Genomic DNA, 60,948 nt, shown 5'->3' with positions numbered 1-60,948 from the left:
CCAGGGACGCTCTGGGTGGTGCCACTGGATCCACAGCCATCTGAGACGGAGCGCACGCGCAAAGCGGTCAAGGTCTAGGATGCCCAGGCCACCGAAAGCTGTTGGAGAGCAAACAGTTGGCCAATTTACTTTACATTTGCCACCGGCAGTTCCAGTATCGTCGATGTCCCAAGTGAACCGCCTGCGGACTTGATCGAAGGCCAGGGTGAACTTTTTGGGCAGAGTCAAGGCAGTTAGCGCGTAGGTGGTAAGGGCGTCGAGGACGGAGTGGGTGAGGGCACGGCGTCCACCGGCATTAAGGAGCTTTCCCTTCCATGCAGCAAGCTTGGCACGGCTCCTATCCAGTAACGGTTGTAAATTTGCAAGGCGCAATCTTCCCATGGTGAGCGGCAGTCCCAGGTAAGATATGGAAAAATGGGTAACTTGGCCATCGAAGCCAGAGAGGACGGAGTCCAGATCGATGTCGCTACACCGGATCGGAGACACTGTGCACTTGGCCACATTTATCCTGAGGCCAGAGGCATTGCCGAAGCCGGTGACGATATCGAGCAGCACATCGAGTTCGTCACGGCGCGGGTTGGCGAAGATGATCGCGTCATCAGCATAAAGACTCAGACGAAGAGAGGCTTCCTTGATCGGCAGAGGGTTGAGAATGCCGCTCGTGGTTGCTTGTTGGATCAGATGCTGTAGCGGGTCAATGGCGAGGTCGAAGAGGAGGGGAGAGAGGGGGTTGATACGTCTCCGACGTATCGATAATTTCTTATGTTCCATGCCACATTATTGATGTTATCTACATGTTTTATGCACACTTTATGTCATATTCGTGCATTTTCTGGAACTAACCTATTAACAAGATGCCGAAGTGCCAGTTCCTGTTTTCTGCTGTTTTTGGTTTCAGAAATCCTAGTAAAGAAATATTCTCGGAATCGGACGAAATCAATGCCGAAGATCTTAGAATCCCCAGAAGCATCCAGAACACACGAGAGAGGCCAGAGGGGGGCCACAGGGCCCCCAGATGATAGGGTGGCGCGGCCCACCCCCTGGCCGCGCGGCCCTATGGTGTCGTCGCCCCTTCGACCTTCTGACGCCGCCTCTTCGCCTATATAAAGGTCCCAGACCTAAAATCTCGAGACGAAAAATCCACGGTACGAGAAACCTTCCAGAGCCGCCGCCATCGCGAAGCCAAGATCTGGGGGACAGGAGTCTCTGTTCCGGCACGCCGCCGGGACGGGGAAGTGCCCCCGGAAGGCTCCTCCATCGACACCACCGCCATCTTCATCAACGCTGCTGTCTCCCATGAGGAGGAAGTAGTTCTCCATCGAGGCTCGGGGCTGTACCGGTAGCTATGTGGTTAATCTCTCTCCTATGTACTTCAATACAATGATCTCATGAGCTGCTTAACATGATTGAGATTCATATGAGCTTTGTATCGCTACTAGTTGTGTGCTACTCATGTGATGTTATTAAAGTAATCTATTCCTCCTGCATGGTGTAAAGGTGACTAGTGTGTGCACCATGTGGTTCTTGTCGTAGGCTATGATCATGGTCTCTTGTAGATTGTGGAGTTAATTATCATTATGATAGTATTGATGTGATCTATTCCTCCTTCATAGTGTAATGTGGGCAGTGTGTGCACTATGTTAGTTCTTGTTTTATTTTGCAATTATCTATTATGCTCTAAGGTTATTTAAATATGAACATTATTGTGGAGCTTGTTAACTCCGGCATTGAGGGTTCGTGTAATCCTACGCAATGTGTTCATCATCCAACAAAAGAGTGTATGTAGCACATATGAGAAAGAGTTATTTATTATGCGATCAATGTTGAGAGTGTCCACTAGTGAAAGTATGATCCCTAGGCCTTGTTCCTAAATATCGCTATCGCTGCTTGTTTCTTGTTTCTTGTGATACTACTGCTGCAATACTACCACCATCAACTACACGCCAGCAAGCTATTTTCTGGCACCGTTGCTACTGCTCATATATATTCATACCACCTGTATTTCACTATTTCTTCGCCGAACTAGTGCACCTATTAGGTGTGTTGGGGACACAAGAGACTTCTTGCTTTGTGGTTGCAGGGTTGCATGAGAGGGATATCTTTGACCTCTTCCTCCCTGAGTTCGATAAACCTTGGGTGATCCACTTAAGGGAAAACTTGCTGCTGTTCTACAAACCTCTGCTCTTGGAGGCCCAACACTGTCTACAGGAAAAGGAGGGGGAAGTAGACATCAAGCAATTTTCTGGCGCCGTTGCCGGGGAGGAAAGGTAAAAGGTACTCACACTCCGGATCTCGGCTACTAAGCTATTTTCCGGCGCATTGTAAGTACTCGAAGCTATTTCCTTTAGATCCTGCAATTGCAACTTTTTGTTTCTTGTTTACACTAGTTTGGCATAATGGACAAGAATGAGCTTCTTATGCTATTTCCTGATTTAAAACATGGATTGTTTGATGCGAAAATTAAAAAACCTATGGAATCTTATTTGCATGCTGGTAGTAATATTAGTATGAACGCTTTGAACACCATTGTTGATAATGATATAGAAAGTTCTAAGCTTGGGGAAGCTGGTTTTCATGATCTTTTTAGTCCCCCAAGCATTGAGGAGAAAATTTACTTTGATGATTCTTTACCTCCTATTTATGATGATTATGATGATGGTAGTCTTATGGTGCCACCTGTTATGGAGGATGAATTTGATTATGATTTCAATATGCCTCCTATATTTGATAGCTACTTCGTTGAATTTGCTCCCACTACAACTACTAAAATCGACTATGCTTATGTTGGGAGTAGTAATAATTTTATGCATGAGACTCATGATAAAAATGCTTTATGTGATAGTTATATTGTTGAGTTTGCTCATGTTGTTACTGAAAGTTATTATGAGAGAGGAAAATATGGTTGTAGAAATTTTCATGTTACTAAAACACCTCTCTATGTGCTGAAATTTTGGAAGCTACACTTGTTTTATCTTTCTATGCTTGTTGCATTATGCTTCTTGAACTTGTTTATTTACAAGATTCCTATGCATAGGAAGCATGTTAGACTTAAATGTGTTTTGAATTTGCCTCTTGATGCTCTCTTTTGCTTCAAATACTATTTCTTGCGAGTGCATCATTAAAACTGCTGAGCCCATCTTAATGGCTATAAAGAAAGAACTTCTTGGGAGATAACCCATGTGTTATTTTGCTACAGTAATTTGTTTTATATTTGTGTCTTGGAAGTTGTTTACTACTGTAGCAACCTCTCCTTATCTTAGTTTTGTGTTTGGTTGTGCCAAGTGAAGCCTCTAATCGAAGGTTGATACTAGATTTGGATTTCTGCGCAGAAACAGATTTCTATCTGTCACGAATCTGGGCTGTTCTCTCTGTAGAAAAATCAGAAAAATATGCCAATTTATGTGCGTGTTCCTCAGATATGTACGCAACTTTCATTAGTTTTGAGTTTTCTGATCTGAGCAACGAAAGTATTTATTAAAAATTCTTCTTTACGGACTGTTCTGTTTTGACAGATTCTGCCTTTTATTTCGCATTGCTTCTTTCGCTGTGTTGGGTGGATTTCTTTGTTCCATTACCTTCCAGTAGCTTTGAGCAATGTCCAGAAGTGTTAAGAATGATTGTGTCACCTCTGAACATGTAAGTTTTTGATTATGTACTAACCCCTCTAATGAAGTTTATGAGAAGTTTGGTGTGAAGGAAGTTTTCAAGGGTCAAGAGAGGAGGATGATATACTATGATCAAGAAGAGTGAAAGCTCTAAGCTTGGGGATGCCCCGGTGGTTCACCCCTGCATATATCAAGAAGACTCAAGCGTCTAAGCTTGGGGATGCCCAAGGCATCCCCTTCTTCATCGACAAATTATCAGGTTCCTTCTCTTGAAACTATATTTTTATTCGGTCACATCTTATGTGCTTTACTTGGAGTGTCTGTATGCTTTTATTTTCATTTATGTTTGAATAAATTGGATTACATCATGCTTGTGTGGGAGAGAGACACGCTCCGCTGGTTCGTATGAACACATGTGTTCTTAGCTCATAATATTCATGGCGAAGTTTCTTCTTCGTTAAATTGTTATATGGTTGGAATTGGAAAATGATACATGTAGTAATTGCTATAAATGTCTTGGGTAATGTGATACTTGGCAATTGTTGTGCTCATGTTTAAGCTCTTGCATCATATACTTTGCACCCATTAATGAAGAAATACATAGAGCTTGCTAAAATTTGGTTTGCATAATTGGTCTCTCTAAGGTCTAGATAATTTCTAGTATTGAGTTTGAACAACAAGGAAGACGGTGTAGAGTCTTATAATGTTTTCAATATGTCTTTTATGTGAGTTTTGCTGCACCGGTTCATCCTTGTGTTTGTTTCAAATAAGCCTTGCTAGCCTAAACCTTGTATCGAGAGGGAATACTTCTCATGCATCCAAAATACTTGAGCCAACCACTATGCCATTTGTGTCCACCATACCTACCTACTACATGGTATTTCTCCGCCATTCCAAAGTAAATTGCTTGAGTGCTACCTTTAAATAATTCAAAATTTATTACCTCTGATTTGTGTCAATGTTTTATAGCTCATGAGGAAGTATGTGGTGTTTATCTTTCAATCTTGTTGGGCAACTTTCACCAATGGACTAGTGGCTTCATCCGCTTATCCAATAATTTTGCAAAAAGAGCTGGCAATGGGATTCCCAGTCCCAAATTAATTAACAAAAATAGACACTCCTCCATGGTATGTGATTGTTGGACGGCACCCGAAGGATTCGGTTAGCCATGGCTTGTGTAAGCAAAGGTTGGGAGGAGTGTCATCATAATAAAACTAAAATAAAAAGGCACTCTTTCATGGTATGAGATTGTTGGCAGGCACCCGAGGATTCGGTTAGCCATGGTTTGTGAAAGAAAGGTTGGAAGGAGTGCCATCCAAAAATAAAATAAAATGGGAGCCGCTCTTTGAAGGTTTGTCTGGCAAGGGGGTTAGAGTACCCGCTACCATTCGTTGACAACAACATACACCTCTCAAAACTTTATTTTTATGCTCTCTTTATGTTTTCAAAATAAAAGCTCTAGCACAAATATAGCAATCGATGCTTTCCTCTTTGAAGGACCATTCTTTTACTTTTATGTTGAGTCAGTTCACCTATTTCTCTCTACCTCAAGAAGCAAACACTTGTGTGAACTGTGCATTGATTCTTATATACTTGCATATTGCACTTGTTATATTGCTTTGCATTGACGACTATCCATGAGATATAAATGTTACAAGTTGAAAGCAACCGCTGAAACTTAATCTTCCTTTGTGTTGCTTCAATGCTTCTACTTTGAATTATTGCTTTATGAGTTAACTCTTATGCAAGACTTATTGATGCTTATCTTGAAGTACTATTCATGAAAAATCTTTGCTTTATGATTCACTTGTTTACTCATGTCATATACATTGTTTTGATCGCTGCATTCACTACATATGCTTTACAAATAGTATGATCAAGGTTATGATGGCATGTCACTCCAGAAATTATCTTTGTTATCGTTTTACCTGCTCGGGACGAGCAGAACTAAGCTTGGGGATGCTGATACGTCTCCGACGTATCGATAATTTCTTATGTTCCATGCCACATTATTGATGTTATCTACATGTTTTATGCACACTTTATGTCATATTCGTGCATTTTCTGGAACTAACCTATTAACAAGATGCCGAAGTGCCAGTTCCTGTTTTCTGCTGTTTTTGGTTTCAGAAATCCTAGTAAAGAAATATTCTCGGAATCGGACGAAATCAACGCCGAAGATCTTAGAATCCCCGGAAGCATCCAGAACACACGAGAGAGGCCAGAGGGGGGCCACAGGGCCCCCAGATGATAGGGTGGCGCGGCCCACCCCCTGGCCGCGCGGCCCTATGGTGTCGTCGCCCCTTCGACCTTCTGACGCCGCCTCTTCGCCTATATAAAGGTCCCATACCTAAAATCTCAAGACGAAAAAGCCACGGTACGAGAAACCTTCCAGAGCCGCCGCCATCGCGAAGCCAAGATCTGGGGGACAGGAGTCTCTGTTCCGGCACGCCGCCGGGACAGGGAAGTGCCCCCGGAAGGCTCCTCCATTGACACCACCGCCATCTTCATCAACGCTGCTGTCTCCCATGAGGAGGGAGTAGTTCTCCATCGAGGCTCGGGGCTGTACCGGTAGCTATGTGGTTAATCTCTCTCCTATGTACTTCAATACAATGATCTCATGAGCTGCTTAACATGATTGAGATTCATATGAGCTTTGTATCGCTACTAGTTGTGTGCTACTCATGTGATGTTATTAAAGTAATCTATTCCTCCTGCATGGTGTAAAGGTGACTAGTGTGTGCACCATGTGGTTCTTGTCGTAGGCTATGATCATGGTCTCTTGTAGATTGTGGAGTTAATTATCATTATGATAGTATTGATGTGATCTATTCCTCCTTCATAGTGTAATGTGGGCAGTGTGTGCACTATGTTAGTTCTTGGTTTATTTTGCAATGATCTATTATGCTCTAAGGTTATTTAAATATGAACATTATTGTGGAGCTTGTTAACTCCGGCATTGAGGGTTCGTGTAATCCTACGCAATGTGTTCATCATCCAACAAAAGAGTGTATGTAGCACATATGAGAAAGAGTTATTTATTATGCGATCAATGTTGAGAGTGTCCACTAGTGAAAGTATGATCCCTAGGCCTTGTTCCTAAATACTGCTATCGCTGCTTGTTTACTGTTTTACTGTGATACTACTGCTGCAATACTACCACCATCAACTACACGCCAGCAAGCTATTTTCTGGCACCGTTGCTACTGCTCATATATATTCATACCACCTGTATTTCACTATCTCTTCGCCGAACTAGTGCACCTATTAGGTGTGTTGGGGACACAAGAGACTTCTTGCTTTGTGGTTGCAGGGTTGCATGAGAGGGATATCTTTGACCTCTTCCTCCCTGAGTTCGATAAACCTTGGGTGATCCACTTAAGGGAAAACTTGCTGCTGTTCTACAAACCTCTGCTCTTGGAGGCCCAACACTGTCTACAGGAAAAGGAGGGGGAAGTAGACATCAGGGGTCGCCTTGACGGAGTCCTCGGCGGTGCTTGAAAGGGCGGCCCGCCACGCCGTTGAGGAGCACCGAGGTGTTGGCCGTGGCGAACAGGAGGTGATCCAGTCTCTCCATCGCGGCGGGAAACCGAGCCGCTGCATCAGCTCAAGAAGGTATTCCCAGGAGACCGTGTCGAAAGCTTGGGCGAAATCTAGCTTGACGAGGAGGCACGGCTTCTTACGACGGTGCAGGAGACGTGCAAGGTTTCTAACGTAGACGAAGTTCTCGTGGATGCAGCGAGTTTTGAGGAAAGCACTTTGGGCAGGTGAGACGATGCCAACCATGCGAGGAGCTAGCCGGCGAGCGAGCACCTTGGAGAAGACCTTGGCGAAGGAGTGGATGATGCTTATAGGACGATAGTCTTTGGCAGTGGACGCCGGGCAGCGCTTGGGGATGAGACAGAGGAGCGCAGAGTTGAGGCTTGTGAAGCCGTTGGCGGCGAGACGATAGAGTTGGCCAAAGGCAGCGACGATATCTTCACGGATGATGTGCCAACACTTGCGGTAGAAAATGCCGTTAAAGCCGTCGGGGCCAGGAGCTTTTTCCGCGGGAAGGTCTCTGACAGCAGCCCAAATTTCCGCCGGCGTGAAAGGCGTATCAATGCCCGACAGGTCGACCGTTGGCAACGGCAAGTTCTCCCAGATAATGGAGGAGGAGCAGGGCGAGGTCGTGCCCAGCGACGCCGTGAAGTGCTGGAGCAGGGCGGCGGCTTTGTCGTCGTGGGAGGTGACCACCGCGTCGTTGGTTTGAAGTAGGTGGATATGGTTTTTCTGGCGGCGCGCGTTCATCTTGAGGTGGAAGAAACGTGTATTTGCGTCGCCATCACGAAGCCAGGTGATGCGAGAGGCCTGACGACGCCAGGCGCGCTCGATGGCGGCAAGGCCTAGGATTCTCACTTTAAGGAGCTTGCGCAGAGCAAACTCTTCGGCAGAGAGGATCCGACGTTCTTGGGCGACGTCGAGCCTGAGGACGATTTCAGAGGCCAGGTGCAGCTGGAAGCGAGCGTCTCTGAAATGTGACTTGCTCCAAAGACGCAGCTGGCGAGCAGTGCGCCGCAACTTGTCGCTAAGCCTGGAGAGGGGGTTCTGCAGGGCGGTATGGTGGTTCCAAGCAGTGGTCACCGTGTCATAGAAGCCGGGGAAGCGGTGCCAGAAGGATTCAAAGCGGAAATTGGCACGGCGCGGAGGGCAGTGAAGGTCGGTGAGGAGGAGGGGGCAGTGGTCCGAGTAGGCGGAGGTCAAGGCCTGCACCGTGCAAGCGTGGAAGAGGGCTTCCCAGGCAGAATTGCAGAAGAAGCGATCGAGTCTGACAAGGGTTGGCTGTTGGCGTTCGTTGCTCCAGGAGAAGGCCCGATTAAGGCAGCGGATCTCCTTAAGCTCAGCAAGGTTGATGGACGCGCGGAATTGGCCCATCAGGCGCCTGTTAAGGGCGGTGTTATTCTTATCCCTGGCCTCGTAGATTAGGTTAAAGTCTCCAGCTATGAGCCAAGGCTGATTGTTGACGGGACGGAGGGCTGTCATTTCCTGGAGGAAGTCTGGCTTTCGCTCGTCGTCTGCAGGTCCGTAGACAGAGGAGAGGAGGAAGGAGGTCCCGGTGCGGAGGATGGTGACCGTGGCGGAGACAGAGAAGCGGCGGATGTCTTGGTTCGAAAGCGTCACGATGGAGTCGTCCCAGAAGATCGCCACGCCGCCTCTGGTGCCGTCCGACGGGAGGAAGAGGACGTTGCCGCGATTGGGGCCTGCAATCTCTCGTGCAATGTTTGTAGGGATGTCCTGAAGCTTCGTTTCCTGGACACAGAGGACGGCAGGATTCGCGGTGTAGGCTAGCTCCGCAACCACGTCGCGGCGCGCAGGGGCGTTGAGCCCTCTAGGGTTCCATCCGAGGATGGAGCAAATTGGTTCACTCATGGGGGAAACTGAGGCGACAGCAAAGAATTTCGGTGACTGACGATTCTAAGTAACACCACCAAACCAGCATACATAGTGGGGGAGGGGCGATCCTTGACATAGTAGCCCCAAGATGATCGCCCCACAGCTAACACGAACGGGCCTCCGACAAGAACAAAGCCTAACTTAATCCAGCTTAAGGCTGACCGCCACCGAAAACTAAGGTAGATGTGCAACATCAGGAACTAGTGGGCTGCAGCCGCAGCGCCCTCCGATCCGGCTCTCGAAGCCGCGCGAACAATGGCCTACCTGTCGACGCGTGCGAGGATCGCGAGGCCGTCAATGTCAGTGGAGGAGAAGGGCTCGGAGAATCTTCCCAGAAGCGCAGACGCCGCCTTGTCCGCGCTTTGCTCGGCGGGGTCGATGGCAGCAAGCTCCTTGGCAAGGCGGAGCGTCGCACGCTGGGACACCGGAGTCCCAGCCATCTTGACGGAGCTGCGGGTGGTACGCCTGGAAGCCGGTGGAGGGTCGTTCCGCGCGATGCGGGGCGACGGCGGCGTGGTGCCAAGCACAGAGGCGGGCGGGGCAGAGAACAGCCCCTGGAGCAGATCATGCGCCTGAGCTCCCTCAGCGGAAGGAGGTAGCTCATCAGGCACAGGAGTCGGTGGAGCGTCCAGCAGCAGCGGGCAGCTCTCGGGGACGAGGTTGATCGGTCCGGGGGAGAAGAGCATGGGCTGCTGCGTGGAGGCGATGCACAGCGCTTCAATCTCCATGCACATGGGGTCCAAGCGGTGCGGGGCCCAGCCGCCGATGTCGAGCTGGTCAACACACATGAAATCAGCGAGGGGGTCAGACGAGTCCGAGGACACGGGGCTGTGATCACGGCGAGGTGGCGAGGCAGGCGCGGCGTTGATGGTGGTGCTGCTGATGACGATCGGAGCGGCGGCACCCGGCGGGAACGCCAGCTGTGGGACGGAGCCGTCGGTAGGCAGAGGTGGTGGAGGTGGGAGCTCCTCGTGGGCGAGCGGCGGGTTGACGGAGGCCCTGCGCCTGTAACCGCCACCTCTGGGGGAGCGGCTGCGCTGACGATCGCCACGGAGGCCGGAGGTGGGGGTGGTGCCGCGGGAGGCCGGGTGTCGCTGGGCGACGGGGAGTTTTCGGAAGAGGCGCTGGCGATCGAAGGAGTCACCCTCGTCGTTGTGGTCGCGCCGGCGAGAGGGCCCCGGACCGCCCGAGCAGCCGCCCAGAATGGGACCGCGCCGCGCCCCACCGTCGTCGGGCACGGTCATGACCCACGTGTACGGCTGAATGGCGGGGTATGGTGGCTCGTCTTCAGAGCTGGAGGAGGGGAGGCCGCTTTGGCCAGAGGATGGGGTGCGGCGGTCGGGCACACGCCAATCCTCGACGAGGTCGATGTGGATGAGGCAGTCGAAAAGCAGCCCATTGGGAGGTGGCGCCACCTGCCTGGTCGGCGGCGAGTACCCAAGCATCTCCTCAACACGGCCAGAGCCCTCCGGGAAGGCGATGAACGGGTGGCTGCTGGGAATGTGGGCGAGGTCCCAGCACCAAACCCAGCAGCTGAAGATGGCAGTGTTCTCCTGCCCATAGGTGCGGCTGTCAAGGTGATCAACGAGCACATGCCTCCCAAGCACTTCCTGCGCGCCCTTGATGTTCCACATGTGGAGCGGCATGCGCTCGACGCACACGCGGATGTGGAGCGTCCAGGTTTGGTGCACAGCGTGGTCAGCCTCCCTCTAAGGCTGGAGGAGGAAGGGCTGCCCGTCGACGGAGATGCGGCCGAGGCGGAGAGCGTCGTCGCGGTGCTTGGGGTAGTCGAACTTGACGAAGAAAGCCTCAGGATGATGCTTGGTGACGTGCAGGATGTGTGGCGGAAGCCGCAGTGCAGACTCGAGCTCCTTTCCCACAAACCCTGTTGTTATGTAATTTTTAGCATGCTTAGGTATTCGTTAGAGTTGCCCTAAAGGAGCATGAATATTATTATATACATGTTGGTATGTTACTTTGCACTTTGCACTTTCGAAGCATCTCCGTCATTAAATTTACATTTAAACGCACACATACTCCCTTGTTCGAGCGGGATACCTTGGCGACATTGAATTCTTCAACCGCGAGCTCGTCGTGGACGAGGACGACGACGACGGGGGCGAGTACGAGTACGAGTACGACAACAACGACAATAAGGATGCCGACGCCGCCAACACCGTGGAGGATGCCGAGGACGAGTCCGACGACCATGTCCAAGGCGGAGACAACGGCCACGACAACGACGACCCAAAGTGGGATCCCGAGACCCAACCACTGGACATCAACCACTAGCTATGTGGGACGACATCGCCATCCAGCTTCGCGAGTTGTCGCTGGACAAGGGAGACGACGATTCCTCCGGCCACACCGACACGTACCCACACCGTCTCCTACTCCTTCGATGGCCTGGTATCCGTGGCCACCTTCACCGGAGCCTCCAGCTCCACCGACGGCCTCGAAGCGGCTACCGCATGCTCCCCTTTCTCCTCCACCGCGGGCATACCAATCCCATAGAGGATTTCGACCATTCGATCCAACGCAAAGAGGTAGGCAATCGGTTTTGTCGTTGGATTGGTGTGGAGATGTGTTAAAGGCGCACGAATTGTCGTGTAGGATCTCTTCCAGGTCCCACCCACGTATCAGCCTCCGCACACCGATTGGCCGCTGTTGCTTCCTTCCTATGACACGGTGGTCCCACTGTCAGGCAAGTTCACGGCGTACAAAGCCGCCCCCACCACTCCGCTCCATCCATTTGTTCCAGAACCCTCGAGAAGCCACCCCCTTCTCTCTCCGCCTCCAGAACCCTCGAGAAGCGTGTGGGCGATGGCGCAGGAGAAGGAGGCGCTGTTCCTGCTGACGTTCGCGGACGGGACGGAGGGCGCCGCCGACGCCCGGGACGCGGCGGCCGTGCTGCGCGGGTACGCCGTCCCGGCCCCCGCCATCCGCTCCGGGCGCGTCTTCGACATGGTCGTCGAGTACGTCGAGAAGCACAGGGCCCACCGCAGCGGCGAAGCCGTGGATCGCGACATCGACGACTGGGACCGCCGCTTCATCGCCCGGGCAGCAGGCGACACCGACGCACTCCACGACCTCTTCCTGGTTCGATCCCATTTCCCCGATCGAATCCCCATGCATATATATCCGCTCCCTTCCTTCCTTGCGCTATCACTTCGTTGGTTCTCGAGAGTCCCTACGGTTCGGTTCCACCGATGCTTCAGGTTCATCGATCTGTTGGTTGGTTTGGCGCCGCACACAAGGGAGATCGAGATGATTGAGATTTCGTTGCTGTCCACGGCTCCATCCACGCTACTAATCGCTTAGCTGCTGCTCTGTTCGTCGATTTTGCTTCTGGTTTTGACAAACCGTGTTAGTTTGTTGGTTTGGTTCAGTCAGTGGGATCGACCTTCTGTTGTGAAATGGAAGGCATCATCGTTGTAGACTGTGGTGTTGGTATCTTGGTCTCGATCAGCCCCACACGCCTGTCCATATACATCTCACATCACTCTCTACGTAGATCGATACTAGTAATTTCTTAATCTCTGCCGCTCGCTCATTCGCCTAGCTAGTGCTGGAGCTGTGGTGCTAGCTTCTGCGTCCAACGCAAGGACTTGCGGACTTTGCGTGCTGATTTATCGATCGATTATGTTCGGCATGCAGAAAAATCGTTAGTGGAGTACAAATGTTTTGTCCATCGTCCGATGACCTGGCTTGATTACTAAAGTAGTCTATGTAGATAATTTGTTAATCTGCCATTCATATTGCGAACTAAAGGTTTAATTGCTCGAGAAGTAGTAGTAGTAGTAGCACATGTGTCTGTATCCGATTTCAGTTCAGTCTATCGATGTAAACTACGGCAACACTGGGTAGTACTAACCTCACCTCTACTACTAAATGAACAACACCACAACAGCCTAATTAGGTTCCGGGGAACTGTAAATCGATTGTATTCAACACTGGGTACTAACCTGACCTCTAGTGAACTCATTTTGGGTGCTGATTTATCTGTATTCAGTAGGTAAATCGTTATTGCTAATGTTTTGTTGATCATCTGATGAGCTTACTGCCTGGCTAACTGAGAACTGATCTGTCTGCTGCTCGTGCATGTACGGTACGCGCGCGCAGGCGGCGGACGAGCTGTTGGAGTACGAGCTGATGGACCTGTGTGCCCAGACGACGGCGGACATGATCAGGGGCGGCACCGTGGAGGAGATCAAGGCCCTGCTCGGCATCCTGGGGATCACGCCGGAGCAGGACCGCCTGGCGCAGGAAGACCACGACCGCCTCCTCCGCATCGTCCGCTAGCTCAGCTCCACCAACCTGTCCTATCAGTAGTTTCCTGCGGTCTATTAATCCTCGTTCGTCGTCAGTACAGGTTCTCACTCACTCGATCGTTTGAGAGACGATCTTCTAGTTGCTAGCTTGGCATAGACTTCTTGGTTGTTTCGAGTACGCAGATTGTCCAGAGGGTGAGATTATGCTGTAGAATTTGGGTTACATGCATGCTGTGACACATACAGGTCCAGGAGCCAAGCCGGCCACAAACCTGAACCCACTTGCTGCACCAGTGTAGAATTTTGGGTTGACATGGGTTGTTCACTCAGTAGCATGAAAACAGAAATACTTTGACAGAATCATGAAAATATGAAATGTGTACACCCATTGCTTCATATCCCACAAAAGTTCATCAGGATTGCAAGGCTTTAGAGTCGAATTCAAAAAAAGGGGGAAAAGGTACAGATATGCTGCATATCAGGCAAAAATAATGTGTGTACCACTTATGCAGCAATAATCCCAATGCTAAACGCCTGCAAAATCTGTTGAACAAAGTCTACATGCTACCAACTCCAAATAATTTCTCCACATTTTAGAAACTCCCATGCTTCCGTATGTTGAAGTGAGACAAGGTACGGATCTAAGTATGCTGTCTTGTAGATAACCTGCAAAATGTTACAAGATCTAGCATTTTTAACCATATAATACTATCACGGTAGTATCAAATATACCAATACAAGACACTTACTTCCCCTTAGGTGTGAGCTTTAAGTTGTTCGCTAACCTCACTCAATGAATCCCTAATAATATTTCATATAGTAGTTTGTTGGAGTAGGTTTATATGCTACATGGATTGTTTCCAAGGCGAAAGGCCAAATAGACATGACTAAAGTAAGCGTTGAAATCTTTTCATCACAATAATGGAAACCACATTTCTTGCTATCATTCTAATTGCGTCTAGCAAAATTGTCTTTAATTAAAAAAACTCCTTTAGTCAGGTAACATCTGAACATTTGAATTTTACATGAAACTTCAAGCTTCTTGCTGAAACTTTTTCGGTAGGAGATGTTTTCATTAACCCTGTCCGCGTACATGGAAACATAAAGCACTCCTAAAGTTTGAAGATTCCAAAGGAAAATTAATGTTTCATGTGAAAGATTAATATTACCCCCATCCCAAAGCTTAAGGCTTATGTTATTTTTAGAAAGTCAAACTATATCAAATTTGACTAACCTTTTACCAAAAATCATTAACATGCAAAATACAAAATAAATATTATTAAAATATTTTTAGAAAATATAGGCCTTGAGCTTTGGGAAGGAGGTAGTATTCATCAACCTATGAACTAGATGACCCATCTATTTGTCAATATATAAGGCGTGCTACTCTGCCGTGTTCAAATGGCACACACCAACTGTTTTTATTTCACATGCTGTATAGCATAGTGTATTTTTGGCTTAGTGGCATATCTCCGAGACAAGAATTTTCCCGAACTTTGGTACTACCTATGTTCCAGCTCATAAGGCTTACGCGTATCCATAGATTCTTAATTTGGCTAACATAATATAATTTTTTAATACAACAAATATATCATTAGAAAGTAAAACATCTAACCTTTCTAATGATATATATTTTATATTATTATTATTAAATTTACAATCTAGGATACGCGCAAGCCCTATGAACTGGGACGGAGGGAGTAGTATTACCGCCATCACCCACCATTAAGGTAGCATGGCTAATTAATTCTTCTTCAACACTTAGAAGACCCTTTAAGATGTGGGTTCATTAGGTTTCATTGTCACAATGGTTGGAGATAGTTACGGAGTAATATGTATTTGGAAGCAACTTCTGCCACAACCCAACCTCATTTAACAACATGAACAACAATTTGTTGAGCAAGAATTTGTTTTTAAATTTTAATATTCTCGACCGTAAAGGCTAGCTTATCGTTCATTCTTCAAATAGAACTCCACTTCGTGGAACGATAACTTCGCTTATGTTCATCACTTTGTCAGAAAAGATCTGGTTTTGTAACAGTCAAATTTTTACATACCCACCTAGGCACTCTGAAGAACAACAATACAAATGCGGTTAACCAGTGAGCACTTGATTGGTAAACAGAATTCTACCCTCTAGAAAAAACAAGTTGCCCTTCCAAACGACGAGTTTTTTTCGCGAACCTATGCCGAACCCCCTTTCACTCCCAATTTCAAAGCTTCAGATAATGCATAGGGATTTGGAGGTACCAGAATGGAAATGACATTAGTCCACAACCAAAAAGTACCGGTCCTCGACAACTTTTACTTGGTAGAGCAAATTGTTTTGCACTTAGCAAAATTTATTTCCAGGCTGAAAATACAAGGATGAGCTTCCCTATTCTTTCCATGCCATGTTATTTGTATGTATGCTAGAGTATGATATCCCACCATCATTCATCAACATGTGATCTCTTTTCAATGATAGGAGAAATGGACGTATTCAACATTTTAAGTTCCTACGGTCCATGCCGTCCACGCAAAGCTTAGAAATATCCTATTACCAACTTCTTCGAAACAATAAAAGTGTCAAAGCAGAAATGCAAAGCCCACCCACCCCACCCATTGCGCCGGACACTGTATAACAACGTTGGGCTCACCTGTCACTCTGTCAGCCATCTGCGTCCCATTTCCCGTTCCGAAAGCAGAAACGCAAAACCTACCCACCGCGGCTGCGGCTGCGCAACTCCACCACCTCCTCAACCCACGCCCCCTCGGCCACTCTCTCTCCCTTCCTCTCCGCAGTCTCCGGCGAGAGCGCGCGCGCGCACGAGCGATGGAGCAGGCCCCGCCCACCTTGCGGCTGCGCGGCGGCGACGGGGAGGTGTTCGAGGTGGACGCGCGGAGGCTGGCGGCGCTCTTCCCGGCCTTCGTCCTCAGGGTCCCCGCCATCCACAACTTCGGTGTCTTCAAGCTCATCAGCGCGTACCGCGAGTTCGAGGCCAGCGGTAGGCACACCGCCCCAGACGTGGAGACCGCCTTCCTGAAGACCATCGGCGACCTCGACAGCCTCACCCGCGTCGTCTCGGTAAGCCACACCCTACCCCGTGTAGAGTGTAGTAGTACATGCTGAGATTGCTGCCGCGAGCAATGAACAATTTCTGTCAGTTTTACCACTGCTGAGATTGCTGCCGCGAGCATGCATATCCTATTTGACACAGTAGGATTTGCATGTTCAGATGTTCTGTTCTGGTCTTTTACTTGCATGAATTGGTGTATGCATCTAGTAATAGTGGAGGCACGCACTCACTACTGGATGTCTGGATGGGCATTACTGCTTGATTAGTACTACGTTCAAACTATTGGGTGGGTGGGCATCATCCGCCATTCTTGGTTTCACGGTTACCGTCTGAGCATAGTTGGTATCGTGAAATCAGGCTTCAGATAGCAGTAAATTAGTCAAAATTATCGGTTTATGCTTACCTGCACTGGTTTATTGTGCATGCTTGGGTTGGGCTACTGCGTCTCCGGAGTGGAAAGAACGCGCTATCAATTTTACCGGTGCTGAGATTGCTGCCACGAGCATGCGTATCCTATATGAGATCGTAGGGTTGGCATGTTCTGCTCTCTTCTTTTACTTGGTCCGATGATGCGATGAACTGGTGTTGGTAGTAACTACTGGGTGGGCATTACCGGGGTATGGGGTGTTCAGAATGTGATCACCTAACTATGAAGATACGTACTTGAGTACTGACTATATTGGATGGGCATCAACCGCCATTAAAATCACGTTTACGGTCTGAGCATATATAGTTGGTTTATGCTAAAGTGGAGTCCCAATACTGATCATCGGACATTCAGGTTTACAGTCTGATGCAGGCCTGAGGCTTGAGATAGCACTAAATTACTAGTTAACATATGTTTATGCTTGCCTGTATTGGTGGTTTACAATTTGAGAAAATTCTTGTTGGGGCTGAGAGTGGGGAATCAAGTTTTCCCCTCATGGAGATGCTTAATTTGTCCACTTGCAGATTAAGTGATGGGCTGGTCAATCTGATTTGTAATATAACATCGGATAGGCACATGATTTTCCATCCCCGGTTCTATTTAGTCATGCTGCTGAATACCCAATTTGTTTTGTGCCTATGATCGATGATACTCTACTGACATAAAACACTGCCGAATACACATGGGTTTGCAATTTTCAGTGTTTATCCATATATTATGGGGCTGCACAGGTGTGCTCATATGCAAGTAGATACTGTACTGACATAAACCACTGGAGCTATAAATTACAGGGTTTCCTGTTTCTTATGGAAATTTCAGTGATGTCCTTTAAGATAATAATTTCAGTAATGTCCTTTCAGATAGTTTTTGGGGGATTCAATGTTAATGATTTTTTAGAATATACTCAGAAGTATATAGACATTGGCTTATTTGCGTGCCAGTGATCATTATGTACCGTCAAATTATTTCACTATTAATTGGACTTGTGTCATTAAAAGCTGATCAGCTCACCCATGTTGGTTAGTCACATATAGTTCAGCTAAATTTCAAGCGCTAAAAATGTGCATGCTCACTCCTTATTTCTGATCTGAAAGCAGAAAAAACGAAGGTTATTATGTTTGATTACTCCACAGCTATTTTTTGCATTTGATTATATATTAAACAGTGTAGTCACAGGTCCTATTATCACAGTGGATAATAATTTGGTAGGACCAGCTTGGTAGAGGTTGAATGGTAAATCATCTATGGAGCCGTTGATGCTTATATGTGGAAAATGAGCTGTGGATTTTCGGCCTGTGGCTGCTCAGCTGATTCTTTGGAAGTGCTTATAGCAGTAACTTAATTAGTTAACATGTGTTTATGCCTGTCTGTATTGGTGGTTTACAAGTCTTATTTGGGCGCTTGTGAATGCCCAAGTTGTTTGTGCCTGTTATATGAAATGTACAATATACATGAATTTATTTTTCAGTGATCAAAATGTGCAGGCTCAATCCTTATTTCCAATTTGAAACCAGAATATGGATTAGAACTTTGTATAACCAGCTTGGTAGAGGTCGATAAGCTATGGTGGCTTTATGTGGCTGCTCAACTGATACTCTACAAATAGGATTGTCCATATCTAGTTACTTAGTTTTCTGTGAGTTGTACTATGGTGTGATTGGCCTTTGGGCACGACTTTTGCACACTGTATTTCCTATCGTCGTTGACGGATTCAGCTTAAATTAAAATTTGTGATCTAGCTGTAACATTTAGAGTTCTTTTGATTGTGCTATAGTCGTAATTACTTCTGTTCCTTCTGTATATGACATGTTTTTCACTCTGGATCTCTTGTACTGCCCTTCTCTATTATGATTGTGGGCTGCAAGAAGGTGATATGGTGTTTAGACCACAGAAAACTAGAATGCAAATGTAATTGAAGAACGTGGTTAGTTAACATTCAGATGTGCTAAACCAGTGGCGTCTTAAGAAAAAAATATGACATGATCTGAACTAAACTCAAAGCTAAGCTGAATTGTTTGTGTAGCCCGTGATCTTATTCCATTTTTTATTGCGGAATTAGACAATGCTGTTCTTCATGATTGCCTCTTCTGAACTAAACTCAAAGCTAAGCTGAATTGTTTGTCTAGCCCGTGATCTTATTCCCTTTTTGTTGCTAAATTGTTTGTCTAGCCTGTCTACTGTCGCATCTGATTCTCCCCCTTTGGTTGCTGTATACTTCCTATTTCAACTATAGATATGGACATCATTTTTGAGCATATGCGTCCATGGTTCCATTCGTTGCTATCTTTCTTGAGATTGTGGCAATTATGGCTCTCTGATGTACATTTACCTGTTTTGGAAAATATGTCTTTCAGTCCTGATTTATGTCCATCACATGCAACTCTTGTTTTTTGATTGATATCTCAACCAAAAATCGTTTAATCAACAATCTTCTATCATTCCTTGTTCAATATAATTTATCTACTATGACTGTGATTTAACAACATTTTTGCTGTTCAATTTGTTGGAGGATTTAGCTTACATTACAATTTGTGATTTAGTTGCAAGTTTTAGAGTACTTTGGAACGTGCTATAGTGGTAATTACCTGCATTACTTGTTGCCTATGATATGTTTTTTTCTTTTTTGAAGATGAATGATATGTTTTTCACTCTTGATCTTTTGTACTTCCCATCTCTGTTATGATTGTAGGTTGCAGGAAGGTGATAGGAAGTTTAGACCTCAGACTTATCACTGATTTAGAAGAATGGAAATGTAATATAAGAACGTGATTACTTAATATTCGGATGTGCTAAACCAATGGTTTCTTCAGAAAAAAAAAAACATATGACATGATCTCAATTCAACTAAAAGCTAAGCTGAACAGTTTATCTTGCTAATGTCTTCTTCATGGCTGCCGCTTCTGTGATGGCGTGTTTACTTTCCTGAATCTCCCCCCTTTGATTTCTATTTATTTCCATATAATTTATCTTCTATAACCATGCGCCTAACAACATTTTTGCTGTTCATTTGTTGCAGGCTGCAATGCAGCTGGAAGATCATGCCCTGCTGAACCTGTGCCTGCGAGCGACAATTGTGATTATCAGGCGGGCAAGGGCTGCGGGAAATCTCCAGAATTTGCAGGGACAGGAGGAGAACTAGTGATGTTGTGGGTTCATGCAATGAAAAATTCTTGAATAGCATCCTACTGTACATCCGTACTTTTAGCCCTTAGTAGAGATCTGAAACTTGTTTGTCTCAGCTAGCCTTAGTTTCCAGATCAAGTTCATAGCTCTTAGAGGAAAAATATCTAGTATCTGCGACGCCAAACAGAGATTCCGTCGCTGCTTCTGGTTGGCCCCATGGAACTAAGTCCTAATCTGTACTATATCTCATGTTGCTGTCATGCGTTTTGAGAACTGTTGAAGTTCATTGTAAATCCTTTTGTTTCGAGGAGCACGTAGCAAATTATAAGATTTCAGCTGGGCACGAGAAGTTACGTTTTACATGAAACGTGGTTGAATCTGCTGGTTCTTGTTTGAATCCTCACTTTTTTTACACGGTGTTCCTTTTGGTTGGGGGATCAAGTTGGCAGAGTTTTGTCGTTTGGTTTGTTCCACTGTGGATTCTACATCTGTTCGTTCTGATTTGGATTCTACATCTGTTCGTTCTGATTTCTGATACATTTCGATGCTGTGCAAAATGTAAGTGTGATGATCATGCTAATTAAGATGGCCATGCTTATGTGCGTATCAAATATGACCGACCACGAGCTAAACATTCGAGCCATGCCTGCATTTTGGCCACTTAGAGCATCTCCAATGGATTCGAGCAGACAAAAAAAAAACATTTCCAGCCGTATGCCCCAAAACCTCCTTTTGTCCGGTGCAGTCCAATATGGTATCCGGCGGTCCGAGCCCGCTCCCGCTACACAGGGGACGCTCCGGACACGCCGGATACAACAAAAAGCGAGGCGAGGAGTGGCGGGACTGATGTGTCAGCGGCATATTGAAGTTTAACCTAACCGTCGCCTACCTCGCGATGGAAGTTATTGCCGCGCAGCAACGGTGCAGTTCCCGTAGATGCGCAGTGAAGCGTCTCGTCGCGCCTAGCTCTGCATGCCGGCATTAATGAGCGCCACCGTTCTCTCGCCTCCCTCCGGCATATAAAAAGGGGCGCTCTCTCATCATCTCTTACACACAAACCCTAGCGCCTCTCTTCCCAACCCTAGCTGCCACCATCTCAAGAGTTGACGCCATGGCTGGTAGAGTCAGAAGCAGAGGCCGAGGTCACGGCCGTGGTCGTGGTTGTGGCCGCGACAGAGTTGCACGCTCGTCGTCGCCTGCGACGCCGTCTTCTTCTTCGTCGGACCTGTAGGAGGAGGAGCAGGAAGTGTTGTTCGAGTTCGTTGTCGTCCTCAAGGGCGACCCACTCGTCATCCAGAGGCTGCCGGACAAGTTCGCCGACTTTGTCGTCGGCAACGAGTTGGCCGCACTGCATCTGCGAGAGACTGGCTGCGACTGCTGCTGGTGGCCGGTGGACGTGCTCTTAGACGGGCGCAGCAAGATGTACCTCCACACCGGCTGGGAGAAGTTCGCGCGCTACCACGACCTCGAAGCCGGCTGCGTGCTCACATTCTCCTACCTTGGCGAGGCTGATATGAGCGTCAAGGTGTTCAACGAGACGCGCTGCCGTCGGCACTACCACGGCGACACCGATGAGGAGGACGCAACGAATATAGGCACGGAGGTTTCTGGATGTTCTTCATCGAAATGACCAACATGGCTATCATCACCAGCTTGATTTTCCAATTTGGGTGAGTGGAAGTGCGTGAGAGTATTTATTCTTGGCAGCGAACACACGAAATCTGTGATGCCAACACTTGTTAGGTTTTCTTATTTTGCAATGTTTTAATTTGTGTCCATGGTTCAAACTATGTATTAGTGTGTGAAACCATGTTTCAAACTATGTCTTAGTTTATATCAACTATGTTCCGAATTATGTATTAGTTTGTTGAATGTTTCTACTGAAAAAAAAAAAACAAAAAAGAGAATATTTTAATGTTTGGGGGCGGCGTTTGGGAGGACGTGGTTGGGGAGCGACGTCCCTCAAACGTGGCACAAACGAAACACGTCCTCCAAATGCTCGATCTGGCGCCGTTTAGGGACGCTTTGGGGATGCGGGCTCTTATTCTCTCCCGAAATTTTAGGTTTTTGCCCGTCAATTTTTTTTTGTGAGGTTTTGAAAGGGAGTCCTACTGTATCTTATGTCACTGAATACGACTTAAGAAATTTTGAATTTCATCGATTTGAATAAGAAAAACAGACCAGTGATGCGACTCCGTTTTGAACTAGATGCTGTCACCCTCCTCTCCTCTCATCCGACGGGAGGTGCTATACACCACCCTGGTCGGTGCGGACCAGGCACCGCACCCCCCAGGGTGCCTGTTGGGCCGGCCCAGTGACGTTTTTTTCGTTTATTTTCGTTTTTTCTGTTTTTCTCCGTTTCTGCTGTTTCAAATTTTTTTAAAAAAAAATTTTTAAATGGCAATGTGAAATTTTTTCGGAAATTTTTTTTTCCAAAATTTGTATATTTTCGAAAAATTGAAAGCATTATTTTCTAGATTTTATTTTTTTATATGAACAATTTTTGGATTTGAACAATTTTCGATGTGAACAAATTTTATATTTGAACATTTTTAAATTTGAACAAATTTTAAATTTGAACATTTTAAAATTTTAAACAATTTTTGAATTTAAACAAATTTCATATTTGAACGGTTTTTAAATTTGAACGGTTTTTAAATTTGAACGGTTTTTAGATTTGAACGGTTTTCAAATTTGAACGATTTTTAGATTTGAACGGTTTTCAAATTTAAACATTTTTTAAAAAAAATTCAATTTGAACAATATTTTTAGAATTAAAATTTTCGAATCTAAAAAATATAAACAAGACCGAAAACAGAAAAAAGAAAAGAAAACAGAAAACTGAAAACTGAAAAAGAAACCAGAAAAAAAAAGCAAAAACGAATTGCACAGGCTAAACAGACCCAAATGGGCCGGCCCATACCCAACCAGGGGGTGTGCGGTGGCCGGTAGCCACCGACCTGGTCGGTGTATAGGTTTTGCCTCATCCGACGGCCAGCATGAACTGCTCATTCTGACAGCTGGCTACAAAAGCCCACAAAGCGCCAGCTCACCATCCCATCTCGCCGTGAAGCAAACGCAAACGGCTCTGTTTCGTTTCCATTCCCCAAACCGCACTCGCCGCCGCACCAGCGACCGCTCCGAGCCGGCGAAGATGGCGCCGACGCCGGAGGAGATCCTCTCCGACGTCGTGCGGAACATCCTCAGGCCGCACCCCCCGGCCACGCTCTCGCTCGACCGCCCGGTCATCCGCCTCCCCCGCCCCGCCGCCAGCCACGCCGACTGGCGCGGCCTCTCCGCGTTCGCCCTCGGCGCGCTCTTCCAGCAACTCCCCGTGCCCGACCTCCTCCGCCTCGGCTACCTCTTCACCCCGCGCTGGCGCGAGGTATGGCGCATGTACCGGCTCTACCTCCACGACAAGCAGTTCGCGAGCCTCCCCATCCCCCGCTCCGAGGTCGCCGACGCCATCGCCAACGTGCTCGAGGAGTTCCTCGACGGCTTCCAAGGCCAAGGCGTGGAAGAAGAAGACATCGGCGGCGTCCACGTTTATCGCAGTGGCGTCTATTCCTTCCGCGTCGAGTCCACGGAGTGGCGCCCCGACCACGCCGCGCGCTGGTGCGCGGCGCTCCAGAGGGGCGGGGCGTCCGAGGTCGTCCTCTTCAACCGCGGCGTCGCCGGCCAGGATCCGGTGCTCATCGGCGTCCCGCCTATCCTCCTGCAGTGTGCCACCGTCAGCAAAATCCACCTCGCCTTCTTCACCGTCGAGGCGGGGGAGCTCGACGCGCTCACCGGAATCTCCCAGCTCGGGCTCCACGGCTGCGCGTGCCGCCCCGGCGTCGTCGAGGGCGTCGTCGCCGCGTGCAGCCACCTGCGGATGCTCTTGGTCCAGGATTGCGCGCTGGACTCCGTCGTCGTCAGGTCGGCGCATCGCCTCTATCGCCTCTCGATGCTCCGCACCGTCTCGAGTAGCCTCACCGTGGACGACGTCCCGAACCTCCGCGAGCTGCTCCCCGGCTACACGGCCGCGCTCAGCATCACCGGCGCGACCGAACTGACAAGCCTCATGCGCTTCAAGCTCCCCGCCACCCTCGAGATCGATGGCGTCGAGATGAGGTCTGTCAGCATACTATGGCTAGCCCTGGACTACACGGCGCTCCGCGGCATGGAGGTGCACATGGTGCCGCAGCTGGTGCACCAGATCCTCAGGCGTTTCCCTTGCCTGAACCGTCTCATCATCGAGGTACGCGCGCGCGCTTACCTGCAATGTTATGTAACCGCCATGAGATGAACAAATCGGTTCAATTGGTTTCGACCATGTACGCCTCTGACTGACACTGACCATCGAGCGCGCGCACGCAGCGCACGGACGCCGTGCCACGGGAAGAAGGGATGGCCGGCCGGCATGACCAAGACGCTTACTCCATGCCCCTCCACGGCGGCCTCGACCAGTCCTTGTGCTACCTGACGCTCTTAGACTTCCGGGGCGGCAAGGCCGAGCTCGAGCTCCTCAAGGCGATCATGCTCAGCACCCATGCACTGCGGACCGTCGAACTAGCGTACAGCCCCAGTCGCATGTGGCATGACCTCTGGCACGCCACCCAGGAGGCACTCGCCGGGCTGGAGCTCTTCAGGATCGTGAGCGGCAACCCCTCCCTCCGGACACCCCTGCTCGGCATCAGATCCCAGTACGCCGGAGAAATCCAAGGATACGAATGGTGCGGATCAGATATGTTCTGATTCGGCCTCTGGAGCTAAGGTTTGGTTCATTCATTCATTGGCTTCTATATCCCTGACTTACTCGGTACCCTCTGAATCACGCTGCTGTGATTTGCAAGTACAGTACATCGATGTGCTACTGTGCAGTAATGCTGGAGAACAGTGATCCGTTTAATGCTCAAGTATGCTTGCTTGTTGATCTTCTAGATGCCTTCACTGGTTAAGGCATTGTCTTTTTTGTTGCATCTTTGAAACTGGCATGGATGTTCTGCTTGCATGCTTATTGCTTCTTAATATGCCTCTCGCCAGTTTGTCGTCCATCTGTCCTCCCTAGAATTTTAGAAGAAAAGAATATTGTAAACATGTCTGGTGGGACTCCTAGATGGTGTTGAAGAATCGTAGGGTTCATGGCAACATATTATGTTCCAAAGATCCCGAGATGAACTGTTGGTCTGTTTACGTGTGGAGTAGTGGTCTTGATTGAGTTGAATGTTCATAATTAAGCTATGATTGTCACTGTGAATTCAGTGATATGCTCTGTATCTAGCATACTGAAGAAGCGTGTTCCGTTTAACTGGGAGGTGTAGTATCTTATTTAGGGTTGGTTGTTGATCAGATAACTGACTTCACTGGTTATGTCATTGTGATTTCATTTTTTCTTTGAAACTGGTTCTGGTTAAGCAGTTGTCGATAAGCAGCACCTGAAAGTTAATTTTATTCTCCAGAGTAAAGGTTTGATTGATTGATTGGTTTCTATCCTTCCGAGTTCCTTGGTTTTCTCTGAATCACACTCACTCCTGTTATTTGGGAACACAATGAGTGATGAGCTTGGTACCATGTAGTACTAGTTATTAAAAACAGTGATCAGGTTAACCAGGAGGTTTAGTATGTGACTTGTGCTTGTACATATTTTATCTGCCTTCACTGGTTAAGACACTCTTTCTTTATTGCATCATTGAATCTGGCTGCGGTTAAGATGCTGAGATAGTCGATAAGTGGCAGCTTGAAGTAATGATGTGACCATACCAATAATGGTCAGTAGAGTTTGTTCTAAGTTTTCTTTGCATGCTAATTACTTCTTAATCTGCCTGTTATGCGGTACCTTCAAAGCAGAAAATGGACTCTGGCCTGTATGTCCATCTGTCCTCGATAGAATTCTATGAAACTTCTGAACATGTCTTTTGACCGAAGATTATTGTGGTCATACTAACCTCTTCTGTTCAAAGATCCTGAGTTGAACTGTTGGCCTTTTTACATTTAGGAGTACTGGTCTTTCCTGAGGCTAATACAGTGATGTGCTTGGTATGTGGCATACTGAAGAACAGAGATCCATTTAATTTGGAGGTTTAGTGTCTCATTTTCCAGTTGCTTGCTGGTCAGTTAATTGTCTTCACTGGTTATGTCGCTGTGATTTTACACTTGTCTCTTCATTGCATTTCTGAAACTGGTTGCGGTTAAGCAGTTGTCGATAAATAACACCTGAATGTGACGATGATGGTATGCGACTATATCAAGAATGGATAGTGGAGTATGTTTTATATTTCGCTAGCATGCTTATTCTTAATATGTATCCATCTGTCCTCTTTAGAATGTATTCAACATGTATTTTAGCTGAATGTGTGGTCAGTAAATCTGTAGATAATGTTGAAGATTACTGATCGACTCATGGTAACTATTCCCTGTTAAAAAACCCGAATTGAAATGCTGGGCAGTTCACCTCTAGGAGTAGTGATCTCGGTTGAGTTAAATGTTATGATCGAGTATGGATATATAATCTGCTACAGCAGGTTAAGTTAGTCTCCTCTTACTAAGTTAGTTGTGCCAATTGATTATTTGGGTTCTATCCTTCCTCGGTTTCCTTTGAATCACGCTGCTGTTTGTGAATACAGTGATGTTCATGGTACTGTGTAGTAGTAGTAGTATCCTGAAGAACAGTGATCTTGTCCTTGCTTATTGATCGTTTAGCTGGTTAAGGCACTTTCTCTTTGCTGCGTCATTGAATCCGGTTTTGCCTAAGTTCCTGCAATTGTCGATCAGCGGTAGCTTCAAGTGATGATGAGACTATATCAAGAATGGTCAGTAGAGTTTTCCCTATGTTTTCTTTGCATGCTACTCCCTAATTGCTTCTCGATCTGCCTAGTATGCAACATCCTGAAGGGAGAAATGGGAGTCCTGTCCGGTTCCTCCATATAGTTTCTCAGTACAATTTTACAAAAAAATTAAATATGTCTTTTGACTGAAGATTATTGGTGTCATACTAACATGTCCTGTTCAAAGATCTTGAGGTGACTTGTTGGTCTGTTTACATGTAGGAGTAGTGGTATTGATTCAGTAATATTCAACATTGTCTCCAGATCGACCGACCACTCTATATTCAACTAAATGACATTTCCAGTACATTGTACCAAGGACAGATGGATGAATTTTGTACAATGGATGAACTGGTCAGAGTTTCATTTCTGCTCTGATGATGTAGATGAACCAATGAGCATGCAAGCGAAACACAGAACAAACTCTGCACATCAATGTATTTACCTGAAGTCATGGTAACTATTCTCCGTAAAAAAAATAACCGCAAACTGAACAGCTGGGCAGGGTGCATCTAGGAGTAATGATCTGATTGGGTTGAATGTTATGATCAAGTATATATGGATACCCTGCTACTGTAACTTAAGTTAGCTACAAGTTAGTGGTGACCGGCTTGTCTCACGAGGAAGCTACACATTGGTGGGTGACTTTTTTTTTACAAATATAAACAATGGATGACTTCGAATGAAGCAAAAAGAAAAATGAAGATTACAGCGGAGTCGCTAACTCTGTGGTGCCGGCATTTGTAGAACTAAGTACCAGCACAGAGGCCTATTTAGGGCAGGCGGTGGAGATGCTCCGAGGCACGCTCAAAGCCGAGCTCCCTTTGCACCAATTTTTATGCATGCTTGTTACGAGTTCCTCTAGCTTCCGAGCTAAGCTTGCCAGGAGTAGGCTGCAAGCAGCATGTGGTGCGTCCAGCGTGCTGATGGAATACCTCGCTATCTTTGGCCTCCCAATTGCCAGCTCGACCCATGGAAGAAAAGGCAGGGTGCATTAAAACGACGAGGTAAGCTCAGAAAATAAAACTGGCGAGGCTAACTTAGTAAGACGAAACTAACTTTACTTACTGTGGCAGAACACATATGCATGCTCAATCATAGCAGGATATGCATAATGTGTGCTTAACCACATCCAGTTTCAAATATGCAATAAGAGACAATAGTAAAATCACAAGGACATAACCAGTCGAGACAATTAACTTATCAACAAGCGAGCACAAATAAGACACTAAACATCCAATCAAGACAAGTACTCCTACACGTAGTTAAACAGAGCAACAGACCATCTCAGGATCTTTGAACATAAGATGTTACTGTGACCCCAGTCTTTCGAGCCTTCTGTTTAAAACTGTGACCCCAGTAATATTACACATCATCTCTTTGGGGTACACCATGTATTCAGCCAAAAGACATGTTTAATTTTTGTAAACTCTACATATGACGGATGAACGAACCGACCAGAATCCCATTTCAGCTACACTTCTCTTCCTTTTGTGGCTTCCAGTACCATCTTTTGTTGGAGTGGGCTGGGCCTGTATGAAATATTGTTCAGACTTCAGTACGTGCTGTTCATTCTGATACTCCCTCCGTTCCAAAAATAAGTGTTGCATATTTGTCTAGATTCACCGTATCTAGACACATTTTAGTGTGTAGATACATGCAAATCTAGACAAACTTGCAACACTTATTTTGGAACGGAGGGCTACATAACAACACTTGAATAAAAGGGCGCCAGGTAACACTTTTCCTCTTAGACTAGTGTATCAAACTTTACCAATGTAGGGAGATCACCATCGAGGTTTACAACAAGTTGTTCGAGAAAGGCCTAGCCTCGGGGCAAGTGGGATACTACATAATGTTTTGTGATTTCTATTTTTCTTGCTGAAGTGGTGGAATGCATGTTAATACAGCTCATGAATGCTAGACAATGCTAAAACAATGTGGTATGGTCCGTTCTGTTTTCATGCTTGTGGGTTTCAGTTCAGATAGTGCAAATTTAAAATGATTTACTCATGATTCTGTGCATATTATATGTTTCTCTCAAATTACTTCATATGACATTAAGGTTATGTGCTATGTTGTTTCATAACATCCAACAACTTGAATTTTCGTGTGTGTAATACATTTTGCTACAATATATTAGTGGATGTGTGCACGTTTACATTTACTTTACTTACCTGCCACATTTTGGCTAGATTGGCCTGAAGCAGACATCCCTTCTATAGCAGTGATGGGGTAAGTCCCTACACAAATAAAAACATCTTTATTAAGACGAATGCTATCACTTTACTGACATGCACATTTGAAAAGAACATAGTGAAACACCAGCCCCATCTAATAAAATGAAGTACGACACCAGTCACAAAAAACAGTAAAGAACTAGGGGTGGCTGCCGGCTGAGCACAATAAGTGGAGACACCAGCCCAGCAGATGAGCAAGCCGACATAGTGAGATATTTCTTAATATGATTTGTGTAGTTACATTTTCCTCTATGTGAGGCCTAGTTTAAGATTTTACATTGGCCCCTCAATTTCTAAGGTACAACCTGCATGAATATAATCGACAAGTCTACTGCATAACAGATATAACCTTCAAATTTGATTTAAAACATACTAAATCTACAGAAACAGCAAATGTGATAACTTCAGATCGCAATCAGAATTGACTAAGCTATTTTAAAAGAGGAGATGTTTACTTCTTTTAACGACCTCTCCGCCATCTGATACATCTACAATCAAACTTATATTTCTTCGGAGACGTTCCTCTGCGTGAAATACTTGAATCTGTAAAGTCAACAGTATTATTCGTTAGTGCTAGGATCGCCATTAATCAAGCAAATCATAGCTAAAAGTTCAAACTTAAAAGTAACTTACTGAAACATCTATTTTCTCATTCAATTGACCTCCTTGATCTAAATGGTCCCTGCATCTGTCCAGCAACATGTTTTCCAACTAAAAAAATAAATACAAAAAGTCAAGAGCATGAAGTGCAATATAAATATATAATCTCATTCCATTTTATTTGAAACTTTTTTATATATGCACCTACCTCAACTGTAGTAGATACGCGTTCTCCATTAAAACGTTCAATAATATCACCAATGCAGATTCCAAGTTTCTCAGCATGTGATTCTTTTGACACCTAATGTCCAATTACCATGATTACTCCACAATATGCATATCAGGAACAGTTCTAGCAATACTAAATAACAGGAAACAACTATATACCTCTTTAACAATAAGGCCGTCCTCGATTTTATACATGCGCCACATGTTCTCAATTTGTATTGGGTCTAGAAACTTGATGGAACTAAATTTCATTCCTAAATGGAGCCGAGGGATGCAGCACCTTCACCAAACATAATCATTGACACATCAACAACACATATAAAGATGGTATACGGAAGAATCCTTAATCAAGGTGGAAATGTAAAAGCCATGCATTGAAACAATCATTAATCAAGTAAATTGTGTTTATCAACTCAAATAACCAAGTAGAAAAAACAAAAACACCATGGGGAAAGTCGTACCGAAACTTGCGCCACAAATCCACGCATTTATCCAAGATACAAGAAGGTACAAAAGAATTTTCAAGGTTCTTGTTAACCAGTCCAGAGACCTTCCCATCCAAATCAATGACAGACCCTCCATCGTCATCACACTGCAATAGTGGACAAATATATTACAACAATTACAACTCACAACAACAAAATAGCAGCATTGAACTGTAAACCATAAGAGTTGGAATTAAGTACCTCGTCATTTTTTTCATGGAAAATGTAATTATCCTTCTTTTGATGGGAAAGACAATCATTTTTTTGATGGAGAAAGTACATGTAGTGATGCCTCTCATAAATTACTGGATTCCGATCTTCCACCCTACCATGGGTTATCCTTAAATTCATATGATCATCTCTTCCAAGCCTGAAAACGTCTTGGCCACAATGCACGCTGTCACTGAAAAGGGGCAACTCAACTTGTTCATCCACTCTAACCTTAAAAAAGGCAAGATCATAATGCTCCTGGTGGTAGAGGTAATGGCCATCTGCAGTGGTGCCATCCAGCAAGTGAACAATAACCTGAAACAGCAGCTACAAATATTATGACACTAAACTACCATTTGAGTTTAGCAAACAAGACATGATAAATACTTAGTAGCTAACACAAAGGTCCTGCTCGCAAGACTGACATAATGTGTGTGTTGTTTCCTTGTTTTACTTCTCTCTCTGGTACTAATTGTACAGGGCATATACACGTATTTATATATATGCAGCTAAGACCTCACATCTGAGTAGGATTATGAGATAAAAGCTATTCTACTTAGACAAGAACTGCACACATAACCTGACTTGGGCCAATACAATCCGGATTTGAATTTACTACTGTCTCCAACAGCAAAGACGGGCTTCTCATTTGGTACCACGGGACCGAATGGCCAGAAGAAAAAATGATTTAAACCTGCATCACTTGACCAAGAAATCAACAGAATCAAGGTCCTCCTGCATCACTCCTTCGAAGGTGAAAAGTGAATTCAGAACCAAGGTCTACATCTCTCTCAAACCGAAAATCAAACATGGCGTGTGCTTTCCCAGACCAAGATGCAACAAGCAGCAACAAGTAGTTACTTCAGCAGAATGGACATACATCTTTTCTTACAATTCCCGTTCACATGCAAGATGCAACAAGCATCCAAAATCGAGTAAATAACTATACTGGACAAAATAGTTTCAGTTGTCATAAGCATAACAACAAGCAGTTGGAGGGCATCAACTCACAGAAAATACGCAACAATATTGGGGCTTTGACTTGTATACATTGACTACAACTAATGAGGTGTACGTCGGTGTAATGCACTGGGCAACATGAGATTCAGCACTATAGCGCTTATCATTAAGCACCTTCATAGGATACAAATAGGCATCCCATTTGTACTTGTTAAGTACCTCGGTGTCATGCAAGACGAAAGAAGAAATCAGCCACATGTTGGGGGCAAGGTGAAATTTCTTATGGTTCAAAGACTACAGTACAGCTTATTATTTTATCTATCTCCTCTTAGCCATCCTCCCAAGTACCATGTAAAAAATTACCAAGCACCTTCACAAGTTATAATGCAAACATAATTTGGGTTAGAAGAAATAAGCTTCGGCATATCAAGGTGTTAATTCTACGCTACTTAAACATGAATAAATTTCAACAATCCAAAACAAGAATTTACGCTGATTAGGTCACCTAAAATTGAGTGCCACGGTTGATTAATTAATCAGTTTAGTAGTGCTATTAGTTCATACTATAAGACAGAACAAACAATACAAGTGAATAAATGAAGGATGTTAAGAAAGGAACTCACGTTAGATTTAGTATCGTACTCGTCTGTGCCTTCCCAGTGGTTTTCCGTGGGATGCTTTAAGCGGATCAGATGCGCGGTCGTCAAAACGATGCCTGTCTTGCTCTCCTCCTCCCAATCAACCCACAAACCACAGCAGCTGGCCAGCGGCTTCCCGTCTGCAAATATCAATCATCAGAAAATCACAACCGTTCGTCAACCCCCCCCCCCCCCCCCCCCCATCTGTAAATATTAATCAGCACAAGCAAGCAAGATGCTACAACATCCGCACGCACCGACAGAAGACGAGAGCCTGACGATAGATTTGGCAGCACGAAGCACCGCCTTTTTCGCAGGTTCACGGATCGGGAGAAGATGCCGTTGATGAACCAGGCATGAAGGTTCGACCACGGGCTCACGCGGCAAACTGAATAGGCGGTACCGGCGACCTGCAGAGAATGTACGGCAAACTAACTAATAATGCACAATGTGGGGTTGCAAATTAACCTGAGAAGAGTAGGTAGAGGGATTGATTGGGGTAGTAGGGGTTTACGTAATTTTGCATTGTATTTGACTTCCGCCTCCTCGAAGGCGGCCAGTGTCGCTGGATAGGCAGTCGGGTCTTTTAGCTCGTCGGGGATGTAGGGCATGCTGATTGGAGATTTGGGCGTGAACTCATCCTCCTCCTCAACTGCCTGTGTTTGTGTCACGGACTGGTCCTGATGATCATCTGAAGAAAATCGGACACCGGGAACAAGTGAACACCCAGTATGCAACAATTAATCTATCGGGGAAACAGATTGGGGGGAAATTACCTCCAGCTCCTCTCATCTCTGGACGGGCAAGCTGGGCGAGCTCCATCTCCTCCCCCGGCGAAATTCTCTTCTTCTTTGCCTCCCTCTCCGTCTCGGACCCAGGTGACGCCTCCGAATCTGGTGAGGAGTCTCTCTTCTTCGCCGCCTCCGGCGCTCGGGAGTGCGGCGGCCCCGACTCCCCCTCTTCTGAAGAGGAGCCTCGCTTCTTTGCCGCCTTCCCGCGATGGCTCTCGTCCATCTTCTCGGCTAGCTCGGGAGTGAGGCCCCTCGTCTGCACCGTACGTAGTGGGCGGACTAGGGTTTTGGGGCTGAGGGAGGGCGACGAGTACTGCCTTGCGAATTGCGATCCTGAACCGCTGTATCTGCGATAGCAAGGCCTGTATGTACTGCGGGGCCGGGGATACGGACTGGACCTGGGCCGAACCACTTTCGAAGCCCATCCATTTATGTCTAGCAAAAAGAGAGCAGCAACTTCTCAACAAAAAGAAAAGCAGCAGATGTGTAGAATTGTTTGGTTTGCCAAGCATCTGATTCATGATGACATTCCTTACTCGATTGTACAATGGCGCGGCGCGTATGGGCATTGGTTAATGATGATATCACCCAGCATATGTGCATGTCCGAGGAGCCATCGGCTATGCATTGGTTATTTTTAATGCTAGAGACACACTCAGACTTTGTCGAGATGGCGGCTACACTATGGGCCATCTGGTATGCACGACGACGTATTTTTCACGACGGTGAACACCGGAGCCCGTTGCCTACCTTTCTGTTTGTCACAAGATTTCTAGAGGACCTGGCAAACGCTCTTGCTTCATCTTGTCGACAACAGATAAAGGGAAAACGGAATAATTAGCCAAAGTGGATCGCACCGCCCAGGGTGATATGGGGTGGCCTTCGGACACCTCCGCCTCAAGCCCGCCAAGTCCCCCAAGTGAACCGATGATTCGATCTTGTGCCAATTCCTTACGCCAAGAGGTGAATTCGATCCTCTCCATGTGTGATCTTAACACCCCTTTTGGGTGGGATGCTACCTTATACTAATACCTTGTGTGTCATCAGGTACCTTGAACAAAAGACGGGACAGAATGCCCGGTACTCTACACCGGAATAGGGCCCTCCGAACTCGCCCCGGGTGCGCACAGCCTAGATATCAGGCCGAAACCTAGCCTTAAAGTCGCCTAGAATTTCGGACCCGGCTCGTGGTTGGCCTATATAAGGACCCCCACTCCCTACTTCAAACCTTAGAATTGGATGATGACACTAGTAGAAAATATGGCTTTCGTCCAAAGCCCATGGGAGCTTTAGTCCTGGTTTAAAAAGAAACCTGCCGCATTAGTTCCGATTCGAATGACGCGGGCCACGGCAACCTCTAGTCCCGGTTCGTTTGGAACCTTTAGTCCCGGTTGGTATTACCAATCCGGAGTAAAGGTTGTCTAGATTTTTTTTTGCTCCCCACGCACCCTACCCCCTCCCCCTGGATCGCCTTTTTTAGCTTTGTAAAATACAAAAGAAAATGAAAGAAAATTCAAATATAAAATCTTTTGATATTCATGTATGTTACGCAACCTACTATTAGGGGAAATTAACAAATTTGAATTTCGATTTTTTTTTGCAAAAAAAGTTTAGAAACAGGTAAAATGGCATTAACTTTTGCATATGATGTCGGGAAAATATATAATATATCAAAATGATCGTGAGAAAAAGTTACATCCGAATTAAAATACATATTTACAAACAAGGACAACCTTCAACACTCCCCCTCAAGATGAGGCAAAGATATCAATGAGCCTCATCTTGCTACAAATATTTACAAATGATGCCACACTCACACCTTTTGTCAAGATACCTGCGAGTTGATCTGAGGACCTAACATAAGTAATTTTGAGTACACCCTCATTCAACTTCTCCTTAATAGTCTATCTATCTCGATATGTTTAGTCCGATCATGATGTACTGGATTGTGCAGTATGTTAACATCAGCTTGGTTATCACAATACAAGCAAATAGGAGCACCATCAAATAGTCGAAGCTCTGGCAAAAGTATCTTTAACCACATCAGTTCACATAACCCAGATACCATGGACCTAAACTCGGCCTTAGCGGTAGATCGTGCCACCACACTTTGTTTTTTCTCCTCCAACTAACAAGATTAACTCCAACAAATACACAATAACCTGATGTGGATCGTCTATCATCTAGACATCCAGCTCAATCTGCATCAGTGTATCCCTCTACTTTCAAGTGCCCATGATTAGAAATAAAATTCCCTTTCCTGGACAACTCTTTAGATACCTTAGAATTCGTTTACTGCATCTAGATGACTTGAACGAGGGTTATGCATATATCAACTTCAATACTAACTGCATATGCAATGTCTGGCATTGTGTGTGATAGATAGATGAGGCGACCAACTAACATTTCATATTGGTACTTATCCACTGGGTCACCTGAAAGATGGCGATCAAGTGAAGAATAGCATGGACGCGACTGGAAACAACAGCTCAAATGAAGCATCTACGTCAACCAGGACGCGTTGAAACCTAAAGCCCAACTCGGGCGTCAGGCGAGGATGGCAACCTACTTTTTTCGAAATGGGGAGACCCCCCGCCTCTGCATCAAAAGATGCACACAACCGTTTCATTTATTGCATAGTTCGAAATATTCAATTCAAATACAATCAATGACCAGCTAAGTTTGAGACAAGTATCAACCAAAGAAAAATAAAAAGTGACAAGAAGCTATCCATTCATAATTCTACTAGTATGCCACCATCCAGTAGTCTGGAAAAAGCATTCTTGTGCGACCATCAGCAGCCGGTTGCACCTAGTATCCATAGTCTCCAGCTGACACTCCGGGAGTAGGAAGGCCCATAACTGTATCCAATGCACAGCTCGAGAAATAACCTGCAAAAAATTAGTACCCTTTTATCTATTAAAAACAATATCATTCCTGCAGTTCCATATGGACCAACACAAAGCTGAAACACCAATGCGAATTCTAGCTTTATCATTCTTATCCACTCCATTCAACCAATTGTCAAACATATTTGTCACGTTCGTTGGAGGAGATATATTAAAAGTAAAGTAAACCATACGCCAAATAATGCGAGCAAAAGGACATGAGATAAATAAGTGTTCCACAGTCTCTAAAGAATCGCAGAAGCAACACTTAGTACATCCATTCCAGTTTCGTTTAGCTAAATTATCTTTCCTGATGAGAACTTTGTTATTTAAGAACCACAAAAATATCTTTATCTTAAGCGGGATTTTCTTTTTCCATAGGTATTTGAGTAAGAACCTAGTATGACCATTCATCAAGTCCAAGTACATAGATTTTACGGTAAATATTCATGTATCTGTAAGATTCCATTTGAAAATGTCACGAGTATTAGTAAGTTGAACCGCTATAAGCTTACGGCATAATTGCAACCATTGATCCATCTATATATAGTCATTCAGCACTCTTCTAAAACCAATATTAAGAGGTGTTTGGGCCAGCACATCTGCTACCATTACATTTTTATTTTGAACAATGTTATATAAGGATGAATATTGCTGTGATAGGGGTGTATCACCTAACCAAACGTCTTCCCAAAATCGGACAGTTGATCCATCTCCCGTAACAAAGCGACCTTTACTAAAGAAATCATCCTTAACCCGCATAAGACCCTTCCAAAAAGGTGAATCCGTAGGTTTTGCCTCGACTTGAGAAAGAGTTTTGTTAATAAGATATTTGTTGCGCAGCAATTGTTGCCACACTCCTTCGGTGAGCAATTTGAATAGCCACTTACTTAACAAACATTTGTTTTTTAACTCAAGTATCTCAATACCTAGGCCGCCCTGGTCTTTTGGCCTACATAAAATATTCCATTTAGTTAACCTATACTTTTTCTTAATATCATCTGACTACCAAAAAAACCTCGACCTATAATAGTCTAGACGCTTGCGCACGCCAATCGGTATTTCAAGAAACGATAGCATGAACATCGGCAGACTAGTAAGAACTGAGTTAATAAGAACTAAACGGTCTCCATAAGAAAGTCTTGTTTTGCCAACATCCAAGCTTGGCAACAAAACGACTCTCTACCGGATTTCATTCTGCATTGCGCAATTTCCTATGATGTATCGGTACACCTAGATACCTAAAAGGTAAAGACCCAACTTCACATCGAAAATCTGTTTATATTGATGTTCCATGTCTTTCACTTTTCCGAAACAGAAAAGTTCGCTTTTGTGGAAATTTATTTTCAGCCCTGAAAGTTTCTCAAAAATACAAAGGATCAATTTCATATTCACCGCTTTCTGCATGTCATGCTCCATAAATAAATGGTATCATCTGCGTATTGTAAGATGGAAACCCCTCCCTCGACCAAATTAGGTATAATACTCCCAACTTGACCCTCTTCCTTTGCTCTCGCGATAAGAATAGCCAGCAAATCAGCTACTATGTTAAAAAGAATAGGCGACAAAGGATCACCTTGTCATAGCCCTTTTCTTGTTTGAAAATTATAACCAATATCATCATTGACCCTAATTCCCACACTACCGTCTTGCACAAAATGTTTAATCCAATCACACCATTTTGGATCAAAACCTTTCGTACATAATACTTGCTGCAAAAAAAAGGCCATTTAACTTTATCATACGCTTTTTTGAAATAAATTTTGAAAAGCACTCCGGCAAGCTTCTTTCGGTGAATCTCGTGGATTGTTTCGTGTAACACAACTACACCTTCTTAAATATGGCGTCCGTGCATGAACGCGGTTTGAGTAGGGCAAATCACCTTATGCGCCAACTCAGAAATTCTATTTGTCGTTATCTTTGTAAAAATCTTAAAGCTAACGTTAAGAAGGCAAATGGGACGGTATTGTTGAATTTGCACCCTATTTTCCTTTTTAGGAAGAAGAGTAATAACTCCCAAAATTCAATTTAAATACAGGTAATTCTCCTTTCTGAAATTCATCAAACAAAGCCAAGAGGTAATATTTAATTACGTCCCAAAACTGTTGATAGAACTCCGTGGGAAACCCATCCGGACCGGGAGCCTTATTATGTTCCATCTGAAAAATAGCTTCATGAATTTCTTCCTCTGTAAAAACTTTAGTTAAGAGAACATTTTCCTCCGCAGACAGTTGTGGTATATCCGCAACTTGATCCTCCATCATGGAGAAAGAATTATGTTCAAGTTCACCAAAAAGTTTTTTATAGTATTTTTTTATATAAACTTTCAAATTCTCTGCACCCACAATAGTTCCTTCGTCTTGTTCCAGTTGAAATATTTTTCTTTCTATATTTTTCATTTGTAATTAGATGAAAATATTTGGTATTATTCCCACCCTCTTGAACATGTTTAACCTTAGCCCGCTGAGCCCATTTGGTCTCTTCATCATGTCTAAGTTTTTTAACACCTTCATTAGCCTCACGAAGTTTCTCCCTCTCCGAAACACTAAGAGGAATAGATTCAGCTTTGATAGCCAATTCATCAATTATGCTTAATAACCTCTCTTTTTCTTTTTTATATTTTCCACTTAATTTTTTTTTTTAAACGGAACCGCAACCAGATTCAATGATGCAGCAAACAGAGGGTACCTTAACCAGTGAAGGCAGATAAAATATGAACAAGCAAGCACAAGCGACATACTAAACCTCCGGGTTAACTGGATCACTGTTTTTCAGAACTAGTACTACATGGTACCAAGCTCATCACTCACTGTGTTCCCAAATCCTAGGAGTGTGATTCAGAGAAAACCAAGGAACTCAATTGAGGAAGGATAGAACCCAATCAATCAATCAAACCTTTCCGCCGGAGAATAAAATTAATTTTCAGGTGCTGCTTATCGACAACTGCTTAACCAAAACCAGTTTCAAAGAAAAAATGAAATCTCAATGATAACCAGTGCAGACAATTAGCTGATCAACAACCAACCCCAAATAAGATACTACACCTCCCAGTTAAATGGAACACGCTTCTTCAGTATGGTACATACAGAGCATACCACTGTATTCACAATCACAAACATAGCTTAATTATGTCATTCACTTCAATCAAGACCACTACTCCTACATGTAAAAAACAGACCAACAGTTCATCTCGGGATCTTTGGAACATAAGATGTTACTATGAATCCCACGAATCTTCAACATCGTCCAGGAGTCCCACCAGACATGTTTTAATTTTTCTTTTCTAAAATTCTAGGGAGGACAGATGGACGACAAACCGGCGAGAAGCAGATTAAGAAGCAATAAGTATGCAAGCAGAACATGCCAGCTTCAAAGATGCAGCAAAAAGACAATGCCTTAACCAGTGAAGGCATCTAGAAGATGAACAAGCAAGCACAAATCAGATACTCCAGCATACTGCATAGTACCAATTAGCACATCGATGTATTGTACTCCCAGATCACACAAGCGTGATTCAGAGTGTACCGAGGAAAGAAGCCAATGAATCAATGCACCAAACCTTTAGCTCCGGAGACGGAATCAGAAGAGATCAGATCCGCACCATCCGTATCCTATGAATTCTCTGGTGCGCATGGGTCTGACGCCGACCAGCGGGTTCCGGAGGGTGTGGTTGTCGCTCATGAGCGCGAACCGTTTCAGCCCGGCGAGCGCCTCCTGGGTGGCGTGCCAGAGCTGGGGCTCCTGGCGACGGGCGTTGTACACCAGGTCGACGGTCCACAATGCATGGGTGCTGTGCATGATCGCCTTGAGGAGCGCGAGCTCGGCCTTGCCGCCCCGGAAGTCGAAGAGCGTCAGGTGGTGCAAGCACTGGTCGATGCTGCCGTCGAGGGTCAGGTAGTGCGTGTGGTGGTCGTCCCGGGAGGCCATCCCTTCTTCCTGTGGCACGGCGTCCTTGCGCTGCATTGCAAGCACAGCGAGGCCCGATCATGTTGGTTACACACACGACCATACACGCAAGACCAGAGGCGCACGCGTACCTCGATGGTCAGAAAGTTCAGGCAAGGGAAACGCCTCAGCATCTGCTGCACCACGCGCGCCACCATGTGAACCTCCATGCCGCGGAGCGCCGTGTAGTCCAGGGCTAGCCATAGTCTGCTGACAGACCGCATCTGCGGTTCCATGTCCTGCCTACCAACCTGCATATGCAGCCCAACATGGATAGAACATCAAGCAATTTCCATGAGTGCCAGTAGTACAGGTCGCAGTCCTAGTTCATACCGCGATGTCGACGCCATCGATCTCGAGGGTGGCGGGGAGGTTGAGGCGCAAGATGCTTGACAGTTCGGGCGCGCCGTTGATGCTGAGCGCGGCCGTGGTGCCAGGAAGGAGCTCGCGGAGGTTCGGGGCGTCGTCCACCGTGAGGCTGCGCGAGACGGTGCGGAGCATCGAGAGGCGATGGAGCTGAAGCACCGATCTGACGACGACGGAGTCCACCGCGCAATCCTGGACCCAGAGCATATGCAGGTGGCTGCACGCGGCGACGACGCCCTCGACGACGCCGGGGCGGCACGCGCAGCCGTAGAGCCCGAGGTCGATGACTCCGGTGAGCGCGTCGAGCTCCCCGGCCTCGACGGTGAAGAAGGCGAGGTGGAGGTTGCTGACGGCGGTGCACTGCAGGAGGAGAGGCGGGACGCCGATGAGCACGGGATCAGGCTGGCCGGAGACGCCGCGGTTGAAGAGGACGACCTCGGACGCCCCGCCCCTCTGGAGCGCCGCGCACCAGCGCGCGGCGTGCTCGGGGCGCCACTCCGTGGACTCGACGCGGAAGGAATAGACGCCACTGCGATGAACGTGGATGCCGCCGATGTCTTCTTCTTCCACGCCTTCGCCTTCGAAGCCGTCGACGAAATCCTCGAGCACGTTGGCGATGGCGTCGGCGACCTAGGAGCGGGGGATGGGGAGGCTCGCGAACTGCTTGTCGTGGAGGTAGAGCGGGTACATGCGCCATACCTCGCGCCAGCGCGGGGTGAAGAGGTAGCCGAGGCGGAGGAGGTCGGGCACGGGGAGTTGCTGGAAGAGGACGCCGAGGGCGAACGCGGAGAGGCCGCGCCAGTCGGCGTGGCTGGCGGCGGGGCGGGGGAGGCGGATGACCGGGCGGTCGAGCGAGAGCGTGGCCGGGGGGTGCGGCCTGAGGATGTTCCGCACGACGTCGGAGAGGATCTCCTCCGGCGTCGGCGCCATCTTCGCCGGCTCGGAGCGGTCGCTGGTGCGGCGGCGAGTGCGGTTTGGGGAATGGAAACGAAACGAGAGCCGTTTGGTTCACGGCAAGATGGAATGGTGAGCTGGCGCTTTGGGGGCTTTTTGTAGCCAGCTGTCAGAATGAGCAGTTGATGCTGGCCGTCGGATCAGAGGACAGGAGGGTGACAGCATCTACTAGTTCAAAACGGATTAGCATTACTGGTCTGTTCTTCCTTTTTTGAAATCGGTAACATTCAAAAAAAAAAGTCATATTCAGAGACCTAAGATACAGTCGACTCCCCTTTCGAAGAAACTCAAATTTCAGGAGAGAATAAATATGACCAAAATGCAGGAATCGCAGCTCGAAGTTTAGATCGTATACGGTGACATTCGATATGCACATAAACATGGTCATCTTAATTATAGCATGATCATCACACTTGCATTTTTCACGTCGTCGAAATGTATCAGAATTCACAATGAAACAAATGCAGAATCCAGTGGGAAAAAAACAAACGACAAAACTCTCTCAACTTGACACCCCAAAAAGGAACACCGTGTAAAAAAGAGAGGACTCAAACTCCTCAACTTTGTCCATAAGCTTCATCAACCTAACTCTCTGCTTTGAAAGACTTGGTACTTCTCCCACACAGGTCGTGACTTCGGGGACCCCTCCTCTCCTTCCTTCTTGGAGAGGGTCGTCGAGGAGTGCCTCCCCCTCTACCGCGCCATCACCAGGGCGACTGTGGTGGACGGCCGCTCTACCTCCTTCTGGCTGGATAAGTGGCTCACTTGGGAGCCACTTGCGACGCGTTTTCCCGCCCTCTTCTCCCACAGCACGCGCCGCCACGCATCCGTGGCCTCTGTGGTCTTGGGGGGCCTGGACCTCCAGGACTGGGCTGCTGAGGCCGAGCTCCTGGTTGTCCGCCGCTTCATCGACGCCACGGTGCTCCAGGAGGGCGCCGACCACCGCGCCATCGACTCTCCTTCGACGCCCAGCTTCTCCTCCCGTGAGGTCTACCGCGCCCTCTCACCGGCGCGGCCCGTCGACACTGCAGCCTGCATGACTTGGTCCCTCCGGATCCCTACCAAGGTCAAGATCTTCGCTTACCTCCTCGACATCGATCGCCTGAGCACCCGGGCGAACCTCTTCCACAAGGGGTGCGCCCCCTCTTCTGCGTGTGCTGCTTGCGGTGCCCCCGAGTCTGGGCGCCACCTGTTCTTCGACTGCCCCAGAGCTGCCGAGCTCTAGGTCAGACTGGATGTCCCAATCCCAGCCGGTGGGTTCTCCATCTGGGATCTTCAGGGGGCGAACCGGCCACCTCCATGCACATGGTATTTCGGACTTGCGACCATTCTTTGGTCCATATGGAAGTCTCGGAATGACCTCGTCTTCAACGGGGTTAGCCACTCTACCGCCTCGACCATCCGGCGCGCCTGCGACGACCTATCTCTTTGGAGATGGCGGCTCCGCCCTGCTGACCGGGAGCCACTTGACCGGTTCCTGTCCCATATACTTTCTAGAGTTGTAACATAAATAATCTCTCCCCCCCCCTGTTTTCCCCTCATGTGTACATGGACCGGCTTCTTGGCCGCTTTCGAGTATGAATAACAATCGGTGGGGTTTTTTCCCCGTTCACCTCGGAAAAAAAAAAGAGGACTCAAACAAGAACTAGCAGCAAGTTCAACTACGTTTCATGTACTCACCAGACATAATTCTGATAAGACCAGGAAGACAAAAACATAACTTCTCGTGCCCAGCTGAAATTTTGTGATGTGCTTCACGAAACAAAAGGATTTACAGTGAACTTCAACAGTTCCCAAAACGCATGACAGCAACATGAGATATACTACAGATTAGGACTTAGTTCCATGGGGCCAACCAGAAGCAGCGACGGAATCTCTGATTGGCGTCGCAGATACTAGATATTTTTCCTCTAAGAGCTATGAACTTGATCTGGAAACTGAGGCTAGCTGAGACAAACAAGTTTCAGATCTCTACTAAGGGCTAAAAGTGCGGATGTAGGATGCTATTCAAGAAAAATCATGGCATGAACCCACAAGCTCACTAGTTCTCCTCCTGTCCCTGCAAATTCTGGAGATTTCCCGCAGCCCTTGCCTGCCCGATAATCACAATTGTCGCTCGCAGGCACAGGTTCAGCAGGGCATGATCTTCCAGCTGCACTGCAGCCTTCAACAAATGAACAGAAAAAATGTTGTTAGTCCCATATTTATGGAAGATAAATTATATGGAACAAAGAGTGATAGAAGATTGTCGATTAAACAATATTTAGTTGAGATATGAACCGGAAAAGAGTTACATGTGATAGAATTAAATAAGAACTGAATGACATATTTGCGAAAAACTTAAATGTACATCAGGCAGCAATAATTGTCACATTCTCAAGAAAGAATGAAAGATAGCCATGCATGGAACCATGGACGGCACATGTATCCAAAATTATGTCCATATCTATAACTCAAAAAGAAAATAAAGAGAAATCAAAGGGGGGACATTCAGGAATGACAGTAAACATGCCATAACAGAAGCAGCAGCCACAAAGAAACCATTGCTTTAGTTGAACTGAGATCATGTCATATATTTTTTATGAAGAAACCATTGTTTTAGCGCATCTGAATATTAAGTAATCATGTTCTTACATTACATTTCCAATCTTCTAAATCAGTGATAAATCTGAGGTCTAAACTTCCTATCACCTTCCTGCAACCTACAATCATAACAGAGATGGGAAGTACAAAAGATCAAGAGTGAAAAACATGTCATAGGCAACAAGTAATGCAGGTTATTACCACTATAGCACGTTCCAAAGTACTCTAAAACTTGCAACTAGATCACAAATTGTAACTTAAGATAAATCCTCCAACAAATTAAACAGCAAAAATGAATCACAGTCATAGTAGATAAATTATATGGAACAAGGAATGATAGAAGATTGTTTATTAAACAATTTTTGGTTGAGATGTCAATCAAAAAACAAGAGTTGCATGTGATGGAGATAAATCAGGACTGAAAGACATATTTTCCGAAACAGGTAAATGTACATCAGAGAGCCATAATTGCCACAATCTCAAGAGAGATAGCCACGAATGGAACCATGGGCGCACATGTTCAAAATTGATGTCCATATCTATAATTGAAATAGGAAGTTTACAACAACCAAAGGGGGAGAATCAGGTGCCACCGTAAACACGCTATTACAGAAGCGGCAGTCATGAAGAACAGCATTGTCTAATTCGGTAACAAAAAAAAGAATAAGATCACAGGCTAGACAAACAATTCTTCTTAGCTTTGAGTTTAGGTTAAAACATGTCGTATTTTTTTTCTTAAGACGCTACTGGTTTAGCGCATCTGAATATTAACTAACCACGTTCTTCGGTTACATTTGCATTCTAGTATTCTGTGGTGTAAACATCCTATCACCTTCTTGCAGCCTACAATCATAATAGAGAAGGGCAGTACAAGAGATCCAGAATGAAAAACATGTCATATACAGTAAGGAAGCAAGTAATTACGACTATAGCACAATCGAAAGAAATCTAAATGTTACAGCTAGATCACAAATTGTAATTTAAGCTGAATCCGCCAACAAGGATAGGAAATAAAGTGTCCAAAAAGTCATGCTCAAAGGCCAATCAAGCCATAGTACAAGTGTATAACTCACAGAAAACTAAGTAACTAGATATGGCCAATAAGTTTCCTATTTGTAGAGTATCAGTTGAGCAGCCACATAAAGGCACCATAGCTTATCGACCTCTACCAAGCTGGTTATACAAAGTTCTAATCCATATTCTGGTTTCAGATTGGAAATAAGGATTGAGCCTGCACATTTTGATCACTGAAATACAAGTTCATGTATATGGTACGTTTCATATAACAGGCACAAACAACATGGGCATTCACAAGCGCCCAAATAAGACTTGTAAACCACCAATACAGGCAGGCATAAACACATGCTAACTAATTAAGCTACTGCTATAAGCACTTCCAAAGAATCAGCTGAGCAGCCACTGGCCGAAAATCTATAGCTCATTTTCCACATATAAGCATCAACGGCACCATAGATAATTTACCATTCAACCTCTACCCGGCTGGTCATACCAAATTATAACCCACTGTACGTGATAATAGGACCTGTGACTACACTGGTTAAAATATAATGAAATGCAAAAAAAAAAAACTCCCTCCGTTCGTAATTAATCGACGCGAGGTGATGTTAGAAGTAAACAACGCCCAGGTAGACAGTGCGTCGATTAATTCAGACCAGAGTAGTAGCTGTTAAGCATTCAAACATAATAACCTTAGTTTTTTCTGCTTTCAGATCAGAAATAAGGAGTGAGCATGCACATGTTACCGCTTCAAATTAAGCTGAACTATATGTTACTAACCAAGATGGGTCAGCTGATCAGCTTTTAATGACACACATCCAACTTAATAGTGAAATAATTTGACAGTACATAATGATCACTGGCGCGCAAATAAGCCAATGTCTATATACTTCCGAGTATATTCTAAAAAAGCATTAATATTGAATCCCCCAAAAACTATCTTAAAGGACATTACTGAAATTATTATCTTAAAGGACATCACTGAAATTTTCATAAGAAACAGGAAACCCTGTAATTTATAGCTCCAGTGGTTTATGCGAGTACAGTATCTACATGCATATGAGCACACCTGTGCAGCCCCATAACATATGGATAAACACTGAAAATTGCAAACCCATGTGTATTCGGCAGTGTTTTATGTCTAAAGTGTCATCGATCATAGGCACAAAACAAATTGGGTATTCAGAAGCATGGCTAGATAGAATTGGGGATGAATCATGCGATTATCTGATGTTATATGAGAATGAGATTGACCAGCCCATCAATTACTATGCCAAGTGCATCTCCACGAGGAGATAGTATTTTGTTTGATTCCCCACTCCCAGCCACAATAAAAACTGTAAATCACCAGTGCAGGCAAGCATAAACAGATGATGTTAACTAATTTACTGCTATCTGAAGCCTGATTTCACGATACCTACATTGCTACATCAGTACACTTTAGCATAAACCAGCTATGCTCAGACAGTAAACGTGAAACCAAGAATGCTGGATGATGCCCACCCAATAGTTAGAACGTATCGTCGTAGTTAGCTAATCAAGCAGTAATTCCCATAAAGACATCCAGTAGTGAGTGCGTGCCTCCACTGTTACTAGACACATACGCCAATTCATCGCATCATCTGACCAAGTAAAAGACCAGAACAGAACATCTGAACAGGCAAATCATCCTATACGGTGTCAAATAGGATATGCATGCTCGTGGCAGCAATCTCAGCACTGGCAAAACTGAGAGCAATTGTCCCTTCCTCTCAGGCTACCGCAGCAACCGAACCCATATGGGAGATCAATCGATAACCACGAATCCCACGGGACCACGATGCTGCTAGACGGGGTAGGTTGTGGCTTACCGAGACGACGCGGGCGAGGTTGTCGAGGTCGCCGATGGTCTTCACGAAGGCGGTCTCCACGTCTGGGGCGGTGTGCCTGCCGCTGGCCTCGAACTTGCGGTACGCGCTGATGAGGTTGAAGACGCCGAGGTTGTGGATGGCGGGGACCCTGAGGACGAAGGCCGGGAAGAGCGCCGCCAGCCTCCGCGCGTCCACCTCGAACACCTCCCCGTCGCCGCCGCGCAGCCGCAAGGTGGGCGGGGCCTGCGCCATCGCTCGTGCGCGCGCGCGCTCTCGCCGGAGACTGGGGAGGGGAAGGGGGAGAGAGGTGGTGCCCTGGTGGAGTTGCGCGGCGGTGCTGGGTGAAATGGAGTGGGTGGGTTTTGCGTTTTCGCTTCCGGAACGGGAAAAGTGGGACGGAGGGGAAACGGAACGGAGAACGCAGCAGGAGATGGCTGACAGGTGGCCCCTACGTGTCAGCGGCGGGCCACGGCAATCGGGAGAATCGGGAGTCATGCGTTGGTTCGAGAATCGGGAGAAGAATTTGGTCTCCGAATATTGCTAAACTTTGGGCGGAATTTATGTGTTTCTCGGAAGAGTAATGCTACACCTACAAAAATCTTTTACAAAAAACTCTTACGGACTCATAAAGCAGTGGTGGAAATCCTGAGTCTGGCCCGGGCTTTCAGCAGAGGATCAAATTCCAACCAACCAAGGCGGGCCACGTTAATCCGTAATCATTCCGTAACACAATTCTTCGTACGTCTAGGATTACCGTTCTCGGAACGGATGGCATGAACCATAGGAACTTAAAATGGTGGATGCACGTCGAAAACCTCTTTTGTATGTAGCCCGATATTTTTTTTCAAAAACTTTAATTTTTTGAATCTATTGTTTTAGAAAATTTTGGAAAAATACCATGATAATAGAGAATGTTAGAATCCAAAGACGTCGATGTCGTTGGCGCCATCCACCACCGAAGAGTGCCTTTTGTCCGGATCTAGCTCATAGACCTCCACCCCATGCCTCTACCGGACCCACCAACCACCACACGCTAACCCTGAGTTCACGCCCCACACTAGCCGACGGCTCTGCCACCCAAGTAGCTAGAACGCACACCATAGAGAGTCGCTGCTCCTCCTTCCACACTGGCCTCGAGGCCATCCCCAAACAGATCATCGTGATTGCTGCCCAAGCGATCAAGCAGAACACCCAATAGACGAAGGAGCCGCTGCCCCGACTTCCATGCCGACCCCGAGGCCCCGCTCCAGACCCTGAGGGCAATTATTTGGAGATGGTAGCATGTAGATTTTGTTCAACAGATTTTTCACGTTTAGCTTGCTGCATAAGTGGTAGACATATTATTTTTGCGTGATATAAAGCATATGTGTACCTTTTTAGCTTTTTCAAATTCGACTAAAAAACATTGCAATCATGATGAACTTTTGCAGGATATGAAGCATGGGTGTACACAGTGTACCTTTTAATTCGACTATAGAACATTGTGATACAATGATTGCGTCCATCACTCGATATAGAGATCGGTGGAATGCCTCATTTTCAAAATAAAAAGGGCGACACCTTTTGATCTAACAAAAGGATTACCTGAATTTCATGATTCTGGCAAATCATTTATGTTTTCAGGTTACTGAGTGAACAACCCATCTCTATCCAAATTCTACACTGGTGCAAGGAGTGAGTTCCAGTGTGTTAGATACAACTCAATTTCTGCGGAAAGCATGTGTTACCAGCACAAATTCTTCACATTCTCCAAACATATGCTCAACATGAGGTAATTAATTTGTGTTTCAGTTTAGTACTCGGGTGACCATGAATCCGTGTCACAGCATGCATGTAACACAAGTTCTACATCATTTTCATACCTCTGGACAATGTGCGTACTGGAAACAGCCAAAAAAGCCTTTGCCAAGCTAGCAACTAGGAGATCATCTCTCAACTGATGGAGTGAGTGAGAACCAATACTGACGACGAACGAGGATTAGACCACTGGAAACTACTGAGTACTGAAGCACCACCAAGGCAAAACTGTCGCGGTTGGTGTGGGGCTGAGCTAGCGGATGATGCGGAGGAGGCGGTCGTGGTCGTGCTGCGCCAGCAGGTCCTGCTCCGGCGTGATTCCCACGATGCCGAGCAGGGTCTTGATCTCCTCCACGGTGCCGCCCCTGATCATGTCCGCCGTCGTCTGCGCGCACAGGTCCATCAGCTCGTACTCCAACAGCTCCTCCGACGCCTGCGCGTACAGCAGACAGATCAGTTGTCAGTTAGCCAGCCAGCAAGCTCATCAGATGATCAACAAAACATAAGCACTGACGATTTACATAGTGAATACAGTCGATAAATCAGCACGCGAAATAAGTGCACCACAAGCCCTTGCCTTGCAGGCCCAGATGGTAACACCCTCATGCATGTCGATGTATCGACCAGCCGAATCGAAACTATGCAAGAGCCACTCACTGTATGTGCAGTCGATTTACAGTTCCCTGGAACATAATTAGGCTGTTGTGGTGTTCTTCATTTCGTACTAGAGGTCAGGTTACTAAACTTTCCACAGAGTTTACATCGATAGCTAAACTGAAATCGGATGCAGATAGATGTGCTAGTACAGTAGTACTACTTGTACTCGAGCACTTGAACCTTTGGTTCGCAATGTGAATGACAGATTAACAAATTATGTACATAGACAGTGATGTACTTTAGTAATCCAGCCAGCTCATCAGATGATGAACAAAACATTTGTACTCCACTAATAACGATTTTGCTGCCGAACGATAAATCAGCACGCAAAGTGCGCAAGTCCTTGCGTTGGACGCAGAAGCTAGCACCACAACTCCAGCACTAGCTAGGCGAATGAGCGAGCGGCAGAGATAAAGAAATTACTAGTATCGATCTATGTAGACAGTGATGTGAGCTGTATATGGACAGGCGTGTGGGGCTGATCGAGACCAAAATACCAACACCACAGTATACAACGATGATGCCTTCCGTTTCACAACAGAAGATCGATCCCACTGACTGAACCAAACCAACAAACTACCACGGTTTGTCAAAACCAGAAGCAAAATCGACGAACAGAGCAGCAGCTAAGCGATTAGTATCGTGGACAGCAACGAAATCCTAATCATCTCTCCCTTGCGTGCGGCGCCAAACCAACCAACAGATCGATGAACCTGAAGCATCGGTCGAACCGAACCGTAGGGACTCGCTAGAGAACCAACGAAGTGATAGCGCAAGGAAGGGAGCGGATATGCATGGGGATTCGGGGAAATTAATCGAACCAGGAAGAGGTCGTGGAGGGCGTCGGTGTCGCCTGCTGCCCGGGCGATGAAGCGGCGGTCCCAGTCGTCGATGTCGCGGTCCACGGCTTGGCCGCTGCGGTGGGCGTTGTGCTTCTCGACGTACTCGACGACCATGTCGAAGACGCGGCCGGAGCGGATGGCGGGGGCCGGGACGGCGTACCCGCGCAGCACGGCCGCCGCGTCCCGGGCGTCGGCGGAGCCCTCCGTCCCGTCCGCGAACGTCAGCAGGAACAGCGCCTCCTTCTCCTGCGCCATCGCCCACACGCCCCTGCCCGCCGAGAAAGATGAGGCGGAGAGAGGTGAAGATCGAGAGAGATGGGGGTGGTGGCTTCTGGAACAAATGGAGGGAGCGGAGTGGTGTGGCGGCTTTTTACGACGTGGGGCCGGGTGGTGGGATGGCCGAGATGGCGAGAACTTGCCTGACAGTGGGACCACCGTGTCATAGGAAGGAAGCAGCAACGGCCAGCCGGTGAGCACACGGCGTGCGGAGGCTGATACGTGGGACCTGGAAGAGATCCTACACGACACGATGCATGCGTCTTTAGAGCAACTCTTTTTTTTTTAGAAAAACGGGGCTCCAAACCCCGGCTCCATTTTATTGAAGCCTCACACACCAAACAACATTCAGTTTTGATTTACAGAACCGCCAGAACTCACACACCACACACATACCAGGTTTTTTTAGCAACACTAGTAAGAGCTAATTACACGCGCGGTACAACAACTTGCACCTCATGTGCAAATTAGTACAATAAGTTGTAAAACGGGAAACCGCGGTACAAGAACTTGATTTTCGGAATCAATTAAGTTTAATTGACCGAAAACTGTGCCACGGTGGAGTTTTGCTCCCGAACTGCGGTCTTGCAAGCAGATCCCTGAGGTTATTTATTTCCCTTTTTTTGTCCTCCCACGTCTATGGTCCATGAGCAATTTACGGAAACCAACCGCGCCTTTACATATATTCTGTTTAGGTCCTTACCTTTTTGGCATAACTGAGCGAAACTATCGTGATTGGGATTCAGTTTCCCTTTCTTCTCGTTCACGAAGCCGGCGGCCACGGTTGGGCTCGGGCGTCATCCGCGGCGACGATTCCAGCGACATGCCGCCGCCGGACCTGCACTTCCGCGCGTGGAACGAGGACCCGCCGGAATACAGTAAGTCACTCGTCGCCAGGAGCCTTCCGCCCAGCACATTTTTCCTCTAATGTTTCGGCTGTGGTAGTCGCACTTTGATCGGCGGCGTTGTCCTCGATTGTGTGACATGAGCAAGAAAAAAGGTGTCATTTTTTCACGTTTGTAGCAATAGGTGAGTGTTTTCGTGGTGTTTGATGTCCAAATTGGGTGTGTTTCGGTGGCGTTGCCGTCGGGTGTTCCGCCGCTGAGGCGGACAGAGACGAAGTTCAGAGACATGTACGTTGTAGCTAGACATGTACGAACTGTATCAGTTTCAGGCGTTCAGAGACTGTGTGATACAGGCTGCCGGCCGGGCCTGCACGATCAAGTTCAGATACGTCTGTTTCAGGCTTAGTTAGTTCAGAGATTGTTGATGTAGGTAGACATGTACAGTGTAGCATCAATGTGGGTGTAGGTTTAGTTTGCATATCTATGTACAAGTTGAAATTTTCACTTACACACTCTGCTACTAAGTGCTCATCTGCTCATTCAACACTTACTGGGACCTCATGTGTTAGTTATTCAGCCAATGAAATTTATATTTACAGTATCCGTTTGAGATATTCTTACTGTAAACAAATTTGGATGCAGGTGCTATTTCGAGATTGTTCACTGCTGAAGTTAACCACAATGGTTTTTTCTGTGGGTTAGGTGCCAATTTATCTTATGTGAGCGCAACATTGGATTTCATTGACTTTTGCTCATCTGAAAATTGGTCCATGAATGTGGTGGATGAAATCTTGAATATGGTTGGCTGTGAGAGGGATGGAAAATTGCATGTGTATTGGTGTTTGCCGGAGAAGGAAATATGTGATGGGCTACTTCCTTTGGAGACAGATGAAGACTGTGCTTCTATGCTCAATGTCATCAATACAGAGAAGTGCGTTGTTCTGTTCATAGATCATACCAATTTTTTGAAGACTTTGAGAATTGATGTCATTCTTAGGAACAGAAGGGTGACGACTATGCCATCTGTGATCAACCCAGAGGCAGCAATGCCCAAACCTACTGAAAATGGAGAATTTGAAGCATCAACTTCAGGTGTGGTTGTCTCAGATAAAAGGCAAGCAGAGGAAGGAGATCATGAGTTGGAGGACCATGAGAGAGAGATTATGCAGTCAGAGGAGGAGGATGATGACGGTGATACTGAGTTCGAATTGTATGATAGTGATTGCAACGCAGAGTCAGGGGATGATGATCTATTTGCCGATAACATAGACAAAGATGTAAATGATAATAATGAGCAAGAAGTAGTTGCTGAAATGGAGGATGAAGCCGCACTTGAGGATCATGATCTACATCTACTAAATGAAGAAAGGGAGCTACTGAAGAAGAAGTTCAGAACATTTGATCCCATACTTGACATGGAGAATCCTGTGTTCAAGGTTGGTCTTGTCTTCAGTTCTGTTGAGGAAGCAAGGAAGGCACTACTAGCATACACAATCAGAACAAGAAAGAAAATAAGAAAGACAAAGAACAATAGAAGTAGACTAGAAGCCGTTTGTGACGAAGGATGCCCATGGATGATAAAAATTGCAAAAGACACCAGGTGGGAGGGTGGATTTGGTGTGACAGCTTATGTAGGCAAGCATGACTGTGAGAGTGTGTGGGAGATGAGAGCACTAACTGCAAATTTCCTGAAGGAAAAATTCATGACTGAATTTAGGGACAACCAGAAGCTTGGACTTGCAAGTTTTGCTGCAAAAGTGACAAGAGAATACAACATGTGTCCAGATAGATGGAAGTTGAGCAGGGCAAGGAAATCTGCTCTTACAGAAATTCATGGTGATGAGGAGGAACAATTTTGTCAGCTACTAGATTATGGCAAGATTAATCCTGAAAACTTAGTGCACAGTTGCTATACAGTTGACACCTACAATAAAGCTTATGCCTACAATTTGGCTCCACTTAGAGGCAGAGTTTTCTGGGAAAAAATGAATGGAGTGAAAATTCATCCACCACTGTTCACAAAGGTTATGGGCAAGCCCAAGAAAAACAGGAAAAAGGCACCCGAGGAGAAAGTCAAGAAAGGTGTGACAATTTTAACAAAAGCTGGTGTGACTATGCACTGTTCTATATGTGGAAAGCCAAATCATAACAAAAAAGGACATGCCAAATTTGTTGAAAGGCAGCTCCAGGAACAATTAGAGATTCATGGTGATGATGGAGATATTGACATTCCAGAGATTCTAGAGGTAAATCAATAAAATGTATTGTGTTCCCACAATTTCTGCATTTAGTGTTCCTGAAATTTTGTACTGAAGCTCAATCGTTTCATTAATGCAGCACATATTCCCTCACACTCCAAACCCTACTAGGGATCCTACACACGAAGTGGAAAGCATGGTTTGTAGATTGGGAGAGGAGGTGATATTGACTGCACTATAATCCTCACATTATTTGTATACAACTATGCCTTCTAATATTCTTCCATTTTTCCAGGCAAGAGAGAATGTGCCAATGTCCAGAGTGCTTGGCCCTTTGCCAGAAAATGCGTTTGTTGCAGCTGAGAGGGACAGGACTCCAGCAACATGTGTGAGGGTGACCACGGCTTCAACTAGAGGCAACTTGAGGGGAAGAGCCAGAGGAAGAAGTTGTGCAACAAGAGAACCTGCAAAAAGGAAAGAACCAGAAGGAGAGGCTAGCAGAGGCAGATGCAGAGGAAGAGGGAAAAAGAAGACTGCTGGTCAAGCTACTACAAGTGATGCCCAAGAACCAGCAAGAACAAGTAGAAGAGGGTACAGCACAGGTCAAGGAAGTGAATACTACATGCTGTTTGGTGATGATGAACAGCAGCCAAGACCAACATCATTGCCAGACCTAAATGCTGAATTGGTCCCTGACCTGAACGTGCATGAGTTTTCAGTTAGCCAGAATGCACCACATGGTGATGATGTTTAAATAGCAGTCAATTCATGATCATTTTGTTAGTTCAATGAGTCAGTTCAGATACGTCTTTAAATGGCACTGTGTTACTTTAGATACTTGAGATATTGATATTCCAGAGAAACACTGTTATCATGTGTCCCATATTAATTGTCACTGCAAATCGTATTGCTTTTTATTATGCTGAAGTCCATTTCCTATTGTTCATAAATGGAGAAGAAAAGATGAATCTATAAGCAGGCTTGTGCATACTGCTAGAGCTGCAGTTTGTGCCGCTCATAGCTTAGCAGGTTATAACAGAACCATGACAATGATTTATGAGACAGTTCTGGAGGTGATATAATGTCTGAGGCTCATAGCTTATAGCTTAGCCATCACATATAATGTATGAGGCTCATGTTCTGGAGGTGATATAAAATATAGTGATAGTGCTTTTTGTTAGCAGATGACACTGCATCGTTTTTACCTATGGTTTGTGGTGACATACTGGTTTTCTAGTTGAATATTTTCAGGAGATCTGTGTCCAATTGGATTGCCCATCTTCAGCTTTGCTGCATCTCAGAAAAACAGTGTCATAACTAGGTGAGATGCTTTTCTAGACCCGTTAAATTTCAACTTCGTCTTGCCTTTTATATTAAACTGAAACACATTTGCTATTGTAAAACACATCAGCAAAACACTAACTAGCAAATGCTCTACTGTCTCTCCTCACACAAACACCTTCACTAGCAAAGGAGAAACTGCATACAGGACTACAATGGCTACTACTGACGCAAGCATGACCATCTCCCTCTTGTCTCTCCTTCTCATCTCCTCCCTGTGCATCCTCTAAAATTCATTCTTAGCTGCGTTGACTGCCTGCAACTTCGACTCCTTTTCTGTTATCTTCCTAACCAGCTTTGCATCTTCTTCTAAATCCCTGTAATTTCTTCTTCTGCCTTGCTTTTTCTGGTACTGGTACTACAATTCCTCCCCAACTGGAAGCTTATATTGCACCTACATTAACAAAAATAGATCAATTAGAAGAAAATAAGAACAAATGCACTCCAAATTTCAGTTAACCACCTGACAGTCGTGAAGGCAACTTCACCGGTGTTCCAGGATGTGCCTTGCTCGTCATCGGCGCCTTGCTCGCCGCCGTCGGCTTGGTCCAATAAACTTCAGAGGTAAGCTTCAATTCCTCGTTGTCGCTGCTTCAGCCGCCGCCGACGATGTAACCACCCAGTTCGGGTTCTCACCTTGCCGAGCTTCCAATGGAAGCCATCGCGCAGATACCTGCCGCCGACGCCATATCCGCTCACCCTCTAAGCCGTCGCCGTCGCCGTCCACTCATACTCCACCGCCGCCGTTCGATCGCGCTCCGTCGTCGCCGTCTGGCCTAGGTTAGGCTTGGGGATTGGGGAATCGATTTCGCTGTGTTCGTGCTTGTCCTGTTATGTTCACTTATGAAACAAGGATCTCAATGTAATGTTCCAAAAGAGTAGGGGGATTTCGCAAGATTTCAGAGCCAAATGGGATTTTCCATCGCCACCGTGGCATCACACACGGCAGAACCCAATAGGCTGGGACTAATATGTTTCGGATTTACAAGTTCTTGCACTCCGGTTTCCGTTTTGCAACTTAGTGTACTAATCTGCACATGAGGTGCAAGTTGTTGTACCCAGGACGTAATTAGCTCCACTAGTAATGAAGCACGTGCAATGCACGTGTCGACTACTACACGTAACTCAATTAACTATTTTCATATTTAAGTTTCACTATGTTTACAAACAAGTGTAAGTTATTAGAACGTGTAAAAAGGATTAGTACATCACCATGAATTCACTTTCACCCTCGTTAGTTGTTAGTTGTTTGAAATCACGTTCAGACATTGTTTGCACATTGAGGACAACAAGTTCTGTTGGACATCATACAGCCAACCACTCGAAAAATGGATGCAACGCCAAACAGATTATTAAGTTTGGTCTATTTGAACATTTCTGAAAGTGTTATCAATATAAATAACAAAGCTCTTGTAGGTGCATAAGACTTCTCGATACATAATTCCCGTGGAATAAACAAAAAAAAAATGATTGTGCTCTGTACTGCAAACAATGTGACATGTAAAATGGCTTGTGCACGAACCCTAACCCTGAGTGGTAAAAAGTCTCAACTCCTTTTCCTGAAAACGAAAAACACAATGAGGCAAATACAATAAGTAAAGTTGTATTCTTGTAGAGTTGCAACTTGGAATTCTGTATCATGAATCTAGGAGCATATCAATGTATTGATATGTTTCTCATGTTTCCATTAAAAAATAAAAAGAAAAGAACACCACTTATTTTCGTTAAGACAGTGGATATAGTTTGTGCAATTTTTTTATAACATGTGCAATAACATCGGGAAGGAAAGTGGCAGAGATATATAAGTGGAACTTTTCTAGACAGAGATAACACAAAGAGACTTAATTAAGCCTTGCCATGAAGTGAGTGAGATCTGAAAATACAAACTGTGGGAAACATCAACACAAACTGTTGGGAGCATGAAACAGTGGTTCCATACTTGCACTTTCCAAAAGCAGCTACCTATATACAGGGGTAAAGCTAGAAAGAAATATTTATTGGTGTCATTCTTCTAAATTTACCGGTGTCATTTTGTATTTCTAAGAACACTACATTTAAAAACTACTCCCTCCGATCCGGAAAAACAGTCGGAAGCATCTATTATGCAAAAAGAACCTCAGGTTTTCATTTCCCGAATCAAGTCAGTCCATAACTCACGCGTTGACTCACGGGATTTCATCTCCCCACGCACAGCAGAGCCAAGCCGCCGGCGACCCAATCCATGCGTCCCCGGCCAACCATGCCCCCACCGCTCGCCGTCGCATCTTCGGCACGGTCCCACTAGCCGAATCCCACACTGTCCCAGCAACATCGCGCCCGAATCGCGCCGCCGTGCGCGAATCCTAGATCCGCCTCACCTGCCGCCCGACGTCGAAGACGACCACGCTCAGCCCCCCTCGGTCCTCCTTCTCTCCTCCGCACGTCCGCCCCCAGTCATCTTCCGCAACGCCACCCTCCACTGCCGCCACGAATGAGGATGCGCGGCATCATCCGACGGCGGCGCGGCCGCGGCTCTCCGCGATTGTGGCCGCCTGGTCGGCGCAGGGATGCCGACGGGGGACGGAATGGTGGTCGCCTCTCTGAGCTGAAGCCGCCACCGTCGAAGTGGCCAGACGCGCCGGATCTGGGGCCGCGAGGCCGGACGCGAAGTAGCGGAGAGGACAGGCCACCGTTGCGTTTGTGCTCAGTTTTGTGAAATTATGAGGGTTTAATTGTAAAACATAATTAGTACTAGGTATCCGACACTTATTTCGGATCGGAGGGAGTAGAAGTTTTGTGACAAACAACAAATAGCTAGATGGAAACAGCATAGAACCAAACAGCACCAGCACCCGAGGATATCATTCAAAGACGCTCCAGGCTTTGAAACCTGCTCCGTCACCAACCAGGATCAGATCATTTGTCTCCAGGGTCCTCGCTAGGTCTTCTGCCGTAATTACCATCAGCCCAAAACCCCTTGTACTGTTTATGCCGCATACTTCCAGTGTTGATCTTGCCTTCTTCTGAGGGGTCAACCAGGCTCTGGCCACGACAGCAGCTGCGGCAGCCGAGCCAACATCTCCAGTTTGCTCAACAGCAGATTCAGCTCTCCTCTTCCTTCCTCCTTCAATAGAATTATCCATTGAGCACAGCTGTAAGCCACTTGTCTCCACATTCCCTGCATACCAAACCATTGAGAACGATTGAACACTTGGTCATTTCTGGTAATCCAGATAGTTCTCAGGACAGTAGCAAAGATCGTATTGTATAAAGTATTTTTTTTCTTTTCATTCCAAAGAGAGGTAATATCATATAAGCTTGAAATTTTAAATTTAAGACCCAAGACTAAGCCTATCTCCTTCCAGATATTGGAAGCAACTACACATTCAAAGAATAAATGTTGGCATGATTCAACTTCATTACAAAAAAACACAAGTCAAATCATCAACATTTTGTCTCTTGACCAAGTTATCTCTAGTGAGCAACTTATTATGGAACATCAACCATAGAAAGAAATGTATTCTGGGGGACACTTTAGTTTTCCAAACACAATGAATGTCAATAGGCTTAATCCCACCAAAATTAACCACATCATGCATGGATTTCACACTATAGACCCCACTGGCTTCCCACATCCAAATCAAAGCATCTTTCATATTATTCAAAGTAATGGTTTGTGCAATTTGCTGAATTTCCAGCCACTGCACCATCAACCTATGATCAAAACATCTTCTAAAGGTTACTTTCAAAGAAACCCCATCCCAAAGATCAGCAATGGTCTTATCCTGCTTATTAACTAGGAAATAAACTTCCCAATATTGAATGGCCAGACTACAAGACCCAAACCAATGATCTTCCCAAAATTTAATACTCCTCCCATCCCCCATTTTCCACTGATAGCCCATCTTAGCAGTTTTGGCAGCCCACAAAACCCCTTTCCAGAAGGGAGAGGCGCCACTAGATGAGCAAGAGAAGAAATTGGGGTTATCAACATTATATTTGTTGTCAATTATTTGTTTCCATAGTTTGTTCTCATTCAAGTGATATATTTTAATCCAAGAGGCTAACAAGCACATATTCATCTGTGATAAGTCAGGAATACCTAAGCCTACATACTCTTTTTTTCTAGTGACCAAACCCCAGTTAGCTAAATGATACTTATGATGTCCCTCATAATTGTCCCAAAGGCAGTGAGCCATCTGAGAATTGATAAGGGTAATAACCCATTTGGGGAACTTGATCACACTAAGTAAATAAATAGGAATACTGGCTAGGACACTTCTAACCAGCTCTAATTTATCAGCATGGTTAAGAAGCTTCCCCCTCCAACCAGCAGCCCTTTTGAGATTAATGGAAGGATATTCCACTAATTCCTTGATTCTCTTGCTAGTGGGAAATCTCACCAAAAACCTCTTGGGACCAATTTGTCTGATTTGCTAAAACCAATTCACCTTCAACATTTCATTGAAACTTTTCTCAAGCTCCTCAACAGATATTTCACCTTCCTTGACCACCACTATTCTCACATTGTACATGTTAAGCCACTGAACTGCTTCTGGTCCTTCCACCTCCACATGAAAGAAACCCAGTCCAGGATTAGCACTCCCCCAATACTGAGTAGTAGGCAAGAGAGAATACCACATCAGGCAACTATCCATGTGATGTCCAGTCTTAATTCAAATGAAGCACCTTTTGAATCTGGTGCAGAGACCCACATAATGGCCAAGTTCTACACAGTTATAACATGTGACATTTTGAATTTAGGGTCCATCACAGGCCCACGACCACTAGCTACTGTCAACTGCAAGTTGTTCCCATTTCTATCACCACTAGTCTTAGGTCCATCAGAAACAAAACCTTTCTGGTTCTTCTTCTTGCTCTTGCTACCACCAGAGTTTTGTTGTTGTTGTGCAATATTCAAACTAGCACTGCTACCCTGACTATTAGGTTGAGGAATACTGGGAGTAACACCCTGAGGCAGCATCATCATAGGGTTGAAACCAGCAGGGGGAATTTGTTGATTGCCAAAAAACTGTGACCACTGAATCATCGACATATTCCACATGTGGGGATACATCATGGGAAACATACCTTGCCCAACCGCCCCCATTTGCTGCATCATAGGTTGGGGAAACTCGATTTTGACCACCACTGGATCAGGAATGGCCTCGCAGCCGATCTAGATGTCGTAGCAGCCGCTGGAGGAGCACGACCACCACCCACACCACGGCCACCACCAGCTCCACTGAATCTCCCTGAGCCTCGACCCCCACCTGCCATCTTGACCACCTCCGCAAAGGATCTTCTCCCTTCTTCTGCTCCCCACAGTTCCGCAAACCTAATTACCATGGGTTTGGGGAGGAAACCAGCGCGAGCCGGGTGTCAATCCGCTAGAGAGAAGGATCTCACGTGGGCCAAATCCTTCCTCACCCAGACGAGTGTCTGAGATCCAGGAGGAGCCCTAGATCCGACCAGGCGATTTTTGTCTGATACAGGCGAAGAATTAGTGTCTATATCCAACTGTGAAAACGTACTTCTGAAACCCGCCATCCCAGAGAGGCCATCAACGGTTCGATTGCGACGGTGTAACACCCCAAATTTCAATAAAAAGAAAGTTAGAGAATTCCAGAAAGCAAATTTTCAAACCAACAAAAACTTTTCTTTTGCATATAGTACCATGCATAGGACTTGTGCATTTGAGTGATATGCCATGATGATTGTTATTACTTGTATTTGATATGCTCTAAAACCCTAGAGTGATCATATGAAGATCACCAACCAAATAAAACAAAGAGGAAGAAATTCCATTAAATAGAAAACCCTAAAAACCCTCACATATGCCCTATGGCATTTTTATAAATCTTGACCCTAGACCTATTTGGTCTTCACCATTAGTTGGATAATGTTATTAAACACTTATTACAACTTTTGGAATCAAGGTTTCAAAATTCAAATGAATTTCAAACACTTTTCTCACTCACATATGATAATGGCCAAATCTGCCAAATTTAGTCTGATCACCACTTTGAGCCCCTGCAAATCAATTTTTCCAAACCAATTCTTGCTAACTCTTTGCACCATTTCAAAGTCAACATCAAGGTGAACAACTTTGATAAAGATCACCCTGCCAAATTCATCTTGGATCAATAGCTATGCTCATCCAAAGTTGCAACATTTTAACAAGTGCAACAATCTCCACTTAGCCATTTTGGCCAATTTTTGAATTCAAATTTTTCCACCACCACCTCAATTCACCTCTGGTCTTTTACAACTAATATCAACACTCACATTTCAAAAACATTCACCTTTTGAATTATTTCCAATTTGGATAATTTTGTATTTTCCAAAATTGAACACTATTTAGACACTATTTGCTATAGTGATCTACACCTCTAATCTACATCAAACCTAGCCCATTTGGTCCCCTGGTTCCCTCTAACCATCAATAACACATAGTGGAGCTAAGGAGGAGGGGATAGCTTGCATGGCATGGCCATGCCGGCCATGGCATCACCATGCCGCACCCCCTCTCTT

The 60,948-nt window shown here is 45.7% G+C and overlaps 8 protein-coding genes and 1 long non-coding RNA gene across 9 annotated transcripts; 4 read left to right on the top strand and 5 right to left on the bottom strand.

Annotated features, from left to right (window-relative positions):
• The first annotated feature begins 11,795 nt into the window (after positions 1–11,795).
• Positions 11,796–13,586, top strand: LOC127298854 (SKP1-like protein 9). Its single transcript, XM_051328714.2, has 2 exons — positions 11,796–12,137; positions 13,161–13,586. The coding sequence occupies exons 1-2, from the start codon at positions 11,862–11,864 to the stop codon at positions 13,338–13,340; spliced, it is 456 nt and encodes a 151-aa protein (XP_051184674.1). The 5' UTR covers positions 11,796–11,861; the 3' UTR covers positions 13,341–13,586.
• A 2,411-nt stretch (positions 13,587–15,997) lies between these two features.
• Positions 15,998–20,225, top strand: LOC127298855 (uncharacterized). Its single transcript, XM_051328715.2, has 2 exons — positions 15,998–16,376; positions 19,812–20,225. Exons 1-2 carry the CDS (start codon positions 16,125–16,127, stop codon positions 19,932–19,934), a joined length of 375 nt encoding a protein of 124 aa, XP_051184675.1. The 5' UTR covers positions 15,998–16,124; the 3' UTR covers positions 19,935–20,225.
• Positions 20,226–22,997: 2,772 nt separating this feature from the next.
• LOC127298856 (uncharacterized) lies at positions 22,998–25,146 on the top strand. The gene is made up of 2 exons (XM_051328716.2): positions 22,998–24,158; positions 24,278–25,146. Exons 1-2 carry the CDS (start codon positions 23,073–23,075, stop codon positions 24,653–24,655), a joined length of 1,464 nt encoding a protein of 487 aa, XP_051184676.1. The 5' UTR covers positions 22,998–23,072; the 3' UTR covers positions 24,656–25,146.
• Positions 25,147–27,887: 2,741 nt separating this feature from the next.
• On the bottom strand, positions 27,888–33,196 carry LOC127298858 (uncharacterized). The gene is made up of 12 exons (XM_051328717.1): positions 32,862–33,196; positions 32,600–32,776; positions 32,343–32,495; positions 32,071–32,225; positions 30,479–30,802; positions 30,254–30,384; positions 29,952–30,072; positions 29,773–29,865; positions 29,598–29,675; positions 29,420–29,507; positions 28,902–28,967; positions 27,888–28,256 (listed from the first exon to the last, which is right to left on the bottom strand). The coding sequence occupies exons 1-12, from the start codon at positions 33,097–33,099 to the stop codon at positions 28,195–28,197; spliced, it is 1,686 nt and encodes a 561-aa protein (XP_051184677.1). The 5' UTR covers positions 33,100–33,196; the 3' UTR covers positions 27,888–28,194.
• A 5,619-nt stretch (positions 33,197–38,815) lies between these two features.
• Positions 38,816–41,186, bottom strand: LOC127298859 (uncharacterized). Its single transcript, XM_071819750.1, has 3 exons — positions 40,043–41,186; positions 39,802–39,960; positions 38,816–39,721 (listed from the first exon to the last, which is right to left on the bottom strand). The coding sequence occupies exons 1-3, from the start codon at positions 40,280–40,282 to the stop codon at positions 39,344–39,346; spliced, it is 777 nt and encodes a 258-aa protein (XP_071675851.1). The 5' UTR covers positions 40,283–41,186; the 3' UTR covers positions 38,816–39,343.
• Positions 41,155–42,254, top strand: LOC127303202 (uncharacterized). Its single transcript, XM_051333958.1, has 2 exons — positions 41,155–41,224; positions 41,656–42,254. The coding sequence occupies exons 1-2, from the start codon at positions 41,155–41,157 to the stop codon at positions 42,252–42,254; spliced, it is 669 nt and encodes a 222-aa protein (XP_051189918.1).
• A 472-nt stretch (positions 42,255–42,726) lies between these two features.
• On the bottom strand, positions 42,727–46,849 carry LOC127298860 (uncharacterized). The gene is made up of 2 exons (XM_051328718.2): positions 46,480–46,849; positions 42,727–43,193 (listed from the first exon to the last, which is right to left on the bottom strand). Exons 1-2 carry the CDS (start codon positions 46,729–46,731, stop codon positions 43,071–43,073), a joined length of 375 nt encoding a protein of 124 aa, XP_051184678.1. The 5' UTR covers positions 46,732–46,849; the 3' UTR covers positions 42,727–43,070.
• A 1,375-nt stretch (positions 46,850–48,224) lies between these two features.
• On the bottom strand, positions 48,225–50,124 carry LOC127298861 (SKP1-like protein 9). Its single transcript, XM_051328720.2, has 2 exons — positions 49,755–50,124; positions 48,225–48,709 (listed from the first exon to the last, which is right to left on the bottom strand). The coding sequence occupies exons 1-2, from the start codon at positions 50,028–50,030 to the stop codon at positions 48,530–48,532; spliced, it is 456 nt and encodes a 151-aa protein (XP_051184680.1). The 5' UTR covers positions 50,031–50,124; the 3' UTR covers positions 48,225–48,529.
• Positions 50,125–54,437: 4,313 nt separating this feature from the next.
• On the bottom strand, positions 54,438–55,281 carry LOC127298862 (uncharacterized). The gene is made up of 2 exons (XR_007850163.2): positions 54,899–55,281; positions 54,438–54,829 (listed from the first exon to the last, which is right to left on the bottom strand). It is a non-coding gene; the product is annotated as an uncharacterized lncRNA (long non-coding RNA).
• Between the last annotated feature and the right edge of the window lie 5,667 nt (positions 55,282–60,948).

The sequence above is a fragment of the Lolium perenne genome, chromosome 5 (assembly GCF_019359855.2).
Source record: "Lolium perenne isolate Kyuss_39 chromosome 5, Kyuss_2.0, whole genome shotgun sequence".
NCBI classification, from domain to species: domain Eukaryota; kingdom Viridiplantae; phylum Streptophyta; class Magnoliopsida; order Poales; family Poaceae; genus Lolium; species Lolium perenne.
The sequence above is the reverse complement of the archived record's forward strand: the minus strand, read 5'-3'. Positions and strand labels throughout refer to the sequence as shown.

Bases quoted from the DNA above. Each gene is read 5' to 3' on its own strand.
- LOC127298854 (XM_051328714.2), top strand. From the start codon at position 11,862: ATGGCGCAGGAGAAGGAGGCGCTGTTCCTGCTGACGTTCGCGGACGGG. The intron at 12,138-13,160 runs GTTCGATCCCAT...ACGCGCGCGCAG, and splicing joins CACTCCACGACCTCTTCCTG to GCGGCGGACGAGCTGTTGGA.
- LOC127298855 (XM_051328715.2), top strand. From the start codon at position 16,125: ATGGAGCAGGCCCCGCCCACCTTGCGGCTGCGCGGCGGCGACGGGGAG. The intron at 16,377-19,811 runs GTAAGCCACACC...CATTTGTTGCAG, and splicing joins GCCTCACCCGCGTCGTCTCG to GCTGCAATGCAGCTGGAAGA.
- LOC127298856 (XM_051328716.2), top strand. From the start codon at position 23,073: ATGGCGCCGACGCCGGAGGAGATCCTCTCCGACGTCGTGCGGAACATC. The intron at 24,159-24,277 runs GTACGCGCGCGC...GCGCGCACGCAG, and splicing joins TGAACCGTCTCATCATCGAG to CGCACGGACGCCGTGCCACG.
- LOC127298858 (XM_051328717.1), bottom strand. From the start codon at position 33,099: ATGGACGAGAGCCATCGCGGGAAGGCGGCAAAGAAGCGAGGCTCCTCT. The intron at 30,073-30,253 runs GTACGACTTTCC...TGTTTGGTGAAG, and splicing joins GATTTGTGGCGCAAGTTTCG to GTGCTGCATCCCTCGGCTCC. The intron at 29,508-29,597 runs GTAAGTTACTTT...TTGACTTTACAG, and splicing joins ATGAGAAAATAGATGTTTCA to ATTCAAGTATTTCACGCAGA.
- LOC127298859 (XM_071819750.1), bottom strand. From the start codon at position 40,282: ATGCTCTGGGTCCAGGATTGCGCGGTGGACTCCGTCGTCGTCAGATCG. The intron at 39,961-40,042 runs GTATGAACTAGG...CTGCATATGCAG, and splicing joins TCGATGGCGTCGACATCGCG to GTTGGTAGGCAGGACATGGA. The intron at 39,722-39,801 runs GTACGCGTGCGC...CTTGCAATGCAG, and splicing joins TGAACTTTCTGACCATCGAG to CGCAAGGACGCCGTGCCACA.
- LOC127303202 (XM_051333958.1), top strand. From the start codon at position 41,155: ATGCTGGCCGTCGGATCAGAGGACAGGAGGGTGACAGCATCTACTAGT. The intron at 41,225-41,655 runs GTCTGTTCTTCC...TCTCCCACACAG, and splicing joins AAAACGGATTAGCATTACTG to GTCGTGACTTCGGGGACCCC.
- LOC127298860 (XM_051328718.2), bottom strand. From the start codon at position 46,731: ATGGCGCAGGCCCCGCCCACCTTGCGGCTGCGCGGCGGCGACGGGGAG. The intron at 43,194-46,479 runs GTAAGCCACAAC...CATTTGTTGAAG, and splicing joins ACCTCGCCCGCGTCGTCTCG to GCTGCAGTGCAGCTGGAAGA.
- LOC127298861 (XM_051328720.2), bottom strand. From the start codon at position 50,030: ATGGCGCAGGAGAAGGAGGCGCTGTTCCTGCTGACGTTCGCGGACGGG. The intron at 48,710-49,754 runs GTTCGATTAATT...CTGTACGCGCAG, and splicing joins CCCTCCACGACCTCTTCCTG to GCGTCGGAGGAGCTGTTGGA.